Source organism: Lytechinus pictus, chromosome 17 (assembly GCF_037042905.1).
Source record: "Lytechinus pictus isolate F3 Inbred chromosome 17, Lp3.0, whole genome shotgun sequence".
In the NCBI taxonomy this organism is placed as follows: Eukaryota; Metazoa; Echinodermata; class Echinoidea; order Temnopleuroida; family Toxopneustidae; genus Lytechinus; species Lytechinus pictus.
This window is the reverse complement of record NC_087261.1, coordinates 12,730,328-12,802,416: the sequence shown is the minus strand read 5'-3', so window position 1 is coordinate 12,802,416 and position 72,089 is coordinate 12,730,328. Positions and strand designations below refer to the sequence as shown.

Here is a 72,089-nt window from a genome sequence, read left to right as displayed (position 1 = left end):
AAGGATTGCCCGACGACCTTCCTACGCAGTTCAACACCGCCCATCCAAATCTGCTGGTGCTCGACGATCTTATGTCCGACGCCTCCAAAGATGCACGAGTTACCAAGCTCTTTGCCATTCATTCCCACCACCTGAATACATCCGTGGTTCTCTTGACCCAAAATATTTTTCACCGAGGATCTCAGAGCCGCAGTATAAGTTTGAATGCTGACATTCTCGTACTCACCAAAAATACGAGGGATCGGTCTCAAATTCAATACTTGGCCCGCCAGCTGGCCCCCGACCGGCCCAAATTCATACAGGAAAGTTATCAAGATGCCACATCTACCCCTTTCGGTTACCTGTTCATAGATTTGAAACCCGAAACGCCGGAGCAGGTGCGAGTGAGAACTGGCATCTTTCCTGGGGATGTGCACGTTGCGTACTTGAGGAAATAAATATAAGAGGTGTGAACAGGATTCAAGGCTTTAGTTTTAAATTCGAGGGTGATGAGACAACACCCCCAATGGCAAACAGATTAGAGAGAAACACCCCCTTCTTGGAAGTGCTGGCTCGTGGAACCCCGAAACAGAAGAATGCTATACTCGAAGGAGCTTCGGATGACCTTTGCAAGTGTCTCTCCGAAATATGCCACAACGTTTTACGAGGCTGCCTTAACCTCTCCAACCGGGAAACCAAACAACTAAAAAGACACAGAGCACGAATCAGAGAACTGGGAAATCGCAACGTGTCATTCGCCAAGTAGAAAAAAATTGTCCACCAAAGAGGGGGTTTTCTCTCTCTGCTGGCTGGGCCGATTTTAGGTCTTCTCGGCAATTTGGTCGTCGGAGGAATAAAAAAGGCCGTGGACAGAAGAAGGCGACGGCGTGCAGCTGCACGGAATAAGAAAGCCGTGACCAGCACAAAGAAGATCAGTCGGGTCGTGAGGCATCGCCGATAGAGTCATGGATAACGCCAAGAAAATGGTTCTCGTGCCTCAGGAAATGGCCCAGCAATTTTCTCACTCTCCACATTCCACCCAGCAACCCGCTTACCAAGGTTTGGACAACTTGGATACGCAGATGCAAACTATTTTGAGACGCAATGACATCCCCCTCGATCAAAAGGTCAAACTTTATCAGCAGGCTCTTCTCGGATACATAACCCTGCACCAAAAACTGAACCAGCCGGTGGCCGTCACCGTGCAAGAAGCGGAGACGCCCGATCCCGACCCTCAGATCTCGTGGGGGGAGGCAGTGATAGACGGACTGACCAAGTCCCTCAAAGGAAAAGGAAAACGCCTCGTACAACTCATTCAGAACGAAGGAGGATCCACGCTGGCTTTTAGTCGGAGAGGGGAAATGATGAATAACGGAACGACAGTGTCTGGCACTCACGCCTTGGACCTCATCAAGGACATCCTTTCCAGATCGAGACCCGGGAAGATTCGTCCTCGAGGGTGGGGTGAATTTGCTCTCGCCCTCTCCCGGCTAAACCCTCCCAGGGATTTGGTCGCCGACGGGGTCAGTTGGGAGACGATGCATCCTGAAAGCGTGGATGAGCGCACGCTAGCCACCTCAACACCCGTCAGATCATCTAAAAGAAAGCATAAAAGAGTCAAGGCATCCTTGGACTGGGTCAGTCATTATCCAGATTAGTGAACGGGGTGGAGCCGTTAAAAAGAATGGACTGGCTAAAACTTCCCACATTTCATCTTCAGTTTCGAAAGTTAAGGTGCGTCTTGGCATGCTGTAGAGGTAGCATCTATATCAGGGGTGTGGATGATGTCGACGGAAAAGGAGCTGGAAAACATTTATCGCAACGCCGATCATCCTGGAAGTTTTGGTGGAGCCGAAAACCTGTATCAAGCTGCGAAAAAGGAGGGACTGAAGGTCAGCAGAAGAAAGGTCAAGGAATTCCTTCAGAGTCTTCCGACCTACACCAAACACAAGCCACTTCGGAGGAGATATCCCCGCAATAGGGTCTACTCTCATGGAATCGATTTCCTCTGGCAGATCGACCTCGTGGATGTTTCTCGATTTTCCAGAGTTAACAGGGGTCACAAATTCATTCTGACCGTGATCGACGTGTTTAGCAAGTATGGCTGGGCAGTGCCGTTAAAGAATAAAACGGGGGTTTCCCTGGTGAAGGCCTTCAAGCATATTTTGAAAGGAGGACGTTTCCCTTACAAGGTGCAGGCTGATCAGGGGACGGAGTTCACCAACAAGAATTTTCAAGCCTTGCTCAAAGAGAACCACATCAGCTTTTACAACACCAATAACGAGACCCACGCATCGGTGGTGGAACGTTTTAACCGGAGTCTCAAAACCCGCCTGTTTCGCTACTTCACGGACAGGAATACCAGGAAATACGTGGATGTGTTGCCAGAGTTTTTGAGTTCTTATAACGCGAGGACACACAGGAGCATCGGTGTGGCCCCACGAGAAGTGACGGACGAGATAGAATTGCAGGTGTGGAATGAGATGTATGGTAATCGCCCCCCGCCAAAGACCAGGTTCCGGCTAAACGTTGGAGACCACGTTCGCATCTCCATGCTTGCCCGACCTTTCAAGAAAGGGTATTTGCCAGGCTGGACCGAGGAAGTCTTCCGTGTGATACAGCGTGTGCCTCGTCATCCTCCCGTGTATCGCATTTCAGACCTGGCGGGTGAAACGTTGCAAGGGACTTTCTACCACGAAGAACTCCAAAAAGTTCGCCTGAAGGAAGAAGACTATTTCCCCATCGAAAAAATATTAAAGACTCGGAAGCGTAACGGGGTCAAAGAATATTACGTCAAGTACCTGAATTGGCCCGAGAAATTTTCGGGCTGGACCACGGATGTAAAACGGCTACAGCAACGACCAACATCCCCATAAAGAGCTGTCAAGCAGCAAGGAACGTCATTTCATCAAGATGGCCGGAACGATAACGACGCAAGATTCTTTTTTCATCACCCTACCGTCGAACAGCAGCATAGAAGAATTTCCGGACAACACGCTGACAAACTTCAAAGTAAAACTCCCCCAACCCGTGCATCTTGCCGGAGAATACGAGTGCGCCCTCGTTGACGCCTCTTTCCCGACTTCGTGGTATAATCTTATTACAGAGGAGAATCATCCGTCCAAATCAACGGTACAATACATTCGAAAAAGTCGGTATTTCCAAAAGCAACTCAGAGAAGGTTACTATTCAAACATCGAAGCACTCGTGGAAGAAATCAGACCGAATGTACCGGAAGGAGCCACTGCCGAAGACTGTCAGATTACCATCATGGAGCATGCGGAAAAAATCCTTTTCGACTTAAGCGATGGATGTCAGCTGATTCTGAAGGGGAAAATCGCCCGCATGTTGGGATTCGAATCCGATATCGAGGTGATACTGGGTCGAGTGATCCCCCCACGAACCTACAATCTGAACCCCATCGACAACCTTTTCATCTATACGGACATCGTGGAGCACGAAACCGTGGGGAACAGCCTGGCACCCCTACTCCGAGCTGTCAACGTGGAAAATCGAAAAGGCATGCAACTCTCGGTCCATTACCACACGCCCCATTACAAACGAGTTCAAACAAAAGTATTTGACACGATCGAGATCGATATAAGAGATGGAACGGGCGAGTCGGTGCCATTCACGCGTGGAACCGTCATCCTAACGCTTCATCTTAGAAGAAAGGCTCCCAGTTACCTGTAGACCCGATGGCAAGACGCAGGAAGGTACAACGGAAAAAGCAACAACGACACCGTCTAGCGAGGAGGAAGAAAAAATCGAAGGTGACCCTGCACCGAGTGAGACAGGTCATAAAACGACTGGAAAAGATGGGCAGAACCCATCGGCGCAGACGCAGAATAAAAATGAAGGTGTGTCTAGGAGGAGGTATCATTCTACCGCTTACGATCCAAATCAACGCCACAAATGATGGAGCTCGTTTCTCCGGCAGCCTACGCAGACTATTATGGACGTTACCAGAGAGGGCGCGGGCTTCCCGTCTTTAAAGGCTCGCCTTATCAGAGGGGTCACGGTTTTGGCGGCATTCTATCCAGTTTGTTCCGGTTGGCCATACCGGTAGGGAGAGCAGCTATCACCACCGGGATAAAAGCGGTTCCAAAAATCGCCAAAGTTGGTGCGACCGCTCTCGCCAGGAATGCGCTGAAGACCGCCGTTCCCGTCATCAAGAAAAATGCTCCCAAACTTGTCAAACAAGCCATGAAGGCTGGATTGGAATCGGGTATCACATCCGCCCTGGACAATATAACCAACAAGAAGCAGCCGTCCCGTAAAAGGAAGCGTCGAGAAAGCGGAAAGGCGGGCGGATCCAAGAAAAGAAGAAGAGAGCCCATAAAAGGAGCCCCCCAGTCTGCACCGAGTCACACTCGTAAAGTGGCCAGCAAACGTCGTGCATCACGCTCCAAGAAAAAGTTTGACGACATCTTCGATTAGAACAACATGGCACTCGTACACGAAAAAAGCTGTCCTTGCACAACCAGCGCGCTGGACCTGTTCACGGTGCCGCCGACCCAGCTGGCGGTCGAAGACGGGTATGCCGTTGATTATCACCCCATCGCTAACATTGACAGCGGTCCAATCGAATTTTTTGTGTCGGGCAGCGGAACGGAATACGTCGACCTGGCAAAAACCTACCTTCAAGTGAAAGCTAGAGTGGTGAAAGCCAATGGCGCCAACTTGGAGCCGACGGATAAGGTTGGACCCGTAAATCTCTTCATGCAGTCCCTCTTTAGTCAGGTGGATGTCAGCCTGAATGAGAAAATCGTCACACCTTCTATGCCGACCTACCCCTACCGGGCCTACGCCGATGTCATGCTCAACTATGGTCCTGCTGCGCTGAAGTCTCTCTACACCATGAGCCTCTTTCAAAGGGACACTCCGGGCAAGATGGATGTTGCAGAGCCATCCCCAGAAGATGGTGATGCCGATGAAAACGAAGGATTGAGTGCTAGGTACAGGTACGCGAAAAATTCGGCCTTGATCGAGATGATCTCACCCATTCACGCCGACCTCTTCTTTCAACCCCGCTATCTCATCAACGGGGTAGATCTTCGCGTGAAACTCATACGTCACAAGGATGCGTTCAGTCTCATGACCAACACTCCGGCTTCTGGCTACCGTGTCAAGATCGAAAGTTGCACCCTCTATGTAAGGAAGATCAAAGTATCGCCTTCAACGACCTTGACTCTAGAGAGAGCGTTGGAGAAGACCACGGCCAAGTATCCCATCGACCGCGTGGTCAGTGACGTTCCCATCAGAAATGCGACTTGTTCTCGGTTTACTCCCATCATTTATAGGCGAGGGCGCGGGAGATCACCCCACGCGGAGGTTAATTAAATTTCCTGTAGATCGAGTCCCTACGTGGACTCATATCCAATTAAGATGGCGTCCCCACGCGGAGTCATTATCCAATTAAAATCGCGTCCCGCGCTTCATTATCCAATTAAGATGGCGTCCCCACGCGGAGTCATTATCCAATTAAAATCGCTTCCCGCGCTCCATTATCCAATTTCCTGTTTACCGCGTACCCAAAGGTCAAAGGTCATGATTGACCGGAAGGTTGGGTCACGGGGTCAACAGTGACCGGAAGTTGGGGTCAAAGGTCATGCGGTCAAAGGTCAAAGGTCAAAGGTCAATTTGGTATGAGGTCTAACCCCTAACTACTGCGAAAAAGGAGGGACTGAAGGTCAGCAGAAGAAAGGTCAAGGAATTCCTTCAGAGTCTTCCGACCTACACCAAACACAAGCCACTTCGGAGGAGATATCCCCGCAATAGGGTCTACTCTCATGGAATCGATTTCCTCTGGCAGATCGACCTCGTGGATGTTTCTCGATTTTCCAGAGTTAACAGGGGTCACAAATTCATTCTGACCGTGATCGACGTGTTTAGCAAGTATGGCTGGGCAGTGCCGTTAAAGAATAAAACGGGGGTTTCCCTGGTGAAGGCCTTCAAGCATATTTTGAAAGGAGGACGTTTCCCTTACAAGGTGCAGGCTGATCAGGGGACGGAGTTCACCAACAAGAATTTTCAAGCCTTGCTCAAAGAGAACCACATCAGCTTTTACAACACCAATAACGAGACCCACGCATCGGTGGTGGAACGTTTTAACCGGAGTCTCAAAACCCGCCTGTTTCGCTACTTCACGGACAGGAATACCAGGAAATACGTGGATGTGTTGCCAGAGTTTTTGAGTTCTTATAACGCGAGGACACACAGGAGCATCGGTGTGGCCCCACGAGAAGTGACGGACGAGATAGAATTGCAGGTGTGGAATGAGATGTATGGTAATCGCCCCCCGCCAAAGACCAGGTTCCGGCTAAACGTTGGAGACCACGTTCGCATCTCCATGCTTGCCCGACCTTTCAAGAAAGGGTATTTGCCAGGCTGGACCGAGGAAGTCTTCCGTGTGATACAGCGTGTGCCTCGTCATCCTCCCGTGTATCGCATTTCAGACCTGGCGGGTGAAACGTTGCAAGGGACTTTCTACCACGAAGAACTCCAAAAAGTTCGCCTGAAGGAAGAAGACTATTTCCCCATCGAAAAAATATTAAAGACTCGGAAGCGTAACGGGGTCAAAGAATATTACGTCAAGTACCTGAATTGGCCCGAGAAATTTTCGGGCTGGACCACGGATGTAAAACGGCTACAGCAACGACCAACATCCCCATAAAGAGCTGTCAAGCAGCGAGGAACGTCATTTCATCAAGATGGCCGGAACGATAACGACGCAAGATTCTTTTTTCATCACCCTACCGTCGAACAGCAGCATAGAAGAATTTCCGGACAACACGCTGACAAACTTCAAAGTAAAACTCCCCCAACCCGTGCATCTTGCCGGAGAATACGAGTGCGCCCTCGTTGACGCCTCTTTCCCGACTTCGTGGTATAATCTTATTACAGAGGAGAATCATCCGTCCAAATCAACGGTACAATACATTCGAAAAAGTCGGTATTTCCAAAAGCAACTCAGAGAAGGTTACTATTCAAACATCGAAGCACTCGTGGAAGAAATCAGACCGAATGTACCGGAAGGAGCCACTGCCGAAGACTGTCAGATTACCATCATGGAGCATGCGGAAAAAATCCTTTTCGACTTAAGCGATGGATGTCAGCTGATTCTGAAGGGGAAAATCGCCCGCATGTTGGGATTCGAATCCGATATCGAGGTGATACTGGGTCGAGTGATCCCCCCACGAACCTACAATCTGAACCCCATCGACAACCTTTTCATCTATACGGACATCGTGGAGCACGAAACCGTGGGGAACAGCCTGGCACCCCTACTCCGAGCTGTCAACGTGGAAAATCGAAAAGGCATGCAACTCTCGGTCCATTACCACACGCCCCATTACAAACGAGTTCAAACAAAAGTATTTGACACGATCGAGATCGATATAAGAGATGGAACGGGCGAGTCGGTGCCATTCACGCGTGGAACCGTCATCCTAACGCTTCATCTTAGAAGAAAGGCTCCCAGTTACCTGTAGACCCGATGGCAAGACGCAGGAAGGTACAACGGAAAAAGCAACAACGACACCGTCTAGCGAGGAGGAAGAAAAAATCGAAGGTGACCCTGCACCGAGTGAGACAGGTCATAAAACGACTGGAAAAGATGGGCAGAACCCATCGGCGCAGACGCAGAATATAAATGAAGGTGTGTCTAGGAGGAGGTATCATTCTACCGCTTACGATCCGAATCAACGCCACAAATGATGGAGCTCGTTTCTCCGGCAGCCTACGCAGACTATTATGGACGTTACCAGAGAGGGCGCGGGCTTCCCGTCTTTAAAGGCTCGCCTTATCAGAGGGGTCACGGTTTTGGCGGCATTCTATCCAGTTTGTTCCGGTTGGCCATACCGGTAGGGAGAGCAGCTATCACCACCGGGATAAAAGCGGTTCCAAAAATCGCCAAAGTTGGTGCGACCGCTCTCGCCAGGAATGCGCTGAAGACCGCCGTTCCCGTCATCAAGAAAAATGCTCCCAAACTTGTCAAACAAGCCATGAAGGCTGGATTGGAATCGGGTATCACATCCGCCCTGGACAATATAACCAACAAGAAGCAGCCGTCCCGTAAAAGGAAGCGTCGAGAAAGCGGAAAGGCGGGCGGATCCAAGAAAAGAAGAAGAGAGCCCATAAAAGGAGCCCCCCAGTCTGCACCGAGTCACACTCGTAAAGTGGCCAGCAAACGTCGTGCATCACGCTCCAAGAAAAAGTTTGACGACATCTTCGATTAGAACAACATGGCACTCGTACACGAAAAAAGCTGTCCTTGCACAACCAGCGCGCTGGACCTGTTCACGGTGCCGCCGACCCAGCTGGCGGTCGAAGACGGGTATGCCGTTGATTATCACCCCATCGCTAACATTGACAGCGGTCCAATCGAATTTTTTGTGTCGGGCAGCGGAACGGAATACGTCGACCTGGCAAAAACCTACCTTCAAGTGAAAGCTAGAGTGGTGAAAGCCAATGGCGCCAACTTGGAGCCGACGGATAAGGTTGGACCCGTAAATCTCTTCATGCAGTCCCTCTTTAGTCAGGTGGATGTCAGCCTGAATGAGAAAATCGTCACACCTTCTATGCCGACCTACCCCTACCGGGCCTACGCCGATGTCATGCTCAACTATGGTCCTGCTGCGCTGAAGTCTCTCTACACCATGAGCCTCTTTCAAAGGGACACTCCGGGCAAGATGGATGTTGCAGAGCCATCCCCAGAAGATGGTGATGCCGATGAAAACGAAGGATTGAGTGCTAGGTACAGGTACGCGAAAAATTCGGCCTTGATCGAGATGATCTCACCCATTCACGCCGACCTCTTCTTTTAACCCCGCTATCTCATCAACGGGGTAGATCTTCGCGTGAAACTCATACGTCACAAGGATGCGTTCAGTCTCATGACCAACACTCCGGCTTCTGGCTACCGTGTCAAGATCGAAAGTTGCACCCTCTATGTAAGGAAGATCAAAGTATCGCCTTCAACGGCCTTGACTCTAGAGAGAGCGTTGGAGAAGACCACGGCCAAGTATCCCATCGACCGCGTGGTCAGTGACGTTCCCATCAGAAATGCGACTTGTTCTCGGTTTACTCCCATCATTTATAGGCGAGGGCGCGGGAGATCACCCCACGCGGAGGTTAATTAAATTTCCTGTAGATCGAGTCCCTACGTGGACTCATATCCAATTAAGATGGCGTCCCCACGCGGAGTCATTATCCAATTAAAATCGCGTCCCGCGCTTCATTATCCAATTAAGATGGCGTCCCCACGCGGAGTCATTATCCAATTAAAATCGCTTCCCGCGCTCCATTATCCAATTTCCTGTTTACCGCGTACCCAAAGGTCAAAGGTCATGATTGACCGGAAGGTAAGGTCACGGGGTCAACAGTGACCGGAAGTTGGGGTCAAAGGTCATGCGGTCAAAGGTCAAAGGTCAAAGGTCAATTTGGTATGAGGTCTAACCCCTAACTACTCATGATGAGGGAGAGCAATAATTACACCTCAATGAACGTCTGAAATTATTTCATTTTCGGTATAACAATCCTTCGGATAAACGAACATTATGATGTATCTTACACTGTTAGAAAAGCAAAAGACAAATTAAAAAACAGATTTTACAAAAAAAAATAACCAAATCTTTATGTAAATCTTTATAACAGGAAAGACTTTTTTTAATTTTTCTACAATTTTACAAAACAGGTCTGTTTAAAAAAAGGGGGGGGGGAACAGTTTTAATACAATAATTTTTTTAATTAACATACACCAAATGCCAGTTTTCTGTAATTTTACACATATACATGTAAGATTACATGTGTTCTCGAGACTCTGCTGCAGGATTTTTTTTTTTAAGTACAAATTTTCTATGTAAGTATCTTATTAATATCAAATACTTGACTTTCTTTATCCACTTTCTAGTCTCCTAACGTTAAAAAAACGACTGATATTTCCATGTTACACTCTGAGTACGATTCCTACTACGAAGATTATTGTAACAAGTATAATTAGACATTAACTTTCCCTCTTAACATATTTTACTTTCTCTATCCAAATAAAATTAGAGGCTGGTTTATATTTCCAAAGCTAGCTCAAAGACATGTTTTAAAGGGCGCACGAACCAACAGCCCTAATAGCCCCACCTCAATTCCTCAATGACTCCGATCTGGCAAGGTTCATTACCCACAATCCATCATTCTGAGCAATGTGGTCTCAAAATATAGCCCTACTTGAACGACAACACACCGATTTACTTCTCAATGCATTCATGTCGCAATAGATATGTTCCCAAGTAGCTTAACAAAGTAATTTTCCTCTCTAAACACTTCGGGGTTTCTCTACAAATAAAACTATAGGACAATTTATCCTCATAATTTTTCAAAGTTATCTCGAATTGTATTTTTACGCATATTGCTGCTTTTTGTGAACCCTCGTCTTCACTGCTGTATTCCGTTCAACATAGTACCTACTACCTGAACATGGCGTCATACACTGTAAAGACCACGGACATACGTGGGCCTCAAAGTCTGTTTCGTGTTCTCAGAAAATTGAATGACATAAATGCTGTTACAATAATTTTGCAAGATACATAAACAGTGAAGATGAGGTATCAAACGATGATACTAGTCTCTATTCAGACGTAGTGCTTAAAAAATATAGGTTCCAGCCTCCCAATAGTAAATTGCCAATTCGTCCACTGCCAACTCGTCCACTCACCGTTATGCTCATCAACCTTCATTGAGTCTAATGCCATTTCGTCTAACAACCATTCAGTCCAGTAACCGTTTGCTCCAATCATCACGTCTTCTAATCACCAGTTCGCCTATGACCATTTCGTCTAATAACCAGTTGGTCTAGTACCCATTTTCTTTTCATTCTTTTCGCCCAATTAACACTTTTCCAATTAGACCAAATGATTTACTGACTAAATGGCTATTGGACCAACTGGTTATCAGACGAAATGGCAATTAGACCATGTGGATAGTGGACGAATTGATGATTGACCAAATGATAGTAGACGAGTTGGTAATTAGACCAATTGGCATTAGACCTATTGGAAATAAACCCTCCAAAATTAATGCTTTTTTGACAAATTTCCGAGGTTCAGAAACCGATTTTACAACTAATTAATGCAAATAAAAACCACTCTGTCCTTTAAAGCCCCCTCACACCTGACCGAATGTAGGTGGACGAAGGGTGACGAATGGTAAAATGAACGAAATGCACGCGAATTCAACGAAATTCAAATAAAATTTCCTTCAGATCATGCGATCAGTAACTGCTGACAAATTTTATCAACGAACGGTAAGCCAAGGAGAAATATGACATTCAAAGGATATCGATTTTTCGGTTCACCTCTTTGAGAAAATTGCTTCCGAAGGCGAGCGAAGTGTTGATATATCCCAATAAGACGAAGGAATAGTCACCAATGGTTTGATATGGCGTGCGATTAGAAACGAAGACGAGGGAATAGATCAGGCAAATTTGTTCGTTGTGTCATCGTGTTGCTTCGTTACGGGTTCTTTCGAGATCGGTCCACTTTGGCAAAAGCGCGAAGAGGGACTATGCGCGACAAAAACACACGAACGATAAACGAACGATTACCGCAGACTAAATAAGAGATGCGAATTCAAACAGATGACCAACGATTTTTCAATTCGTCGGGAAATTTTAAACATGTTCAAAATTTCCGCGCGAATTTGAATAATCGCAGCTGTTAGTTCAGAAGATGTACGAACCCAAACATGAAGGGTAAATATGATTTACCATTAGATACCATTGAAAACGATTTTGTAAAAAATGCCTTTCGCCAGCCATCGCAAGGCATATTTCAGGCAATTCGGTTAGACTTAAGTAAAAAGTTCGAGTTACATTTTGGTGCGCAGTTAAACGAATTCCTTGCCCAGTGGACTCAGCTCCGTTAAAATCATAAGCCCGTTTACTGAAATCTGGTTAAACTTGGACTGTGGTCTAACCATGTGCTAAATTTATGGGAAGCAAAAAATGCTATTGTAAAATTAAAATGTTTGCTGTGCTCATACATGTATGTTTCACGTTACTGCTGAAGGAAACAATTTTGGTTACTACTACTTGATAGCTCTGAATTATTTGAGTGTCAATTGAGCTGATAGATTAAAGCTGTACTGATAGACCAGGGGCACGTCTTACAAAGAGTTACGATTGATCTGATTAACCCGAACTGTAGGGTAATAATTGTTGATTGATGTCATAATTGTTTGTACAAGATCTTTGCACAATGTACTTTGTAAAAAATTACAAATAGAAGACCGTGCACTGAATTTTCAAGAAATCAATGAGTGTATATGAGTTTCCAGCATATCTAGACAAATATTTCGAGCAAACATGCAATAGGTGTTGATGTTGCCGGTTTTCCATAGATATGACTGATCAGATCAACGGGGTCTAGTGTATAACTTAAACCTGAGCTCAGAATATGAGCCATGGGGTCGAAAGGGGACCAGCTTACCTGGAAATCTACAAACTCGGTGACCAAAGGTTTGTGAGTTATCATTCCTGGTGGGACACGAGTCCTCAGTAGATGAAACGCGAATGATCTTTGGAATAGTCTGCACCATACTTCCATTGGGATGAAGTTTCTTCCGGCATTCAAGAAACATTGGTAAGGTGTAATTCAGACCTAAGCCATCTGGACACGCAGTTGATCCATTCGATGAACCAAGTATAACTGAAATAATTAGTTGCAAATAAATTCAAAGTATTGCCGATACCGTCGGATTCTAATGTAATGTCTACTAGTATATTGTATTCAAACTGAATTTTACATTTTTTAAAACTTCGTTATTTAGCTGGGATTAACTCTGATTCGAGGTAAAGTACCTGGAAATCTTAATTCATGTCACTCAGAATATGTTGCATTCGGGCTGATGATCGAGCCAATTCGATTCCAGTTACTCAAAACGGTAGGATAAAAGTGACATTGATTAGCATGAAGTTGACACGACATTTGCCCCTGCAACAATTTATCCGGGTTGGGGTTGCAATATGGTTATATGTTAGGGTTAGGTTTAGGGTAGGGTATAATGTTAAACCCAGGGTTTAAAGGGATGGTCCGGGCTGAAAGTATTTATAGCTTAATATATAGAGTAGAATTCACTGAGCAAAATGCCGAAAATTTTATCAAAATCGGATATCAAATAACAAAGTTATTGAATTTTAAAGTTAAGCAATATTTTGTGAAAACAGTCGTCATGAATATTCATTAGGTGGCCTGATGATGTCACATCCCCACTTGTTCTTTTGTATTTTATTATATGAAATTAGGTTTTATTCAAATTTTTTCCTCCAAGAACTAGAAAAATTGGATTGACAACTGATTTAGTGCATTATATATTTATTGCTGCAACTTATTTCATTATAAGGGAGACATATTATTCACACAAGTATGAAATAATGAAAAAAAATATGATTTCATGTAATAACATAAGAAAACGGAAAGTGGAGATGTGACATCATCAGCCCACCTAATGAATATTCATGACGACTGTTTCCACAAAATATTGCTAAACTTTAAATTTCAATAACTTTATTATTTGTTATCCGATTTTGATGAAATTTTCGGCATTTTGTTCAGTGACTGTATTAAGATATAAATATTTTCAGCCCGGACCATCCCTTTAAGTTCGTCATTCGATCAGTGTTTGGGATTTAAAGCGGACTAATTGTCGCCGGAGTAAATGTCATGGAACCCTAGCCGAACAAACCATGTAATGTGCATAGTACAGTCCCCATCACAAGTTTAATGCTTAGATGATTTAAACTTGGGAGGAATCAAACTGGGACACACAATATATGCATAACGGACATTTCAATTAATCTATCTATCTATATGTCTTCCCGAATACAACGTGTGTAATTATTATAAGGGAGGATTCATCATTCATACCAAAGTTCCGTCATTGGGTTTCGAGCCAGTTATTCATGTTCCACAGTCTTGCATTTTCATCACACACTCTAAAAACAAATCAGTCAAAAATGACTAGTTAATAGGGTCAGCTGGGTGCAACTGTTATTCTAGTCATATTTGACTATTTTCTAGTCGTATTTTACTAGAACATAGTTATTTCTGACTAGAGTATTATTCAGAAGTGTGACTAGACATATCAGTTGCACCCAGCTGACTACTGGTCTAGTCGATTTGACTGACTTGTTTTAAGAATGCATATTTATAAAACGAAGCAGGCCTATTTGTCATGAAATTAATTCAAGTGTTAATACTTAGCTCACGAAAAATTCTTTTTCACTAGATTCCTTCATAAAGATCATGCAAGAATCGAAATAATATGTTTGAAAAGCCTACCTGGTAACAAACATGCTGCGAGTCCGTACTTGAATAGCGAACACATAATCTGTTAAAATTCGATATAAAACGACGAGAGTAAAAGTAACATATTGTGACGTGCCAATCTCATCAGCCTTATAGTCAATATCAACGTAGGAATCTCCTGTTTCAAACACCATCAATGGTTATATCATATCATTTTCACGACCAAGTGGGGCCTGACTGCCGGTATGACCACCTCCAACATGTCAAATGTCATCATTCAGTTTGATAATCATCATCAAGATCATCTCAATTACCTCATCATCATCACCATCAGCATCACTATCATCATCACATCCAGCATCACTATAATCATCACCATGGATACCACCATCACCATCAACATAATTATATACGCTCCCTTTTTTTACTTTGATGTTCTTATTTGTTTTTTCTCAGGTAATGTATAATGGTCAATAATTTGGTATACACAATCATAATTTGACTTTATAACTAAATTGAATTCAATCACAGAGGTACTTATCATTTCAAGCTCTGTTTCTTTTCAGGGCCTAATTTTGATGTTGTCTACATCATGTGTAAACACGCTATAGATTTTGTAAAATTATGCATCAAAGTTTTATTGCCAATTTAACTCGATCCTTGTGTAATTTTTATATATATATTGTATGGTTACAGACAAAGTTTAACTGTACTTTTTACACATGAAAAGTAAACGCTTGAAATTTAAACGTCTTTCAAAGTTACCATAAAAAATCAATATAGATCGTGATGTCCAATTATCATAGTCATTTAATCTTAGAAGGGTAATAATTCTTGCAGAAATATATTAAATGTACGATTGTGACATAAAAGCTTTATGCAAAAATGGGTGACGCTACATGATCAAAAAGTCATGCTTGGGTATGAGAATCTTAACCATAATTATCAACTGGCATTATTTATTTATTATTTATTTATTTATTTTGTTTTATTTATTTTATACTGCAGGGTAGGCCTGTTCAGTTCTTAAAACTGCTTTACAAAGGCGCCCTGCAGTTTAAAATACATGTCAAGATAACTATGAACAACAACAACAAACAACATCAAAAATACAAAATACAAAATATCTAACATCAGAAACAATTAACACCAAAATATAGAGTGGGAAGTGACAATTTAAACATACATAGCATTGTAAATCAAAGGAATATCATTTCGCTCTTTATCAATTCGTATGAAAGGCATACGAAGGCATTATGTCTACATTCTCCGAGTAGGTCTTAGAGTATACTTGCCATTTTTGTAGATCTAGCGGCAACTGAATGTTGAGACAAATATGCGAGATTGGCAATATTTTTCTATAGTAGGACTAAAGGTTCATCGCGTGAGCAAAACTTTCTGATGATTTAAGGGGAGGTATTTTGTAATAACGTTCTGCACAGAACGTCGACTTAATTCGTCCCGAAGTTACCAAGCCCGCTCGCTGATGTAGTTATAGAGCATGCAGATCGAAATAAAATGCAACGTTTTTCGACGACGGATTCTGATTGGCCTTTTTGTCTTTTGACAAACTTCTGGCATGTGGCGCCTAGCTGTATGCGTGATTGTGAGAAATATGGGATCGAAATGGCTAAATAAAGGTGGAAGTCTCCTTTCTTTGATCTCTGCTGATTGGCTGGCGAACACCAATGCGGTATCGACACAACCAATGAAAATGGTGAAAGTTATGGCTCCGGTGTCTTGGACGTCGAGAAGCGAAAGCATATCCCATTAACCCAGTACATATCCTCCATAAGTGTGGTGGAGAAAATAATGATTTATGAGTTTACATTTTCATACATGGAATCATTCTGACGGAATCATTCTAATCAATGTTTTTATTGTATTTTTTTTAAATATCATAATGTGTGTTTGCGAGGGTGGGAGGGCACGTGCGCGTGTATGATTTGTACACACTGTCGAAATGATTAATGCTTTCATTCTTCGTTGACAATCTTGTGTGAAGAGGGAAAGGAAAAGTAAAGAAAAGGCAGACACATGACTGGTAGAAAAGGAGTAAAGTCGGAAAAGGGAGGAAAGGAAGGACATAACAAAAAAAAGAAGGGGAAAGCGGAAGGAAAGGGGACGAAAATGAAGAAAAGAACAGGTGATAAAGATTATTGTTCCGAAATACTAATAAATGAGTGAGATAGATGACATAGATTAAGAGATGGCAAATTGGAACTCGATTTTATGGCGGGAAATAGAAAAAAGGCAAAAAGAATTGGAAAAAGAGGTAGAATGAAATTGGCTAAAAAGCTAAAGGGGAAAAGTTGAATTATGAAGAAAAAAGAAAATGAAAAAGACAAGAATTTAGGTACACACTCGGGCTGCCGAGGTTTGAAAATAAAGAAGGGGAAGAAAGAATAGGATGGCGTATAAAGTCCATAAAAGCTTGCTAAATTTCAAGCAATAACATTCCCAATCAGGAAATTATCAAACTTTGAGAGGTTCCTGACCTACCGCCCAAGAATTGCGCAAGGCTACACATGCCCTGTAATTTAATTTTTAAAATTCACAACAACGATTTTCTCGTTCGCTTCGCTCGCTCGTGCCGCTTTCCCCCCTTATTTCCCATGTTGTGCCCTCTCTGAAGTAATATGTTTTGTAATTATATACCCGCGATTTCATTGAAAATAACGGCAAGTTTTGATAATGGCTGAATGAATCTCGAGAGGTAATGAGAGAGGCTCCGCCCCGGACTCCACATACGTGGCACTGGCGTACAAATTGAATGGTTTTGGGCCCTGGCCCCCAAAAGTTCTACGACCAAGAACCAAAAAGAAGATAAAGGGACTGGGAAAATGTAAGGTATAAGGTTATTTTCTGAATATCATTTTAATTAATGCTCTGAAAAGAGGAAAGCTCATTCTTGCTGCTCATCTCTTTCAAAAATTTACAATTTGAAGTCGAATTTGGACGTATTTTTTCTACTTTCTAGTTTCACAGAATAATAATGATAATAATAATAATAGGCATTTATATAGCGCCATCTATCTAGAAACATTCTATTCCGAAGCGCCATGGGCGGAAATCCCAGGGGGGACGTGTTTCAACAGGACAATGCAAGACCCCACACAGCACGGTTCATCACCAACTTCCTTCAGGAGCAGGACATTGACGTCATCCCATGGTGTGCATGCTCTCCTGACCTCAATCCCATTGAGCATCTGTGGGATGAACTTGGCAGACGGGTGAGGTCATCTACTATTTGTGGTCTTTTATGATGGTAAGAAATACATCATTGAAAAACGAAATAAAACATGTATTTTAGGACGAGATGACCTTACTTTTGGGATGATAACCCTTTTTTTTTTTTTTTTCCTTGTCAAATTTTCCAGCCCCTTGTCCCCCCCTACCTTTTGGGAGTGATTTCCGCCCCTGCGAGGCGCACAAGAAAAGAAAGAATAAGAAAGTTTGGATGGGTGTCAAAGTGCCAATAACTAATACTGTTAAAAAAAGATAAGACTTCAGTTTAGATTTGAATTACATAATTCTCAAAAGAAAAATCGCTCTCTCTCTCTCTCTTATTTGAACAAGATTTAACAGTCTCATGTTTTCATGTATTGGCAATAAGTTGATCACCATGCTCACTGTGTGTTTACAAAATGCTTTTTAATTAATATCATCATAGTAATCATCTTCTCCTCCTACTCTACATTTTCTTCTTTCTCTTCTTAGCTTCTATCCAGGAGTAAAATGCCTTGATTTCTCAGAAATTGCCATTTTCAGCATTTCAATACCCTCTTTTTCTTGTTGGGATATCATTTCAGAGTACAATAATGATAACTGCATGTCTTTAGCCAAGTCATCGATACGGGATTGTTTTAGCATGCTTTTATCCAAATCCTGACATTAATAATTGGCCTGCTTCTATTCCACTCCACTTCCTGACATTGTAATGTATTGTTTTTATTTTCCATCAATCAAAAATGATAAGAATGATAAATATATATATTGACCATAACACAGATGATCAGTAAAAAGACGGAGGGATTGCCCTACTCAGCAATGATAACATACCAACGCTGTTTTACAAAGGGTCCCTTATAGAGATGCACGTGTAAACATATAAAGCAGAAAAGGAAAAACTTAGTTGACTTGCGTTAACAAAATGTAAAAAAAAAATCAGGGATCTGAACAGAAAGTTACAAAAAGTCTGGGGAAATGACTTAAAGGCTTTCCATCAAATGTGTCAGTCCATCTGGGTATCAACGTTGGTATTGCAATGTATACTATGAAAAACAAAAGATGGCAAAGTTGAGATACTTGTGATAGATCCGGGTACATATACCGGCAGACATCCAGAATGGTTTAAATCTCTATAACTAAGGATAATGCATGTAAAAAAAGGCATGAAAGGGGGGGGGGGGAGTGGCGGGCCCTGACCCAGAGGAGACAAAGCATTGGAGGGGCACTATTTGTAAACAATGCTGTGCCCCTCCAATGCTTTGTCTCCTCTGGGTCACGGTCCGCCACTGCAGGTAGGGGAATAGAAATGTATCTAACACCATGAACACCACATGAAATCATTTACAAGGCATGCTTTGGAGAAGAGGCTGGAATTTATTTGCCCTCTCTGTTCTTTTTTTTTTACATACCGTTGTTTTCCTTCGATGACGTCGACATTGATAAGCAACTTGATAACAGTGGTTTGTATTAGAAATTTTCTTCATTTCTGATTATTCAAACTGCACTTTTATTTATTTTAATTTACTTTACATTTTGATGTTACTTGCTTTATTGCACCTTCCTTCTCGTCATTTCACTCCATTTTACTTTTCTTCACATTAGATTGATTTAATTTACCATGTTTACTGACTTTGTGTCACTTTCTTTACTCCTAACTTTACTCCTCATCACTTCTAATCTGCATGCACAGACCCTTGTCTTTCACAATACGCACAGTGCAGAGTCTGAAGTAGGGAGACTAGATTAACTGTGTTCTAGATTAACTATGTACTCTATACACATACAGAGTCTTCGGGTTCTAGTCTTTACTCTAGACCGGTTATTGGTTAAAGTGTCATATATGAGTCTGTTCTTGCAGACTACTTCACTCTCATTTAAGTTCACTGCAATTCGCTTCACTACACTTAAGTTCACTCCAATTAACCGCATTTCATAATACCTTGTACTTTCCTTTACACTTCTTTATTTATACACACTTCATTTTGATTAATATTAAAGTATGTTACTTCAAATCACTAGCTTGAATTCACAATGTTAATTCAGTTCACTTCACTATGCTTCACTTATTTTTACTTTTACTGGACTTTTACTTAACTTCACTTACCTCAACCTTACTTCACGTCACCTCACTTGGCTTTACTTCAGTTTTATTTTACGTCGCTTTATCTAACCCACTTTACTTTCTTCACTTCGCTTCAGTTAGATTCACTTTACTTTACTTTACTTCATTTCACTTCATCTAGCTTCACATAACTTCACTTCACAGCTTCACTCAACTTTACTCTGATTTACTTAACTTTACATAATTTTACTTTGCTTTGCTTTACTTCAGTCATGTCGGTGATTAACAATCCATGATTATTATTCAACAAAAAAAATACCACCTGTCTGAATTCCCTTTTCAAATCACTTCACTTCTTCTCATTTTACTCTTTACTCTGAGTCACTTTACTTTTAATACACTATTTTTAATTTTATTTACTTTACTACTCTCCCCACTAAATATCTAAACTTTCATACTTTCTATTTCGTGACATCATTTTATCGAATTATATTTATAACCTATTACGGTTCCCATGTTGCCCTCCTTCATGGCTGCTATTGTTTCAAGCAATTACCTGCTTATAGCTGGCCCTGCATTTTTACCCACCTTACTATTTCACATGCTTCATTTATGTAGTTTTCAGTCTTATACATTATTTATCTTTTAGATTGTCATGCAAATACGTACTAATTTATATCATTGTCATTTTATCAATTTTTTTATTTGTTATTGATTTATGAATAAAATGCAGAAACTCCTGCAAAAAAACTTTACGTTGCTATACTTCCATGTCGCACTGTCCATGCCATTTGAGAAAATACCCACTTGTCTTCATCCTTACCTCACGTTATACTTTACTTTATATTCCTTTACTTTACTTAAATTTAATTTAATTTACGTTCATGGTACACGATCCACGAAGTTTTTAAATGTTCAGTAAGTATATCAAATGATTTAATCAAGATACAAATGGAGACACATGTATTCTGAGAATAGGGTAAAAATTCGCAAACACCAACTCTCGATGAATATGCCTTTGAATGGGGATTTGTTTATAATCAGCAGTTGGAAGGTTTGTATTTTCGAAGGTCACATCAACATTAACAAGATCATTTGAACAAACGGCTGAACGTAAAACAGGCAATTATAGGTTACAACAATGATAATGACATATGTTCTTCAAACACATTGAGAAAAACATTTGAATATTTCCTACATCATATATAAAAAAAACATTTATTGTATAATAGTGTGTGATTGACCCATTTACATTATCGCCTTTATTTTGCATATAACTGTTTTTATCAAACTAAACAAAATTGCTCATGAAAAAATATGTTGTAAGAGTATATGAGAGTGCTTCCTTTTCTGTAGTAGCTCCATGCTTTTATCAATGGAATATTTCAATTTTACACTAACTATACAGACAGCCCTCTTCTTCTACAAAAATTTATGCCCGAATAAAATTTAATTTATTATGTTTATGAAATTTGCTGGGCGTGGGCAGTGGTATAAAGTTGATGTTTTTCGTAAACTTCAGGACAGCTATAGTGATTTACGTATATCAAAATCATATCTAATGACTATTTTCCCATATAGGTACCACGCGCTCATCTACAAAACTGAACTTATATTATTGTTTCGGTGTGACGGATCCAGGGTTTCTGCTCTCAAGGGGAGGGGGAGCACGTTCCGGATGTGCACCCCTCCCCCCACTGGATCCGCCACCGGCCGATACGGAGTTTTCTGGGCCTTCCTAATCTCTAAACTGCCACTGTTAAGAACAAATTACGCCCTTTTCTGCCCCTTAAAGGGGAATCCAGCCTCGGCAATAAAATGTTGTGTTGGGCAGGAGAAAAATAAATCAAACAGAATGGTGAAAGTTTGAAAGAAATCGGACAAGCAATTAGAAAGTTATAGCTGCTTTAAAATTGAGATCACTAATACTATGTAGATTTCAAATTGGCAACTGTGTAAGTAAATTATGACAAGGGGCAAGGACAACTTTCCCATAGGCCATGTACTTTATTATCAGGGATTTGTGGTTTTCTCCTAAGTACCCATTCCCCTGGGGCATTAATCTAAATATAACCCAGGTAGTATATTTTGTTATGTCCTCATGAAAGAAAAATATAATTTGAAATAAAACTTTTGGGAAAAATGACATTTGAGCCATAATATGTATTGGAGTACATGGAAGAGTAGTCCTTTCCTTACATCACTATGACATCCCATATGCGGCCAATTTGAAGTCTCCATGGGTATAGTGATTACCAATATTTACAACTTTTAAAAATCCATAACTTTCTTGTTGTTTGTCCAATATTGTTCAAACTTTCACCCATCAACTTATCTGATTTTTCTTTTCCTTATAAAAACAAGTTTTTATTTGGGTTGGATTCCCCTTTAATTTTTGTACCTCACTGCACCGTTGGTAAGAACTATTGCAAGGTAATTTTACAACTTATACAAATTGTATGATTTGTTCGTTTCCTGTAATCATTTCAGTAGACGTCATCTACCCATACTAATTTGACGGAAATAGGTGACGGTATGTCCAACTGTCTACTAGACATGAAGGATTAATGGGCATGTCAATGTTTAATCAATTAACAGGGTTAATTGCGACATGGATACCTTACCCTCGCCTCGTCCTCATTTATGTCAATTCAAATTTACGATCTGGTTTTTATCTTTCCGCTGGTATATCCTCTGTTTTTATGTCATCGGGGATTCGAGCCTGGCCAGTTTACATAAGAACAGACTGCGCGGCCGTAAGAGTGCCATATTTTCGCAAGATTTAGATTTTTTTTCAAATAAGAGTGGAAACGCCGGCAACACGAATTGCGAATGCCTCTTCTAAAAAATTAAATTTGCATGCCACAGCGAGTTCAACTCGAGTGATTCAGTCATTCGGCAGGCCATACAAAACACGCCTAGTTTATTCTGGAGCACAGCACTGTGACTTTGGAATAACCTCTTCAACCGTGCGCGAGGATTGTTTGAAGAAGAAAACGACAAAACTCTATTTCGACGCCACTCAAACTTTTCCGGGAATGGTAGGAGAAGTTACAAGCAGGGGCGTGCCCTCGGTGACACTTTCGGGGTTGATTATTTCGTTAAATAATCTTCAGTTATGGGATTAAACATCTCGGCTGGGCGGACATTGCAAGAGGAAGGATCACTGGATGCCAGAAATGATGATAAGATTGTTAAATACATGAATGATGTGATAAATGGGGACAATGTTCATGTATCCAGAGAGGTAAGCCCATTTTTTTTATGTGCGTGTTTTTTTTGGGTAATTATTTTACAATAATAAATAGGCTTTCTTTAATATACCACTGATGCCATTTTCGACACCAAGCAAGCCTCTCATAATGATTGTTCTTGTTCCCTTCGTTCGGATAGTGCATTGTTTAAAGGACAAGTCCATATCCCCAAAAAAAAAATTGATTTGAATTTTAAAAAAAAATTAAAAATCCAACAAGCATAACACTAACAATTTCATCAAAATCGGATGTAAAATAAGAAAGACATTTTAAAGTTTTGCTTAATTTCACAAAACAGTTCATGCACATCCTGATCGGTATGCAAATGAGGAGACTGATGACCACCATGGGCGGAAATCCCAGGGGGGTCGCGTCCCCCCTACCCAAAATAGTAGGGGGGACACAATATCAATTGTCCCCCTACTATTTTTGGTCTTTTATGATGAAAAGAAATACATCAATAAAAATCGAAATAATACATGTATTGTATTTTGGGGGAGAAAAAATTGAAAAAAGGGGGGAAAAAGAAAAAAGAAGTGGGAAAAGGAGGAAAAATGAAAAGGAATAATAAGAGGAGGGAGACAAGTGAATGAAATAAGGTCAAGGGAAGACTTGGAAAATGATTTGAAAATAAATTTCATGTCACTATATTAAATTTTTGCCCGCGATTCGCGCTCGCATAGCCTGTTCGACGAAATACATATCGTGTTTAATAGGATGATATGTAGCTTGAAATATCAAGTTTTGAAATATACAATGCATATATTTCAGCTCGAACATCGAGCTTTAATTATTTTGTTTGATTTACAAATTGCTCTGTAAAATGTCCGTTTTATTGTGTGAATATTATTTGCAGCTTTTTGCGCTGTGCGCTCGCTTTATTTGATTTGCCAAGTAGGCCTACATATTGTCTCTGTTTAGTCCATCAGATTCTTTATATACCGGTATTAATTCTTTAACAAATTACTTGAAATCCCCCTTTTATCAAAAATTTCGTCCGCGATTGCGCTGGCATTATTGTTGAAAATATATCAACTCATAAATCCTATTCATGATTACAAAAGTGCTTAAAATATCCAGTTTTCAGGCCTCAATGTCAACAAATTTCACTCACTCATTATGCTTATAACATTAATAAATACGATAGATAAAATTTTCATGAATTCCTAATAACAAAATTGTCGCTTTTTCAGAATAGGAATAGGAGGATAGTCATCATTTTCATATGATGACAAAATGTCCTTAGGCCAAGAATGTCCAGGTCTCAGGTCAAAATAGTAATAAAAATATCAGCTCGCGCTTCTCACTCGCATCATTTATTACGTGCTATCCGTATCCACTTCACAATTTCCCTACACAGTGCTTTAGATAGTGCTAAAATTCACCTTTTCATACCGGAATATCAAGTATTTTCCGCTCGCGCTTCGCGCTTGCATTATTGATTTTCATGATAAAAAATTAAATGTATTCAGAATGCCCAGATTCTGCCTAACTCTAAAACACGCGCGCACATTTTTATTAAGATACGCAGCTTGATCTTTATTCAAAACGTGCTAAAATTATCCAGTTTCAGATCAGAATATCAAAAAAAATTCTGCTCGCGCTTTGCACTCGCATTATTAATGTAGGAAAAGACCACATTTCCCATCTTTTTTCATGATTTACAAAACATGAACAGATTGTCCCATTATTAGGTCTGAAATCTCAATTTTTTCACTCGCGCTTCGGGCTCGCATTAATTGTTTGGTTTTATACCTATACCGTTAATGATTACAAATAGTGCTTAAAATGTCAACTTTTTAGGTCGGAATGTCAAAAAAAAATCAGCTCGCGCTTTGCGCTCGCATTATTTAATAGTTGAAATATGTATCGTCTTAATGGCTAACTGCAAAACGTCCTTATCAGGTCCCTTACAGATCAAGCCAGAACCGCTCGCAGTAATTATTTAGCTACATACGCATCTTGTTCAGACACATATCCCAGAATATTCAATTTTCAGGACAAAATACATGAAATTCGAAGAAAAAAAATCAGCTCGCGCTTCGCGCTCGCACTATTGAAATATGGCTTATGAGGCTACTACACTTTTTTAAGTTTTTTTAAATACAAATGACTATTAGGACATCGGCGTTTTGCCCCCACCCCCAATTTTTCACGACCAAGAAACAAAAAGAGAAAAGGAAAGGGATAAGGGTGAAATATAAAGCCTATTATTTTCCAAATGTCATGTCAAAATCTATCACAAACTTTGATTTTTGTAATGAACATTTTTGTAAATTTTTGCTCGCTCGCTTCGCTCGCAACTTCTTATTAATTTTACGTGATACGCTGTATCAAGCCCCCTCAAAATGTTTGGCTCATTGCGCCACTGGGACAACCCTTTCAAAGAAATAAACAAAAATCAACTTTGAGCGGCCGATCGGGGAGAATATGCGTGAAAGAAATGGCGGGAGCTGGATCCGCTCCTGGTCCCCCCCCCCCTACCTTCGGGGAGAGATTTCCGCCCACTAACAATACTGTGCACACACAGTAACAACATAGTAATCCTCCATGGCCAAGTCCCGTGACAAAAGTGATTTGAACCCGATCCGGGATCCCAGGCAGTATATTCGGACTTTTTAATATAGATGTATCAGAATAATTATGTTGAAGTTGAAGATTATATAGCATTCAGCTGACTTAAAAACGATTGATCGTGGTTATTCATTGCATGCCCTCTCATTTCAGGTTCTTCAATTGCTCATGAAGAACCTCCAACCAATGTTCAATTTAATGCTATTTTGGATGTCGAACCTTAGCTGAGCATCTGTCTCATCAATTCGATTTTATTATCGTTTAGCACTAGACTATTTTCATCTGCGTTGCCATGCGAACATTTCACTTCCCCCAAATAAAAGAACAAACATGAGGAAAAGCGATTGGAAAAGAAAATCAGTGTGGAAAAGGGAAGGCATTTTCTCCATCTTCTCTGTAATAAAAGAATAAAGACCAAAGCGGGGCGCCTTTTCTTTTTCTTGCGCTTCACGCAGGAAATAATGATAATAATGATAATAGTAATGTCTTTCCTATTGACCCAGCGTCCTTTCCCTGCCCCGGTTCTCTTTCCTTCAAAAATAATAATAGTCTTCTATACCAGAAATATACATTCGGGAATAGAATGGAATGTCTTTTGTTTCTTGCTGATTTTTTACATCATACTTTCGCGCTTTTGGTCGGAGCGGGGTTGAATCTGCCCTCCTTGCATGACTCTTTTTATCCCCCCCCCCCACTTTTCCAATTAGTACTTACCACTTGATAGGCCTTATAGTTAGTCGTTTCTGAATGATGTGAACAAAGACCAGGCATTCATTGACACCCCTCTCAAATCTCTAAAATTTTAGCTTCCCCCACTCCCCTCTTTCTCCCTCTCTCTCTCTCTCTCTCTCTCTCTCTCTCACTCTCTCTCTCTCAATTCCTCTTCCTAGACATCTGCAATGTTCCATAAATGATCTTTCTGTTTGATCTCAGGATGACGAAGACCCTTTCTTTGTGTTAGATCTGAAGGATGTGGAGAAGAAGCACCACCTATGGAAGCAGGAGTTTCCAAATGTGCAACCATTCTATGGTAAGTCTGAGCCACACCAACGAAAATTACTGCCTCCAGTCCGACCAAAGTTATTACGTTATTATTATTATGTTTTTTTTTTTTAGCACACCTAGTTACCTATAATGCAAATAGCATTTCCATTTATTTGAAAGCGATAAAAGAGCATTGTAGATTAAATGCCTTTGCTCACGGGCATAGGTGCCGCGGCCGGGGATCGAACCCCGGACTTTCCACGTATAGCCAGGCGCCTTAGACCACTCGGCCTCGGCACCTCATTTTCAGTGACATAATCATAGGTCGGTTTGGATCGGATTCATGGGTATGGCTCTAGCATAACTTGGAAATAATTACATCTAATTAAATAAAGTCTACAGCAACAGTCACTTTTTGAATCTCTGCGGCGACCCTGTAATCGATGTAGATATTCTAGAATCCACGGCGGCCACGCCAAGTATGACTGAGGCATCAATCACCCAAAGATGTATAATGAAAATTTACCGGGGAAAAATCGTGAGGGATGTTTTTAAACATATACCATCTCTGACCCTGTAACCATGGTGTAACAAAAATGACAAAATTTGCTCTTTCCACCCTCACTTCTCCCAGGGATAGTGATAACCATTTTTTTTTTCTTTAGCGGATAATTTTTAACAAGAGCCCCCCCCCCCCTTACAGTCTTCGCTATCAGCACTCCGATGCATGTGCGGTACCGTAGTGAAAATGTCTCGGTGTTTATAGTGAGAAAATGTCAGGGCATGCTATGCGGTGTGTATAGCGTACCGAAGTGTGACGTCATCAATTTTCTTTCTTCTTTTTTTTTGCATTTTAGCATGTTTGATAACATATTTCGAAAGATCGTGATGAAATACCTCTACAACTAAAATGTTAAAATCGGTCCCTGGGACCCCGAGATATGATCTCATAAATACATACTCAGCCCAATAAAAGTCAATTTACATGTATTATTGGCCTGTTTCCTTACAAATGTTAGAACCAGGCCAATGATACATTGATTTCAATGGGGCTATTATGTATTCATGAGGTCATGGTTTTTTTAGACTTTCGCAAGGCCTTCGATTCCGTAGACCATGAACTTCTGATGCAAAAAAATTATCTAAATACGGAATACGAGGCACTGAGCTTACCTGGTTTACTAACTACCTAGCCAATCGCAAACAGAGAACAATTGTAAGGGATGCCGAGTCCACATGGGGTACTATAGTAACTGGGGTACCGCAGGGATCAATACTCGGACCCCTCCTATTCTCGATTATGGTGAACGACCTTCCTAAAGTTACCTCAAAAAGTATTGTGATGATGTACGCTGACGATACTTTTATCTTTTACAGTGCAAAGAAAATTGAAGATCTCGAAAATGTACTTAATGAAGATTTGAAACACATCAGTAACTGGGTTAATAATAATGGACTAAGGTTAAACCCCACTAAGACACAATTTATGATTTTTGGAACACCCCAGAAATTAGCAAGTACGAACAGACCCCTTTCATTACATTTGGACAATCATGTAGTACTGCAAGTAGACAGCTACAAATACTTAGGTGTAATCTTAGATCCTGCCCTAAATTGGAAGGATCACTTACAACATGTTAGTAAAAAAATTGGACCTAGATTAGCTCTATTGAGAAGATTGAAACAATTTTTACCACTAGATAGTATCAAGATGCTAGCAAATGCTCTGGTATTGCCATTGTTCGACTACTCCAGCACTGCTTGGTCAAATTGTGCCATTGCGACCAAAGAGTCGCTTGTGAAACAACATAAAAGAATGCCACGAATTGTCCTTGGAGTTGGTACACGTACTTCCACAGATTATGTTTTGAGTCAGTTGAACTGGACATCAATTGAAAATCGGTGGAAAATGCAAAGATGTAAGCTGGTATACAACGCTATAAATGGACAGGCACCAAAATACCTGACCAATTTATTTGACAAAGCGAATTCTATTCATGGTTACAGAACCAGAGCTGCAATAACTGATGGACTTTTGATACCAAAAGCAAGGAAAATATCTGGCAAACAAGCTTTTTCCCATGTTGGTGCAGTGGAGTGGAATCGTTTACCGCATGATGTAAGGCAGGCACCCTCTAAACACACAATTACTGAAAGATTCTGGAAAGTGACCCAAAACTAGGTAACGCCCCTCATGAAATTCCTTTAGTAAATGACTAACTCACCTAATACAGTAAAATATATCTTACATATCTATATTTCTAACCAATTTTAGTATACCAATAAACAATTTCACGTGCCTGACACCATGTGGTTGCTGATTCCACTCCACTGAACTATATGTAGATGACAATAAGTTTTATGTACATGTTCTGTAATTGTTTTCTAATGTATTTTTTGTTGTTGTATTCCAGGGCCTCTAAGTATAACAGTGTTTGAACCACTGACAGAGTCACCCTGGTAAAATAAGACGTAATAAATAAAATAAATGAATATCTAAGGCTCCCATGGACCGATTCCCAACAAATTTGATTTGTGGAGGTATTTCATCATGATCTTTCGAAATATGTCATCAAAAATGCTCAAATGCGAAAAAAAAACATTGTGATGTCATCACTTCTATACTCTATAACTTATTGTGTACGTTAAAACGTTTCTTTCAGCTGTTAAATGCAACTCCAACAGAAGAGTACTAGAAATGTTAGCTATACTTGGAGCTGGTTTTGATTGTGCGAGCAAGGTAGGCATGAACGGTAATAAATATATGTGTTCATTCTCTATTCATTTGGGATTGTTGTGTTGCTACGAGAAAACACTGGGTTGTGTTGGTATTCCATTTCTTGATCACATCTTTCAATTTCAGGGATCGAAGCCCCAGCCCAGCCAACATTATATATATATATATATGTATTTGTAAAGCAGGCCTCTGGCTTGAATGTGACTACCCTGCTTTTTATAAAGAAAACATGAATAAATTAATATATGTGTGTGTGTGTTTGTGTGTGCTATCATCGTGAATATTTCAGCTACAGTGTACATGTATATAACATTCGGTGGGTCATTCACTTTTAATACTTATTCTTCTGAAGCAGTTGTCAAATAGCTCGAATATTCATAATCTTGGTATATATTTAATTTCTCTTCTTATGATCTGTGCATCCTTGTCATGCTAATATTTCATTTCATGGAAATGTTTCAACATTTGAAATTGACGTATTCTTCGTTTAATTTTCCTTTCTATTTCTTTTTTTTTTAATATGTTAATATAATTCTTTCCTCTATGACAACTGATGTTTGCTATGATATAGGACAATTACTAAAAAATAATTGTTTACTTGTAAGCGGGAAATAATGTCACTAATACCACGATTAAACAATCAAAGCGTTAACCGATACTTACCCCGATCTAAAACAAACACTTGGCCTCATTACGATTTATGATTTTCGCAATAAACCTGAAAATATGCGTCATCCCACGCCCATAAATCTGGATGATAACTGGTTGATCATTGGTTGTCTCCGGTCTCAGCAATATAAGAAAACTTGTAATTTTGTTGCCACTGCTCTGTTAATTAACCAAACACGATCTATTGAATATTATTGATTTTAACCTTCTGTTTACACAGTAAAATACTGTATGAAATTTCATACAACGCTATTTACCATGTTTACTATATGAATCTTACAGTAGTTGCTTGAATTATTGAGAGTTCAATACTTAGAATCAAACTTTGTTGTTCAAGAAATTAAACACTTGTTTGAACTGTTTAAGAATTACTGTAAGATTCATATATTGAACAGCATTGCATAATTTTTATACAACGTTTTTACTGTGTAGAATATTACTTACATGCAATATAGTTTAGTAATTCTCTCAGAAAATTTATTTATTTTCTTTGAGACTAGAAAATGTTGTTAAAAGTTTTTCCCTATTCAAATGCTATTTCCATTCTCTCGTACTGAACAAATCCCATGGAACGACTATTATTTCTTTTCATTTCATTTTATTTATTTTTATGTTTCTCGTTTGACATTTTGTTTCACGTTAAAAGAAAGCAACAACGATAATACAAAATATAAAATTATAGACAATTGGAAAATATATAAGCAACATGATTAATCAGTTATTGATTTACGTGTATAAAGTCAAAGAAATATGATGGGACCTACATAAAAGCAAGCTTCTATAACTGAGGGTCCGATGAAAAATGTGTATGTAATACAGACAGACATATAAAATCTAATGACATTAAAACGGATAGAAATTAATGTAATGGCATTAAAGTGTAAATGCACCCTGACAAAAAAAAGAGATTATTGTAAAAATAGCAGAAAAAACAACAAAAAATACAGGTAAAGGTTTGAGGAAATTCTATCAAAGATTTTTTTTTAAAGTTATTCAATTTATATTTTTTATTTGTGACGTCATATGCGAGCAACCTCCCATGTATCGTAAATTAAATTGGTTTTATTGTATCTTTAGTATACCAACAGACAAATTCATTCAAATCCGCTCCTGAAAAAAGTCATCACGAGCCATTTAAAAAATAAATTTATTCATTTTATGTTACACAACATAATAGGACAGCTGCTCGTATATGACGTCACAAATCAAATCTTAAAAATCAAGTAGCTTTCTCAATCTTTAATGGATTTTTCTTCAAACGTTCACCAATGTTGTTCATATTTTCTGCTATTTTTTAATAAACTTTTCGTCAGACTGTCTTTCCCTTTATACCAGTTTGATGTTCGTTTAAATACAGAATTTGAAAACAGGAGGAGGCTCAACATGCATGAAATCACATTTTGATGGCAATTTTTACGTTTTTGGACACCATTGCCATGTGAAAGGAGGGATAATTAGGGTTAAAGCACTTTCAACCAGGTTCCACGGCCCCTGTGGAACAGGAACATTACTATATATGCATATTGCTGAAAATGATCTCTATAATCGTATGGGCTGTGTTTTACTGTTTATCACCATGCGGGTACTTATCATTTTTCATGAAGATCATACATCTATTTGCCTGTCTGTCTTTACTCTTTTTATGTTTGTATTATTTTACCGCATCATCATTATTGATGACATCGCGAGGAAGGCCTACATATTTACCAGTACATGCATGACATGTGGAATGAATGAAATAAAACAGAATTACCATCCCTTTAGGGTAAAATGTTTACCACCACGAGGGTAAATATGTGTCCAATCAATTTTGGGCTGTATTTTACCCAAATGCGGGAAGCATATTGCCCAGTAAGGTTAAAAAAAATAAGCAGCAATTACTTTAGAATGGGCAAAATTTTCATCGCACTGGAAAAATAAAAATGCCTGAAATAAATGCCCATTGTTGCCTGGACACATAATTACCCTCATAGAGCACTTTTACCCAATATTTTTAGAGAGCACTTCTATTATCAATATAACTAATATATGATATATATCATCATTTTGTTATTATCGATATTATCTCTACTGTTATTGTCATGTTTGTTAAAATAATCTTCATCTTGATCATCATTATCATTTATTATCCATATTATCACAATTGTTATTATTATTACACTCTTAAAATAGTTGGGCAAAAGAATGCCCAACTTTTAACCAACCCTGAGCAACATACTGTCCACACAACTATTATTTAAAATTTGCCCAAATTGGGTGATAAAAACTGATAATTGGGTAACAGATTTGCTCAATTGGATAATAATTGCTCAGAATATATATTTTTTTGCCAACATACATAACGCAATACAGTGGACAGTATGTTGCCCAACATTTTAAGTGTGTACCATTATTATTGTTATTATTATCATTATTATTTAAATTATTGTTCTTATCATTAAGTATTCTTATAATAACTATTATTATTACTATTATTATTATGTATTTTGTTATTGCTGTTATCATTGCTTTCATTATCATTATCATTAGGATAGAAGTAATCGAAGTAGTTGTAGTAGTAGTAGTAGTAGTAGTAGTAGGAGTAGTATAGGTATTGTTATTAAGTATTATTGTAATTATTATTGTTATGATCATTATTATGATCATCAAATAATTGATTTTGAGGCCTCTTGGAGTGTCAGTGACGGACAATACAAGTCCTACAATTACTGACTTTTCACTCTCCTTCTCTCTCTCTCTCTCTTTCTTTCTTTCTTTCTTTCTAAAATGTTACCTTCATTTTTCACCCCCCCCCCCTTCCAGGCGGAGTTACAGCAGGTGCTTGATCTAGGCGTTCAGCCTAATAGGATCATATATGCACACCCATGCAAAGCCAAATCACACCTCATGTTCGCCAAGGAGAACGATGTCCGACTCATGACGTTCGACAACGAGGACGAGCTCGTCAAAATAAAAGAAGTCTTTCCAAAAGCGAGGTTAGATCGACAAAAGATGTTACGTTATCACATTTAGGTGCACTTCTTTCAGGTTTTTTTTTTCAAACTTGCTTCTTAGTTTTCATTTTGAAAAGGAAAATTCCTTTTTGTTTGTTTCGAATTACCACCATTTAATATACCTGCCATATGCTGTTATACTAACTACCACCATGATTACGGCCATGACAAGGCAGATTTGTAAAATAAGGAGGACAATAAACTGATAAACATTTATTGACAGATCTTCTCTTGGTCTTACTGGTGGTTTCAGAAATCTGCTGGCAAGATGACATCATTTTAATCTGTTAAAAGAAATGCCTTACATCTAAGTTTCATTTGCACTTGTCAATTGATAAGAGTTCAAATCAATCAAGAAAGTTCATGTAAATCTTCAACAAAACTGGATGAATATTGACGAGGAATGGTGGTATTGGAATAATTATAGTACTTATTTTCAAGGGACTCATGGGAGATGACGTCATCCGTTTTCTCATTGCTAATCCATGATGGCGTATACCATCGAGGGTCCCCGATCCCGATTTTTTTCTTTAAAAATGTATTTTCTTTTATCTGACTGTATACCTACGTCAATTGAGGACTTTCCAATTAGCCTACAATATACGATAATTCTTCGGAATATTTTTTAACGTTTTTTGTGTAAGATTTTTTAAGGGTTTATCAAGTGTGCTAAACAAGTTGATTTAGTACCGTACAGATGCTGATAATAAATAATGGTGATAAATGTGTTCAGATGTTTATAAAGCAATCTATAGCAATTCATTTATAATTAGAGTTCGTATTCATACTCAAGTTTACAAGTAGGCTTATCCCACTCACATGACCTGTATATAGATTAGCTGTTTGAATTATAATGCCGGGATCATATGTCAATGAAATTCAGTATATATTATATATATATTGTAAAAGAAATGGACGAAGAGAAAAATGGTAGGCGTAGCTTAAATCAAGGATCCCCAGAGCTATCTGCCCTTTGGAAAATTGGTAATGCCGAAAAAATGTCTCTGCCGGGAATCGAACCCGGGTCCCCAGCTTTGAACGCCGGTGCCTTAACCACTAGACCACAGAGACGGGTTAATGGCTAGGCCGACCCCGATCCGATTGACCGGCAGATAGACAGATTTTTGACACTATACCAATCATAATTTTCTTTGTCGGGTGTAGGTGGGTTTTGAACAATGACAAGCCGCCATGCCTCAGCTGGATCAAAGCTATTCCTTTGATACAGTACACGTATGGGATAAAGAATACAGATGTGTGAAGTTATACATCATGGTACAACAGCTTTGGCAACTCTTTTTTTATTTTAAATATTGTGAAAGAAAATTATAATTGGTATAGTGTCGAAAATCTGTCTATCTGACGGTCAATCGGATCGGGGTCGGCCTAGCCACTAACCCGTCTAGCCGCGGCGTTCAAAGCTGGGGGCCCGGGTTCGATTCCCGGCAGAGACATTTTTTCGGCATCACCAATTTTCCCAAAGGGCAGATAGCTTTGGGGAACCTTGATATAAGCAACGCCAACCATTGTTCGCTTCATCCATTTCTTTCACAATATATATATATATATATATATATATATATATATATATATATATATATATATATATATATATATATATATATATAACAAAAAAAAAACAATTCAAAATAGTTCAAATTGGTGAAGCTTTTTTCAGTACTTTTTATTCAATGTTTATACTTTACATATTTCAATAAAAAGAAAAAAACAAGAATAGCACCGCGAAAAGTACATTTAAGCAAAATAGCGCCATGGGAATAAAGTGAAGGTAAAGAAAATAAACAGTTGAATGAAATATCAAAGAGAAAATAAAAATATAAAGGAAGTTAAAAGAAAACAATCGTGTTTGTATCTTTATATATATATGTAATGTACATGTAAGTATCCTTGTTTGGCGTCACCTATGCCACGTGGAAGTCGAAAAACAATATCCTTGATGACGGTTTAGTAGTTCATCTGGCAAATTTTTTGATCTTCATCAAGACCATGAAAAATAAAAAAATGAAAGTGATCCTTTTTACAGTGTCTTCATTCCGAAGATACAAGTCACTTTTGATTGAAATTTGAAATTGCTCAAACTAGGCAAACTGCATGATCGAATGGCATATTGGGTAACACATCACCAGCATAAAATCATAATTTAACGATTTTCTTTAAAAAAAAAAAAAACGGTTACAACTTTGTATCAATAAACACAGAATTTACTTCCGCGTATTAATTTTTTTTCGAATTGCCCCCCCCCCCAAAAAAAAAAATAAAAAAAATACGCGAATATAATAAATTTAGTTTGTTATGTTATTGAATACTAATTGCGCAGTAACGACAGATTTCAATACTTAAAAATGCAATTTATTCTCCATCGCCATGCTTTCTCGTAAATAGGAAGGTATTTTCAGCAGCAAAGTTATTCAAAGTCATTCAATATGCTCAATAAATTGTATACATGATTGTATACCATGTTCATGATGTTATAGATATAACTACTAATTTTCCATCTAAAGCATACTTATAAAAAAGCTACGCTCCTTTGCATGCAAATGATCATCGAGGATCGCGGAATCGCAATAAATTGTATAGTTCATGTGTATCATGTTTATGATTTTAAGTATTTTGCTTTGTTTCATTGTTCCTTTTGAATGAGTATTTATCATTAGAAGAAAGGAATGGTACCGATTTGTATGTTTGTTCTAACATCAGTTTATACTCGTACCAAATGAACAAGTGAGGGTCTTTAAACCGAAAGAAATTCATTTCAACATTTCTTAATGTCTTACGCTGTTTGGGAGTAATCCCACTACCCCCCCCCCCCCCCCCGCGCCGGTGTACCGGCGGATCCTGCGCCTGGCAGATACTGTTCTAGGCACCAAATCCGCCGGCGGATCGTGTTCTACTCTGGCGGATTCAGTACCACTCTCTTCGGAAGATATCGTTCTTGCGCTATCGCGATATCCTTCATTCACATACGTCACGTGGTACGAGAAAACTAGTCAAAAGCGGTAGATTTTATCAATTAAAGCTTGCAGAAAAAGATATTTATGTTATCTCTGTGTGATATGAGTGAAAAAATAAAATGCGTAATCTGAAAGGGGAAAATAACGCATTTTCTTGTTACAACTCTATGGAATTACACCACTTCTAACATTGCGAGGCCGGTGAAAGCATTTTCGAAACCCGATATATTCAGCTGTAAGCGATGACTGCATGAAACTTGCATTTCTGTTTTTAGTTTAAATTAATAGCTTTCGATTTGTCTGATTTATCAATTAAATTTTGGGGTCTGGTCTGGGTCTTTAAATAGTCCACACTTATGGGACTATTCAACTGTCAATGTCTGCTGCACTACTAGTATACAAATAATTTTCCCCCAAGATAATGCTTGTATTCAAATAACATGCATTTGTTAATTTATTTCATACCTATTAATTTATTGCAGTATGAAAAATCCTTCTTATCACAATTTTAGGGATAAATTGGGCACAATATGCATCGATTAATACACTGAGTATTAAATGAAGGCAAACAATGGCAGTTTCGATAATTAAAATCAGTATTTTGTATTAAAGGGATGGTCTGGGCTGAAAATATTCATATCTTAATACATAGAGTAGAATTCACTGAGCAAAATGCTGAAAATTTCATCAAAATCGGATAACAAATAATAAAGTTATTGAAGTTTAAAGTTTAGCAATATTTTGTGAAAACAGTCGTCATGAATATTCATTAGATGGGCTGATGATGTCACATCTCCACTTTCCGTTTTCTTATGTTATTACATAAAATCATATTTTTTTCATTATTTCATACTTGTGTGAACAATATGTCTCTTTTATAATGAAATAAGTTGCAGCAATAAATATCTAATGCACTAAATCAATTGTCAATTCAATTTTTCTAGTTCTTAGAGGAAAAAAATTGAATAAACCTAATTTCATATAATAAAATACAAAAGAACAAGTGGAGATGTGACATCATCAGCCCACCTAATGAATATTCATGACGACTGTTTTCACAAAATATTGCTAAACTTTAAAATTCAATAACTTTGTTATTTGTTATCCGATTTTGATGAAATTTTCGGCATTTTGCTCAGTGAATTCTACTCTATTTGTTAAGCTATAAATACTTTCAGCCCGGACCATCGCTTTAAGCTTTCTAGAGGGAAGTATAAATAATGATCACTGCAAATGAAATTCTTGATTTACGAAATTCCAATGTATTACTATTATTTCCTCCACATTTTCTCGTATATTTTTTTTTATTTTCTCTCCCTCCCCTTCCTCTTTCTGTTTCTTCTTTTTGGTGCTATATTACCCACGCGTATACGCCCCAGATATATTATTCATAATGTGCCAGGAAGGTAACGAAACTGGAAAAGAGGCAAAAGGGGCGAAATGAGCAGGGATAGAAAGAAAGGCAAAACAAATAAAGAAATGAAAACCAGGAGGGTATAGTGAAAAACAAAAGATATAAAGAAGAAATTATATTTCTCTAAAGATCCCATATTGATCTTAAAATTAGATGACTGAGAGGTAAATTAGGGAGCACCAAACGGTACGTGGCGTATCTAACTTTTGTCCGGGTGAACTTCCGGTCCCCTTTAATTAATTCAGATTCCTTAACATTGAAAAAAAAAGAATTTTTTTTTTATTCTTTTTTTTAAATACATGAAAAATTAAAAATAGGCTTACAATTAACTACATAAGAAGTTGATCACGTTTTGACATTCTTTTTTGATGTTTGTTAGAAATATCAAATTTATGTTTTTACCAAAAATTAGCATTCTACAAGCAATAATATTATGAGCAAACAGCAAAACATAATTGTTTTCATACATAATTTGCATCATTTATTTTGAAATATGAAGTTTTAACTTGTTGACATTTTTCTAAACATTTGTAGTTTAAAAAACCTATAGGCCTATATGGGGTGCAAATTTTCGCCAAACAGTCTGGCAAACTGACACTAAACATGGTGTGAAAAAGCACAGTTAAAGAGGTCGATGCATACTGCGGACTGAAAAAAGGAATAAAAATTCACAAAATAGAATGATGAAAATTTCATCAAAATCTTATAATAAATAGCATAGTTTTGGCGTGCCAGGTCTATGTAATACATGAAATATCGAGACATCATTTCTCCTATTAATCCTCATCCCCATCGAGCCCTTTGTCAAAAGCTGTATGGATCCGCCCCTGAATAAGAATTCACTAAAGGCGGACGAACCCGCCCCCCCCCCCCATCGCGATCGAGCTGCAGAGCCGCGCATGCGCGCGCTGCCGAGGTTGTCTGTCCAAATCAACATTAAACGTATAGTCAATAGAACCAAATCCGCCGAGGAACCAAATCTGCAAACATCAAGCCGCGTCAAACCCGGCGGATATGGTTCCGATTAAAAACGATATCGGCCATTTAAAACCATATCTGCCGGCGGATACGGTATCCGCCGGTGGAACCAAATCCGCCGCTACACCGGCGGCGCGTTTCCGTTTTACACCCTGGCGAAGGCAATCTCCGCAAAAATAGCTACAAAGCGACTAGTGAAGAGTCTAAAGTTTGTTTACATTATCAGCTGGGCGCGCGATGCAAAAGTCCGCATCGAAGATATCTGCAGAACATGTGCAAATGCAGCTAAGCTTATTACTATTGTAAAGATGGAAAGGGATAACGATGGTAGATACCTTACATTCGACTGTGAATTAGATGGAGTTAGAATGATATTAGGAAATGTTTATTTCCAACTAGGAACAAGGCAAATGAGCAAATAGAAGAGTCCTGCAAAAGATCAATATCATTATAAATAAAAATTCTCTCAGTCATGTTATTATATTAGGTGGTGATTTTAATATGATATTAGATGATAAATTAGATGATAAGGGGTCAACCATACAGGTGAAATCTAGATTTAATACAGAATTTTTGGAGTTCATGGACAAATTTCAATTAATAGATATTTGGAGGAAAATATATCCAGGAAAACAACAGTTTTCTTTAAGACAGAAGACACTCCCTATTCAAAGTAGGCTAGATTATTGGATAATATCAAAAGAAGTTGAAACATTGGTGCTGGAATATGACATTTTACCGTAACTCCAGACCATTCTGGAATCTTGCTTACCTGTAGTAGTGGAAAAAAAGAAGTGAAGCGAGGTCCTTCATATTGGAAATTCAATTATTATGATAAAGAATATATGTTCTGCTATGAAAAATGAGATTCTTAGTTCAGTGGAAAAAGCAACACAGAAATGTCTTTTCTAATTACTCATTGTTTTGGGGCTTTATTAGATTAAAGATTAGAGAGTGTACTCGAAAATATTCTAAAGAAAAGGCACGAGAAAGAAATAAGCTGATTTTAGAGTCCAAAGTGAAAGACTTATGGGGCGTTGCAAGAAAGTTATGTTGCAATTGATTGCAAATCGACTGCAACTTTGCAGCCGATTCCGATCGACTGCAACTAGCAATCAATCGCCAATTTGCGTTGCAAGAAAAAGGCTTGCGATTGAACGCAAGTTGCAGCTGACCTGCAGACGATTTGCAGCTGTAAACAGGGTCTGCAGCACAAGACTAGCCGAAAAAGCAAAATAATGGCTTGCAACAATCCTGTTTGTGGAAGAGAGTAAGTAGAAAATATTCATTTTTCAGACAATTCTTTCTCCATTATGTATGTTTTTAGAGAATTTATATATTTTAGACCTATGCCAGGGAAAAAAATTATTCTGAAAAAAGTGAAAATGTATCTTTATCGCCGGTCGAAATTTCACCTTCAACAAATTTTCTACCGTACAATTTCAATCCCAGTCCCACACTTGACTTTTTGTGTCGGTAATGCACGGTTGTATCAACAACACGGCAGGTCTTGTATTGTACATATGTTTATTATCATCATGTTTGATTCTTGTTACCTTGGTATTTTTTTCTTATGCCTATTATTGCCATTGTTGTAAGTTGTTATATTTCTTCTATGCCCCCAGGAGGGGCCGTCAAAGAAATAAAATCATTGTCATTGTCATTGTCATTGTCATTGTCATTGCCGGTGCAGTGCTGTTAAAAATCACCCAGAAGCAAGTAAATGTGTAGGCTCTAATTATGTATGAAACATCGAAAATGACCTTTAAAGATTATTTTTGTTCCTATTTGAAATGATTTTTAAAGTTATATATCGGTTTCAACGGCGAATAGCCATCCAGTAAATAGAAATTAAAGACTTCCATTACACTCTAGACATTTCCCAAAAAAAAAAATTCCTCTCCATTTGACTCTCTTTTTTTAAGAGTCTGTCTAACGTTACCTCGAGCGAAGTTCGTGCAGGCCCTACTCCACTTCACTACTGCTACACTACGCTCCACCTACCCGAACTTCGAGACTGAACTCTACATATTTCGAGTGACAAAGGTGGGATTTAATGGGGGGAAAATATAAAATTCATGCAACATCACTATCTTTAAAAACAATTAAAACTAATATTCTTACTTTTCACCAAGTTTCACTTCTTTTCCATGCTTCTATCAGTCTAAAAATGAGTGATTTAGAGCCAACATGAAGTTCCTCACACAAATAACTAATTCGCTATTATCGCACGTGCATGCAATGTTTTGAAATTGGCAGCAAATTATTTATACGTGTGAGGAACTTCATGTTGGCTCTAAATCACCCATTTTTACACTGATAGAAGCATGGAAAAGAAGTGAAACTTGGTGTAAAGTAAGAATATTAAATTTAATTGTTTTTAAAGATCGTGATGTTGCATGAATTTTATATTCCCCCCCCCCCATAAAATCCCACCTTTGTCACTCGGAATATCAGATAGAGTTCACGGTCTCGAAGTTCGGGTAGGTGGAGCGTAGTGTATCGGTAGTGAAGTGGAGTGGAGCCTGCACGAACTTCGCTCGAGGTAGTCTACCGTTAACCTCCCTTTTTATGACTTTCCTTGGCCTGGCCTGGGATAAAGTGAAAATTTTGCTGTGTCGACTTTTGTCTTTGGAGGATAAAAAAAAATATATTTATTATTATTGTTTTTTTTCTATTTGGGGGGGGGGGGGGGGGTTCTCCAGACTCCGTATATCTCGCCAGACAAGAAAAAAAAACAAAGGTATAGGGGGTCTACATGTATTGGGCTACTTTTCAGAATCTATTGGCCACATCTGCCACATTCTTGGGGAAGTTTTAACATTGAATAGGATGTTGCCCGCCCAGGGCTCTTTTTTTAATATTCTTACGGGCAGATTGCACAAGAGGTTCTTAGCAAGGACAGTCTATTTGTGTCGTTGATTTGTAATGATGTGCCGTATGAGTCACATTTTTAATATCCATCTCATATAAATATAAAAAGATATACATGTAAATACATTTATTTTTTTGATTCAATATGTAGATCTACTATGCCGGGGGGGGGGAGGTACTTAGATTTGGTTTGGACAAAGGTGTACGGCTGTAAGTTCGAAACCCGTACCCATATTTACAGGTCATTTTGGCTAAAAAGGTACCCATTATTAGGGATTCATTACAGGGGCGGATCCAGGATTTCCAAAAGGGGGGGGCACATTTTCGACTGGAAAACTTGACAAGCAAAAAAAAAAAAAAAGGTTATCGCCCAAAATGTAAGGTCATTTTGGATTTGCACCTAAGACATTGGAGTAGAATATGGACCCATGTTTAAGGACATTATCTAAAAATTGGGCCATGCTTAGGGATTTTCCAGCATAAAACCATACGCCATGTTTAGGGATTTCTTCAAAAAAGGCGACCCATTCCTGCGGCATATCCCCATATGCCTTATCTCGTGAGTACCCCCCCCCCCCGGGCTACTATGTAGCTGACTCTTGGTTTTTATGCAAGCACATGAGGTGCTATATAGATGACATATTTTTTTCACTTTAAATTGTTTAATGGATGATTACAATGCTTTTCCAGGTGCTTTCAGTTAAAGGGTGTCTCATTATTAATATTGAATGCATAATCATGATTTTTTTTTTACATCTTTCCACATCAAGCACAATACTCGGGGGTGGGGGGGGGGCATATGGCATATGGTCCCCCTTGACATTTTTCAGAATAAATCTGCCACTCAAAATTTTATTTCCGCACCGCTGACTGACGTTTTACTTTCAAGTCTCACACAACTTTTGATACTAAATTTGCCTTTCCCAGGTACAGGGTCAGGAAATTTTGCAACATTATGTTTGTTTAAGTACATGTCAGACAGAAATATGATTACATCTAAAAAGTAAATATTCATAACTGGGTAATTTTTTTTTATTGACAATAGTAATTTAATGTCACTGATGAACGTTGTCTTGAAAATAATTAAAAAAAAAATTTAAGAAGTTAAGAAAAAATATTTATAAAAAAACATGAATAGAAAGGAATTTATTTTGATACCAGATTTTTTAAAGTAAAGTTGTTAGGATTGCTCTAGAAAAGAATATGTACACCAAAGTTTGGCATTCTATTACGAGCTTTTTTTTAAGTAAATTAAAGCAAAAGGTAGGATTTCATAATTTTTTTAATTGCGCCGCCAATGGCTGAGGAACCATAGTGCCCCTCCCCAGGCCAGAAGTGACTTTAATCAAAACACCCTTGGACTACTATTATGATTAACACACTGGCAACTGAGCTTAACTTGTATATTAATTTCATGAATATGTTTTATCTCTTTGCTTTTTGCTTTTAATTGCTTACTACAGTTATGACAAAGAAGTCTGGAACCTCAGAACCACCATAACTGTGTCTGCTACAATGTGTGTTCTTGCAACCAGCTGATTGATTCATTTTATCAACTCTTGAATGGTAGGTTACATGTAAACTGTATTATTATTAATAATTCACCATGATCGTAATGGGGATGAGGGTGAAATCTGTACACATTGACCCAAGGATAATGCAAAATGAAAAAGGCTAACACAAATCTCTATCTTGACTGGACTTCTCAGCAATGAAGACATCCCATTGATGGGGGGAGGGGAGGGGGTGGTTGTGCTCATCCAAGGTGTACTGTATGAAAGTGTGTATTTTGCTTTCATTGATTTAATTTATTGCATATTTTAATTTCCATGATTCTTTTATTTGGGGAAAAACAATCAGTTCACACTTTTTTAGATTACTTCATGGCAAATTGCCAATTACTATGGTCTCAGGAGTAAGCCACTATCCCTCTATCATATCATCATTTGGGTGCAAACAACGCCCTTACCAGCAGACATAGGGGCATTTCTGCACCGATGGGTGCACACAAATGTTTTGCTAAGGGCGTTCTTGCACTGAAAGGACAAAATTTGAACTAACCCAAGCTATGTATAGTTATGGGCTTGCATTATTTCCCATATTATTATTTTTTTATGAACAGGTTGATTATCAGAACTGAATTCAGAGCTGCTCCTGTCTGTAGCAGGGGCCGCGGAACCGGGGGGGGAGGCTGGGGGGGCTTCAGCCCCCCCCCCCACTTTTTTCCAAAACCGTGTACAAAAACATAAAAATGACCATATGATTGTTATTTTTAGCATGGTCAGCCCCCCCCCCACACTTTTGGCTCAGCCCCCCCACTTTGAAAACCGTTCCGCGGCCCCTGTGTAGTAACATCATTATAAGAGTGGACTACAGAATGAGGGCGTTGCTTGTTTAAAAACTTCACTCCATGGAGCTCTCCAAATTCATCTCAAATTAGACTGCTTCTGGAAACCAGATTTGTTCCTTCAAGCAGAGACGCTTGTGGCTTTCCTGACTGGACTTCTATGGATTCTTCATGCCAACCTTAAGAACTGTGGTCTTCTGCATGATACACATCAATTTCAAACAAGACATTCTGTGGTGAAACACTTGATGTAGATGATATGAAATTTAACTGAATATAACTGAATCTCAGAAGTAATTCCTCGGGAGCAAGAAACATTGAAAAATGAAAATAAAAGGTCCATCAATAATGAATGTCTTGAGCAGTGTTCTTTTTTGTGCACAGATCAATGGATCTTTTCAAGTCCAAGCAGGGATGTAGTCAATGCTGACCTCGAGGCAACATTTTGCTGGCCTTGGTCCGAGTCACTGTACAGAATCTATGGGAAGTTCTCTCAAGCTGCCTCATGACTCGGAAGAATCAGCCTCGACCTCATCTCTGTATGCAAGTGTGATATATATCTTCGATGCAATCTCATGATTAAAGAGAGAGAAACAAGAGAGCTTCAGATTTTGAAGTGTAGCAATCTCCTGAAATGCATGTTTTATTTGAAAATCAAACTAAAATAACTTAATTGGGCATGTTATTCATTATGATATGTATGAATGAAAGCATTTAAGCAATTTAGTGCTCTTGCAAAACATATTCTGAGTTGTATTTACTGCAAACGCTCAGAAATATTGATAAGCATTTGCCAGTGCATGAAGTGTTTTAATAAAGAGTGGCTTTTGTGCCTATGGAGAGTTATTATTTTTTCAACATTTCTTCATACAAATTATTTCAGAAATCACAATTTGAATATTCCATGACCTCTGATAACAAGAGCAGAATATTTTTGGTGATTGACACACTTTAAAATGATATTAGGAGAGAATGTACTGAAATTGTGTGAAAATAATGGCATGATTGCTGAAGAGGCCTATAAAGATTGAAAATAACATTATTTCAAGTTTTTCTTGAAAAAAAACCCATGGAAAATTGAAAATGGCATAATTTACACAAGTTTTCAAAACAAAATACAAAAAAAAAAATTTTGCAGAATTTTTAGTACACAAGCCTATGGACAATCAATTGAACGTAAATCGAACGCAAATTTTGCGCATCCTCCAAAATCTTACATAAGTTACGTTCGATTTGCAATCAATTGCAAAGCTTGCGCTTGATCTACGTTTAATTGATCAAACGCAACTTCTTCTTGCAACAGGATTGAACGTAACTTGCGTTCAATTGCAGATTTGCGTTTAATCGGAGGACTTACGCTCAATTTTGGGAGTTGCGTTCGATTTGCGTTCAATCGCAAGTTTCTTGCAACACCCCATTAGAACAGCAAATTGCTGTGAATAACTGATGTTTTGCGGAAGAATTTGGAGGAAAAAAGAGAACTCCTTAAGAAGTTATCTGACTTTGGCCTTGATGGTCTCAAAGTAAGGTCACGCGGGGCCTGGAGTGAAAAAGGGGGAAAGAATTTTGCATTTTTGAACAACTTGTGTTATCAAACAAACGTAAATCTGAGATTCATAAATTAATAGGTGAAGATAATCAGATACATAGCGACAAAGATGAAATTCTAAGAATCATCAAATTATTCTACAGTTCCTTATATTCTTGTAAGAGTTTGCAATGATGTTGAAAATTTACTGAAAAAATCCCTTTCATCCAAGGTATTACTTAATTATCAGAAGACAATAAAAAATAGATGTGAAGGTAAATTAAGCAAAAGTGAATGTTTTGAGGCTTTGAAAAGCATGCAACTTAATGAATCCCCAAACAGAATTCTACTCCACGTTTTGGTGTGTAATTGATGACCTATTGGTTGATTGTTTAAATGAAACTTTTGAAAAAGGTGAGTTGTCTGCATCACAGAAATGGAGAAATCACTCTAATTGAAAAAGTAGGTAATTAAAAAACTATAGTTCTTGCCAAAAGAATTAAAGAGATTCTCCCCGAAATTATACAGGTTGACCAGGTTTATGGATACATTAATAATCGAAATATAGGCGAAGCAGTTCGTCTTTATATTGATGATATTTTGTTTCAGGCTTTGAATAACAATATAAAAAGATCTTTATTAGCGGTGGATTTTGAAAAAGCATTTGACTCTGTATCGCATGAGTTTATACGAAATGTATTAGAAATGTTTGGATTTGGTGTATCTTTTAGACAGTGGATCAAAACTTTGTATAGTGGAGCATGTAGTTGTGTTATGAATGGTGGCTTCACAACTGGTTATTTTGATAAACAGAGGGAAGTAAGACAGGGAGATCCCATCTCGCCTTACATTTTTATTTTATATATTGAATTACTTGCAAATGTTATAACAAATTATACAGGGGTTAGGGGTATTTTATTGGCTCAGAATGAAGTTAAACAAGTGCTGTATGCTGATGATGTGTCGATTTTTGTACGAGATGAACGGTCCTTAGAAAGACTTGAATTACTTTTTGATGTTTTTGGTAAATTAAGTGGTCTCATATTAAACAAGGATAAAAGAAATGTAATGAGATTAGGAATTAACCAGTACAAACCAGGACTCTGTCCCAAAAGGATGGAGTATGGTTAAAGAAGTGAAGATTTTGGGAATATATTTTACCATGGATGTGAAGGTCAAAGAAGAAATGAACTACAAAGAAATATTAAGCAAAATAAAATAGCTATTGAGTTTGTGGAAGCAAAGAGATTTGACCATATTAGGGAAAATTCATCTTCTAAAAACGTATGCACTTTCAAAACTGATTTATGTCTCATCTTTGATTGTGGCCCCGAAGTGGGTTTATGTGGAAATAGAAAGAATCACATTCTAATTCATTTGGAATGGACAAGATAAAATAAAAAAAGAAGCACAATGTATCAAAACTATGAAAATGGAGGTTTACGAGTAACAAATTTTTATTTAAGTACAACGTGTAATGTGGATGAAAAGATTAACATATTGTAACAATCAGATGAAATGGAAAACGCTGTTCAATAGTTTATGTAAATCAATTGGTGGTGATCATTTTTCAATGTAATTATAATACCGCCAAGATCAGAGCAAAGTTACCAACATTCTATCTTGAAATGTTAAGAGTTTGGCAATGAATGGAAGAATGTAGGACAAAGGAGAAGGATTGTGTTTCAAACACTATAAAATTTAATAACAAACATGTATTTATTGATAGCAAAATGGTATTTGATATAAAACTCTATACTCATAACATATTTAAACTTATTTATTTGATTGATGGAAACGGCCACTTAAGGCCAGTATCTTACTTTTCAAACCGCGGTTTGGACTCTAATGATATTTTAAAAATATCATGGTATTATGATGCTCTGCCAATTGGATGGTAACGTTCATTCAGGATTAATCCATTACAAAGTAATCAGTCCCATGACGACCATATCTCTTTACAACAGTACTATTGGGAAAAATGTATCTCTAGACAAGATTAGTTCAAAACAAATATATATATATATATTATTAACGGTTTAAAAAAGACGAATGACATGCATAAATCAATCGTATTTTTTCAAGTTTAAACGTAAATCAAATTCGGCATATTTTCATGAGACCGCGTTTTTCTACAGTGCATTGTAAATTTAGGAAATTTCAGTTTAAACAGCTGCACGGGGTTATTTACACAAATGATAAACTTCATACAATAGGTTATATTTCATCTAACAAATGTTCGTTTTGTTACCAAGAAGTTGAAACTCTTGATCACTTATTTAAAAGTTGCCCGAATGTTCAAGCACTTTGGAAAAATATTGGACATAAATTAAGGTTAAAAGAATTGGAGAATCTCTCCATGGAATACACTTTGTTAGGGACTCAAGTTCAAATAGGATAAAATGTTTAAATACAGTAATTTTAATAGTTAAAAAAAAGATATTTATTCTGCAAGGCAGGAAGCTGTTTTGCCAGCTGTTGGAATCATAATAAAACATTGTAGAAAATATAAGGTAGAGGAATATAGGATTGCACAAGAGAGGAATACCTTGGCAATTCATCTCCAGAAATGGGAACAGGTTGATTTAGAGTAACGAATGGATGCGTATATTTCATTTTTATTATTACTTTTTTTCTTTTCCAAGTATGTACATGTATTAAACAATGTTTTGTCATATTAGTCTTATGTTATGTAATTTTCAGTAAGTGTGATCAAAATAATGTTACCTTCAATAATTATTTGCAATATTTATTTCGTCTTGTAATGTTTTGTAATACATGTATGATATGTTTGATTATGAATATATTGAAATTAAAAAAATTGTTTCAAAACAAAAAACTATACAGGTTCAACACGAATGTCATGGAAGAAGAGGATGACATTCCGTCACCGTTGTTGGTCGCCGTCGTCGTCGTAGTAGTAGTCGTCATAGCCATGTAGTAGTTAATGTAGTTATATTTACATTTATTATTGTTATTGCTATTTTTATTATTATCATATTTTTATCATGATGATTAGTAGTAGTAGTAGTATACTATATCATTAGCATATCATTTTGAAACTTTTATAAGATTGTTAATCATAATTTGCATAGTTTGTTATCAATATTATTTTCATTACTATTATTATTGTAACTATTATTACTATTATTATCATTATTATTATTGATAGCGTCATTGTTATGAAAAGTAGTAGTAGTAGTAGAAGTAGTAGTAGTAGTGGTAGTAGTAGTAGTAGTAGTAGTAGTAGTTATAGTATTATTAATCATTTAAGTATTATATTTTTTGTTCTTCTCATTCGGTCTTCTTCTTCATCTTTTTCTTCTTCTTATCATCATCACTAGTATCAATATTACATTATTATTATTAGTGAGTAGTATATAGTAGTAGTAGTAGTAGTAGTAGTTGTTGTTGTAGTAGTATCGGTGGTAGTAGGAGTAGTAGCTAGAACTAGTATATTTTAATTCATCGTTTAGAATCATTTTGAAACAATTATGAGTGGAAACAACTGGACTTCTAGATGATGTAGATTCTCCTTCGTTTTGTATTATTTTCTTGTCTTATAATTATTATTACCGCTAACTAAATTAATTTTGGCTATTGCCCGAATTCTAGGTTTTTCACCTCCTTGTGTATGACGCCACTGTAAAACATGTTCGTATATATAATTTGTACGACTGCTCTCTAGCTAGCTCTGTACATGAACATGATGAAGGGTATACGTAGCCACTGAACAGTGGCTGTAGTTTGCATGCGGTGGTGGGCCGTGGGTATGGGCGGCCATAAGGGCCAAAATTAACGTCATCTTAAACAAGCAAAACACAGTAAAAACAGACAAAGGACATAAACAAACAAACAAAACTTCGTACGGTGAAAGGTCTATGTCAAACAAACAAAGGACGATCACAAACGAACAAAGGACGATTACAAACGAACAAAGGACGATCACAAACGAATAAAGGACGATTACAAACGAACAAAGGACGATCACAGATAAACAAAGGACAATTAAAAACAAACAAAGGATACTTGCAAACAAACAAACAAACAAACAAAGGATGATTAAAAACAAACAAAGGACGACCAAAAACAAACGAGAAACAAGTTAAAACAAAGGACGATTGGGCCGGGCAATCAAAGCACAATCACAAAGAATTTATCAATACTGATTCCAAATAAAGAAAGGATGTTTCGAAAATCGTATAAGGATGATGAGAAATGAACAAAGGACGTTTAGAAAAGGACGAAGGACGATCAGAAAAGAACTGGACATAATAGGACAGTAGAGGGTGTCCTACTCGACACCATACAGCTTATATAGCGCTAGCTGCAGATATGAGCGCTGTATTTCTGTTAAGTGTTTTCGATTGTTAATGCCAATGAAGCCAATCCAGTGGAATAAAAATGAGAATCGAGCTTAGTCTTTTCTCCAGACCCAGTTAATTAAAACTGGTGGAATATATGTCTTTGTTGTTGTTTTAACTTATGCGGTGCTTATTGTGAATATATGCCCTAAGAGTAAATTGAGAATCAAAGGTAGTCTTTTCTCCAGACCCGGCTTCTTATAACTAAAAACTAAAACCTTATTCATATAGCACAAAAGTGCAAAGTCTTTTTTCCAGACCCAGTTAATTCAAAGATTATAATATAAGTCCAAAGTCTTTTTTCAGACCCGGTTGTTTCAAAAATTATAATATAAGTCCAAAGTTATTTTTCCAGACCCGGTTGTTTCAAAAGTTATAATATAAGTCCAAAGTCTTTTTTTCCAGATCCGGTTGTTTCAAAAATTATAATTTAATTCCAAAGTCTTTTTTTTTCCAGACCCGGTTATTAAAAAATTATAGGTCCAAACTAAGATACCATAATGATAATCCAGTGGAATAAAAATGAAAATCGAGCTTAGTCTTTTCTCCAAACCCTTTATTCAAAAATTATAAATAACAATACAACAACAACAAAACAGTATAGAGACCCCATAATCGTATTAATGGTGGATAACATGGACATATAGCGTAGCCTTTCAGCCAATTATTTTTTTTTCTCAAAATAACACATTTATAGTATTAATTAAAAAAAATCAAAATCTAAGACCAAACAATCCTTCAACCTAAGAACCTGTTTTAAAAAGAGGTGTAGAGCGTTGTCTTTATTCCAGACCTAATCATTAAAAAAAATACAAAAAAACTTCTAATGTAAGACCCTATCATATTCTTTTTCTTGTGGAATAACACGGGTTTTAAAACGTACTCTTTCCTCTAGACCCGGTTATTTAAAAGAATGAATCTAAAAAAATTCAAATCTAAGACCAATCTTCAAAAGTAACACCCAGTAAAAAAAAAATGTTTTTACCCCACACCCATTTTTTTTTTAAAATAATACTGAGATCCCTTCAAAACATTGTAATAATGCATGGGTAAAGCAAACATCCTTTCTCCAGACTCGGTTATTATTTGAAAAAAAAAATAGTTTTTACAAATATTCTAAAACGAATACCCAATAATCTCATTACCGTGGAATAACATGAAGATCGACTGTAGACTTTCCTCCAGACACAGTTATTTCAAGAATAAAAAAGCAATAAAACCCAACCCCAACAACGAATCTAAAGGCGACCGCACACCTTACGACTGGTCTGCGACCCGATTTTAGAATAAAATGTAGTGGAATTTGATGCTAATACTGAGACTTGGAATATCTTACTCTGTAATGTTCTAAATCATCTTACGAATACCTATGATCAAATTTGTGACTATATTATCATTCTTCTTAGAATAAAAGCGAATTTAATATCTAGTCGTAATGACGTCATAGCAGTCGTACGATTGGCTACGATTTGAAACTAATTTGGACTTTACTCCAAAACAAGGGCTTGTAATCTTTCAAAATGGCTATAATATTAATATTTCAATTAATTTTAACCTCAAATAAAATTACATGTTCCATTCACATCTTCAGAAAATGAGCAAAAAGCGATTTTTTCCAAAATCGGGTCGCAGACCAGTCGTAAGGTGTGCGGTCGCCTTTAGAACCAACAATCATCCAAATTAAGACCATGTAGAAAAGCACATGTTAAGAACGTTGTCTTTATCGAGACCCAGTCATTTAAAAAATAATTTAAACAATCTTAAAAACATTAGTATTTGTCATATTCTTATTCCTGTGGAATAACATGAGTATTATTGTTAGTCTTTTGTCTAGACCCGGTTATTTAAAAGATAAACAAAAAATGAAAAAAAATCAAAGCTAAGATCAATCTTTAAAATTAAACCCAGTTAAAATGGTTGGGTTTAGAGTGTTGTCTTTACCCCACACCCAGTTCTCTTAAAAATACAAATTACGCGAAACAATTAATCTTAAAACTTGGACCCCAGCATCTTCCAAACTACAAAAACCCTGTGATAACGTGTACCACAAAAAGCGAAAAAATAATGATAGGCGTAATTATTCATATTTGAAGGAAACGTGCTTTATAACCCAAGATAATTCAACATCGTTATTCTACATCAAGGATAATCTGGGTCTTTATCAATATTGTCTGTTTGTTCTTTTTGTTTCCTATAATTTCCTTCTTTGAAATAACTGGGTCTGGTGGAAAGATTACACCATATTTCCATGTCATTCAACATGAATAAGATTGTGGGCCTTTGTTTTACTATTAATATATATCTTTTTCATGATTTGTTGTTTTTAAATAACTGGGTCTTGAAGAAAGACTACGCTATATTTTCAAGTTATTCAACATCAATGAGATTGTTGGGTCTTTGTTAATACTGTTCTTTATGATTTTCTATTTTAAAATATCGGGGCTGAAACAAAGACTACACCATATTTCGATGCTATTCAATGTTGAAAAGATTGCGGTGTCTGTTCTTGGTTGTTGTTGTTTTGATTTTGAATGAATTTTTTTTAAACTGGGTCTGGTGGAAAGTTTATGCTATATTTACATTTTGTTCAACATTAATAAGATCGTATATTATAATTTTTAACCGGGTCTGGAAAAACGACTTTGCACTTTTGTTATAATTTTTTAAACAACCGGGTCTCGAAAAAAAACTTTGGACTTGTATTATATTTTTTGAAATAAACGGGTCGACTTATATTATAAGTTTGGAATTAACAGGGTCTGGAAAAATATACTTTGGACTTATATTATAATTTTTGAATTAACCGGGTCTGGAAAAAAGACTTTGGACTTGTATTATATTTTTTGAACAACCGGGTCTGGAAAAAAGACTTTTAACTTTTGTGCCATATGAACGCATTACTATAGGGTTTTTAGTTTTTAGTTTTAAGTAACTGGATCTGGAGAAAAGACTACGCTTGATTCTCAATTTACTTTTAGCGCATATATTCACAATAAGCACCGTATAAGTTAAAACAACAACAAAGACATTTATTCTACCAGTTTTAATTATCCGGGTCTGGAAAAAAGACTTTGGACTTATATTGTCATCTATATCTCTGCCATCTTGTAAAGCTGAAATAAGTCTGGCAGTACGTTTTCTATAATGTTGCTTGTGATGATGGCCTCCATTGGCATTAACAATCGAAAACACTTAACAGAATACAGCGCTCATATCTGCAGCTAGCGCTTATCGTGTAGGACACCCTCTACTGTCCTAATATGTCCAGTTCTTTTCTGATCGTCCTTTGTCCTTTTCTCAATGTCCTTTGTTCATTTCTCATCATCCTTATTCGATGTTTCGAAACATCCTTTCTTTATTTGGAATCGGTATATTCTTTGTTGCCCGGCCCAATCGTCGTTTTTTTCAAACTTGTTTCTCGTTTCTTTTTGGTCGTCCTTTGTTTGTTTTTAATCATCATTTTTTTGTTTGTTTGCAAGTATCGGTTGTTTGTTTTTAATTGTCCTTTGTTTGTCTGTGATCGTCCTTTGTTCGTTTGTAATCGTCCTTTGTTCGTTTGTAATCGTCCTTTGTTCGTTTGTGATCGTCCTTTGTTCGTTTGTAATCGTCCTTTGTTCGTTTGTGATCGTCCTTTGTTTGTTTGACATAGACCTTTCACCATACGAAGTTTTTGTTTGTTTGTTTATGTCCTTTGTAAGTTTTTACTGTGTTTTATTTGTTTAAGATGACGTTAATTTTGGCCCTTATGGCCGCCCATACAACATGGCCAAAGTTTGTTGATCCTAAATGACCTTTGACCTTAATCATGTGACGTGAAACTCAGGCAGGATATTTAGTGATACAGTAGCTTTGTACACAATTAGTCGTCCATGGATAATGATTCAATTTATTATACATCAATTTATTCCATCAATTTTACTTGCTAGAACTTACAAAGATAATCAAATTAACAATAGATAGTGAACTTCAATGATAAAATCTTAAACTACTTATTCAATCACTTACTGTCTGTATTGTGCATTAAACATTAATGAAATATTATTGGAAAATGTACATATCATGAGAGGTTACGTCCATTTTTTTAATGGATACTGACGGTTATGCAAGTTTGTTTTTATCTCTCTCTCTCTCTCTTTTATTCGGGACAACCAGTTATTGACCTGAATGCGTTTGACTTGGTCTTAAAGAAATACCTTTTGGACTTCCTTGAGGGCATAGAGCAAAAAGATGGGGACTACATCAGGGCCCCGTTTCATAAAGGACTTGAAACTGTTGTAACTTTGCCGCTATGACAATTTACCATGGAACCCTTGATTCTGATTGGCTGCTGAGCCCTGTTACCATGGTAGTTGCCATAATGGCAAAGTTACAACAGTTGCAAGTCCTTTATGAAACGGGCCCCTGGTGGCCGTTTCATAAAACAGTTGAATGACAGGTGATCCTTTCTTGAGGTAAATGTTATTCACCATTAAAAATGTTTAATGGTGATTATTTTGCGCGTAAAAATAGTTCACCAGTCGTAAGCCGCTCAGCTTATGAAACACGCCCACCCGGTAACCTCTGGTATTATTTGAACACATTAAGAAAAATCAGACAAACAAAACACTGACAATTTGATCAAATCTGACAAGGAATAACAAAGTTATGGCATTTTAAAGATATGCATTATTCCGGTGAAAGCGTTCTGGGCATGTCTTTATGAATATTCATTCAAATTTTTCGTACAAGACCCAAAAAATATTGGAATGACAAATGATTAGGTGCATAGCCTAAGTTTCTTTCAAAGTACAAAGCCACTAAGAAACTTAACAAGTGATAGAACTTCATAAAAGATAAGAAATTGTAATATTGAAAAGGATTATTTGAATCAGAGTAAGATCAGATACTCACTACAGAGTTAAAGGGTTTTTTTTATAATAAAATGTAGGAATTTTTAGGACAGCACAATATTCTTTGTTTCAAATTTCTCCCCAAAGAAATTCACAACTTTCAAAATGGTTGGTAGTAGTTTTACATGCGAAATTTCAAATTGTACGTGTGTGAGTATGCAAAAGGCGGCGTCATGATTTCTTGGTCGGGGGCGAGGGACGACCAATTTTGTCTCAATTGAATAATAGGGGTAATCCAAAGTAACAGTACACGATCTTTGTCTGACTACTTGATAGTACTTAGTCTTTATTCTTTCTTTTCCTCTTTAATTTTTTAGCATGTTCTCCTCTATTATTTAATTCATTAATTTAACGAGCAAAGGGAGACGATATGGCTAAGCCAGAGTCTCAAATTATATGACGTCATGAGAAAATTGCAACGTCACGCAACTTTGTCGCGAACGTAACAGCTGCTCCGCGGTAAAAAAGTCTATGCGTTTTATGTGTTAAAGCAAAAATCGCGTATCAAGATGGAGGCTGAGAAAAAAGCTAAGGCAAATTTCACTGAAGGCATAGAAGGAGAGAAAGTTACGCTAATAGCAGAAATAGGAGACTCACGCTTAATTCACGTTTCAGGATAAAGAAAACTGTCTTGAAGTTAGGGCAAAAATCTTAGCCATGTTGTATTTATGGAATACAGACTCTGCAGTTTTATGAAAAGTTGCTTATAGCCATTCATCCTATATCAGTATATCTGTCTCGGTCGCGCAAAATTATTAGCCAATTCTTTATGGAATACGCGTTTTGGCTAAGAATTTTGGCTTAGACAGAAAATAAGACAAAATGATTAGATTTTTTACTTAAGCATGCTTATTTCGTTTATAGAATACGGGCCCTGGTATACATGTGTGTCTTTCCTATAACGCTGTCTTCTTAAAGCCATGCGCAATGCAACGGGTTTGCAAAAGTTGGGATGAGATTAACATGCTTTATCCGCGGTAATGTTACCGCACATTTTGGTAAATTGCATATTTGGTATTCACTTGTATAATTTCTTGGTAGCTTTGTTTTTTGAAAGACTAGGAAAACAATTGACCGGCTAAAGCTATTAGCTAGCTTACGCACCACTAACCTGGTCGTTTAACTTTGGACCTCACGGCTGCCCATAAAAATTACCCGAAACTCACGCGCAACTATACAAGGCCTTTTATAACAAGACATTATTTGTGACTATTGTGAGGAAAAGTGATATTCAAGGAATATGAATATTGAAAAGCAAAAAGGAAAATGAACAGCATTAAACTTAACTGGATAAAATGTACACATGATTCAACGTTGCTCTGTGAATGTTAGAAAAATATGCGAGTTACTTACAATAAGTATATAGTAATTAAATCCATGAAACAGTAAATTCAGTAAACGAACTATCAATAAACATAATAAACATAAAGTATTGATTAATTTCAAGGAAAATCATTTTAAAATGATAAAATGTGAACATTTTAAGCGCAGTGCATAATCAAAACCAGAAGCATCATTTGGTATAGCATTTAGTAAACCAGATTGGTTTAATCTTTTATACAGTTCAATTTACAAGTTAGCATAAATTATATGTATAGATTCGATCGGTGCCTCCCAATAAATAAAACAGCGCGAATGTTTTGCAATAACGTAGGCAAAAAAACCACAGAATTTTCACTTGAGTAATTGTTTATTGTTGCTCTTTTGCTTCAACAAAGAAGTCAAACATGAACTATTTTACAACATCCTAAGCTAAAACAATATTAAACACACACACATTCAAATTTACCAAAACACATCTACAGGTATAATCTTCTTGCTATTAATGAATATTCATGTACTGCATGAATGAGGCGTTTTTTACAAAAAGGTATGTTTTACGATAACCGTTTTCCCCCATTTACTGTGCACTATCCTAATGAGTGCCAAACTTGCGCGAAAAGAAATTAATAATTTCTCCCGTCAAAATTAGCTATTCATATCTAATGCATGAGTGTAGACATGGTAGACCACAGTTTACACCAGAGTTCATCCGGGCTATAAGGTCTCGAACCTGAGTAGACCTAACCTATTTATTTATTTATTTATTTTATTTATTTATTTATTTATTCATTTCCTTTTTTAAGGGTGGCCCAATCAGCACAAACTCTGATTTTCGTTGGGACCCTTTTAAATACAAAGTAGATGTACACACAAATATATATATACACTGTAATAAATGAAGTGCTGATTTAGCACTTACAGTGCTTGTTTAGTGATTGCACTACGAGTGCTGATTTTCTAGTTTAAAGTAGTACTAGAAAATCAGCACTTAATTTTTACAGTGTATATATTTATGTATATGCACACACACACACTTTTTTTTGTTTTGAATACTGTTTTTATTCTGATTTCATGAACAAATAGTTACATAACATTTCAATTTAACATTTCAAATCACATATAATACTTTACATTTCATATTTTCACTTTTTTCACTAACTTAATATAATCATGAATCATATATATCTTAAAACACACACCCTCAAGAACCCACATACACACACACACACACTTTTTTTTATACTGTTTTTATTCTGATTTCATGAACAAATAGGTACATAACATTTCAATTTTACATTTCAAATCACATATAATACTTTACATTTCATATTTTCACTTTTTTCACTAACTTAATATAATCATAAATCATATATATCTTAAAAGAAAACAATGAAATCAGCTATTATAAAAATGCTTAAACACCAAACTTCCCCCTCCCTCTCCCACCCCACCCCGCCCCAACACACACCCCCACACACACTTACATACACACCCTCACACACACACACATATATATATATATATATATATATATATATAAAGCAAACTTAAAACTACAAACTTATGTATTTATGTATAAATAGACTAATTGAAAATGTTACTGAATGAAATACAAAGTTTGATAATACACGTTTACAGCCTAATCAAATTAATATTTTATTCTCGAACGAGTGTGCTATGCTTGATCTTACTGTTTACATGAATATAAGCATGGTAAGTGATTAGCCGCATCAGTGCTTTTGTATAATATTTGGAGTTGAAAAGGAAAGAATTTGTAAAATTATTTTTTATCGTCGTCATCTTAAGGCCACCGCACACCTTACGACTGTTCGCGATCCGATTTTGGAACGAATCGCATTTTGCTTATTTTCTGAAAATGTGAATGGAACATATCATTTTATTTGAGGTTGAAATCAATTGAAAGAATACTAATATAACCATTTTGAAAGATTGCAAGCTTTTATTTTTGAGTAAAGGCCAGATTGGTTTCAAATCGTAGTCAATCGTACGACTGCTATGACGTCATTACGACTAGATATTGAATTCGCTTTTATTCTAAGGAGGATGATAGCATAGTCACAGATTTGAACATAGGTATTCGTACGATGATTTAGAACATTACACAGTAAGATATTCCAAGTCTCAATATTAGCATCAAATTCTACTACATTTTATTCTGAAATCGAGTCGCCGACCAGTCGTAAGGTGTGTGGTCGCCTTTAAACATGCCCATACGTGGTATCGTTTACGAATGGGACGCAGCTTTCCTTTTCAGGTATTCATGAAGGTTTTACATTTTTAATTGAATCTTGCAAATGTGGGTATATCGCAAACCGCATTGCGTGTCCCCCCAGTTACTCACGTCCTCCTCCCAGCTACTCACGTCAATCCTCGATGTCGTCATTCTCAGGAGTACACACGAAATGCCTTCAGTATACCACTTATGTGGGTAGTTTTCAGCCCATGCGGTGAAGTTGACTGACGTCCCATCGGACCAAAGAAATGGTCCATCTTTATCGGGTCTGTACAGACCGATCCATGCCCTGCAGCCCCACCAATCCTTTTATAAAACGAAATAATATCGGCTGATAAGTGAAAATTTAAATAGCCGTAAGATTAACGAGATGGCAAGGCATTTTGTTTTACCATTAGTCGTCTAAACAGCTGTAGACTTGTTAAAACTGTAAATAGATATGGTGGCGCATGTTGCCATGTTGACATGTAAAAAAAACATTCATATGGCATGATGGTAACTTAAGGACCCTTCCCAATTCAGATTCTAAAGGAATGTTTAGTTACCATGGCAACATTAATTGTTTTCCCAGGTCGATTTACCATGACATTTCGATTTGTCGGACTTGGTGTGATTTAACATTAGAGAGTCGCCGCGCAAGATACCTTATGTCTCCGTGCTCCGTGACCATGGTGACGACATAGTCATAGAACTTTCCAGGTCTGGAGACGAATTGGATAATACTTTATAGTACTGGGGGTGTTTCACAAAGATTCAATCATGACGTAGAGTCGCACTTAAATGCCTAGTTGCATGTATTACAAAATGCATGGCCGTATTGGTGAGATCATGCGAAGAGGACGCCTACTACTGCGTATCGTTCAATAAGATTGCGCGTTTCATATCGTGTACGCGTCGACATTTGAGTGCGACTCTAAGGGGGTGTTGCAAGAAAATATTTGCAATCAATCGCAAATATTCTGTTGCAATTTTACAGTTGATTGATCGCTTTTAACCATAGCAATTCAGATTAAACTCCTTGTTCAAAAAGCAGACCAGCAATCAATCACAAATTTACAATTGCAAGATATATGAATGATTTAGGGACTGAAAATAGACTTGCAATTGACCGCAAGTTTCTTGCAACGGCCCATAAGTCTTCCCCCGAGAAGCCAGCGGTGTTTGCCTAGCTAAAGACTCCCTCACACCATGGACCTATTACTAGTAGGTCCATGCTCACACCTAACCGAATCGCCTGAAATATGCCTTGTGATGGCTGGCGAAAGGCATATTTTTAAAAATCGTTTTCAATGGTAACTGAAAGTAAATTATATTTACCCTTCGTGTTTGGGTTCGTACACCTTCTGAACTAACAGCTGCGATTATTCAAATTCGCGCGGAAATTTTGAACATGTTAAAAATTTCCCGACGAATTGAAAAATCGTTGGTCATCTATTTGAATTCGCATCTCTTATTTAATCATTCGTTTATCGTTCGTGTGTTATTGTCGCGCGTAGTCCCTCATCGCACTTTTGCCAAAGTGGACCGATCTCGAAAGAACCCTTAACGAAGCAACACGATGACACAAACGTACATAAACACCCAATCTATTCCCTCGTCTTCGTTTCTAATCGCACGCCATATCAAACCATTGCTCACTGTTCGTTCGTCTTATTGGGTTATATTAACCCTTCGCTCGCCTTCGGCTGCAATTTACTCAAAGAGGTGAACCGAAAAATCGATATCTTTCGCATGTCATATTTATCCTTCGCCTACTGTTCGTTAATAAGATTTGACAATAGTTACTGATCGCATGATTTGACGGAAATTTTATTTGAATTCGTTGACAATTCGTGCATTTTTCCCATTCGTCACCCTTCGTCCGCCTACATTCGGTCAGGTGTGAGGGGGCTTTAAATAGGTTATTAATTTTCATCTTCATTGCAATATAGTAGGGATACCCCGTAGTAAAGAAATGGGCGTCTGGATGGTCGTTAGTGGTGGGTGTGGTCAGGAGGGCGTTGAAAAGGACCCCAAAATTAGGCTGGCCTTGCTGAAAAAGAAACCTCATGAACTCGCTGGGATATCGATATTGTCTTGCTTATTGTCAGGGTCATTAAAAATATGATGCTAGATATTTTGGTGGTGGGGATTAGCGGCCACACGCAACCAAAAAAATTAGCGGAATGCATTAGTCAAATAGCAATGTATTGGGTCAGATGCATAAAAAGTAGCAATTGCTTGCCAGCAATTACTTCAAGCACAAGCAATAGCAATAACCCTAACCCTAACTTTTACATGTGTACAAGCAAAATATCATGCTTCAGCAATTGCTTTATTTCATATGCATAACCCCTTGCTAGTGCTTGGACCCTTTTCTTGCCTTCAGGAAGCAATTGCTTGCGGTTTGAACAAAAGAGACGTCACGCTGGTGCAAACACGACTCACAGAAAAGGCAGGACTCGGACACAAGAGTGTGGCAGTGCAAATTACTGCTTCTTTCCTATAATATCTTTTCCTCAGACGTGGTGTCAAACTAACTCGTTTCTTTTTGATAAATTTATAAATGTGGCATTTGGTTTGCACTTATTAAGAAGAAAACAAGGACATGTGCGTTACGGTACACCTTCGGGTTCTCTCTCAAGTGTAAAAACATGATTTTTTTTAAAAACGCGAATACCCTGATCAAGCAAACGCTCAAGCTGCTCCGACAGAGCTTGAAAAAACCCCAGTGAGTGCCTAAACGCACAAGCGAAATGCTGGCTGTATGCATACGCTCTTTAGCAAAAGCTTAACGGCAGGAATTGCTAGCAGTCAGTCAGCGATTAATGTAGCAAAATAATTTGCTCGCTCATTTTTATGCATACAGAATCAAGCAAAAGCCAAGCAAGAGCTTAGCAAAAGCAATTTCTACTTTCTATGCATCTGACCCGTGATCTCCAAGTGTTTAGTGTCACACTTAGACCCTTAATATTTTGTTTGTGCCGAAACCCTGATGCACACAGACGTCTGCATGCAGTTGCAGAAATGGGCTAATGGTTGGTGGTTGGGTGGGGGTGTTGGAGGGGGAAGGGTCGGGGAGGAAGAACACACTGGGGAAATGGTATACCTAGCTTGAGGGAGGTTGGGGTTCCTTAAAACATGACCAATATAATGCCCTACCCCCTAAAAGGGGGAGAAAAGTCTGAAAGATCGTCACATTTAGGAAATAAACCCCCGAAATTGTGCAAAGCCCTAAGCGAGGTTCTAGAATAGAACTTTTGGTGGGGGCTTCTGCCGGGGGCTTGAGATTTTGGATTGGGGTAATAGTCTGGTAGGGAGGTAGGGTTCCCATGCACCTGAATGTTATATTTTTCTAACCTACATTTTTGTAATCCTTAAGATGTTTACTGAATGAATTTTGATGTTACAAAAAACGAAATATTGTCCCATGGGGCTCTAATTCAAGATGGCGTCCAAAATGGCCGCCATATTTATGGGATTTGGATTTTCGTACATAGATTCCGACACAAACATTCATTTGCCCAAAATTAGTGTCATATAAAAGATAAATAAATTTTCTACAAGTTGATACTATTCATGGGTGATGAAATGGTAATTCGGCTGAGATTTTAATGAGAAAAGTACAATTTTGAGAATTTTTTCCAAAAAAATGAAAATTTGTGAAATACATGATTTAACATAGATCTGAAGGGAAATAAAAGAATCGCCTCGACAATTTCTAGAAAACTTTCCTAATATACAATTATTAAGTGGACGAAATTCCAAATTGATATCCTTATTAGTCACAAACTTATTATGTCTCCAACTTGAAAATTCAATTTTCAGAAATTTAGCTTTTTTTACTGCATATCGGAGACTTGGATATATTAATGTATATTGTCACATTTTCAACCCAGAAAATGGAAAAAGGCCTTCATAAAATGCGAAATTATCTATTATTTTGTTGGTAGAATTTACTACAATCCCTTTATTCTTCGATTTCAAGTCGGTTGATATAGTTTTTAAAAGAATTAAGACTTTTGGCCAAAATTTGTATGTTTTTGGTAAAAAAAATTGCACATGCACTGTTATTGATCAGATTTATTATAAATATCAGTAATAAATGCACAATCTCAACATTCGATATGAAATATGATGTATCAACGAGAATATTGGCAGGCTTCATGCCACCATGAGTATCTTCATTTGCTTCAGATAGAAGGAAAATATGCTGAATGTATTAAGCGATTTTGCGCTAAAGTGAGGCCAAAAAGCAACCTCGGTGTGGCAGTCACACCTATGAAAACGATTGCAAAGTGATGAATGGTATGCCATTCAAATAATACAATAGCTCTGATCAGCCTTTCGCATCGATTGGGTTGGTATGACTAACACATCGTAATGTACAGTATAGAATGTGCATGGTAATAGAAATGTATCTGATTCAGAAGGATGTAAAGGGAAAAAATGTGTTTCTGTTACATCATAAAGAAATGTATTTATTGAAGTCTTTTGGAAACATTTATAAGATACACTAGCACTGCAGGTAATAGAGATGAAGTTCTGACATATCAATGCATAACTGAAAGGAACATGTCAAAGCTACCCCCATGCACCTTATCTGTATTTTGAATCTATGGCCTGTATTCCAAAATCAGGTTTATTTTCCAACACGTTCTAACTCTTTTCTAAATTTATGAACAGCCAATATTCTGTTTATTGTATATCTCTTATGTTTACAACTCTGTTCTGTTTGCTTTCATAATGAAGGAAAAAACCTCAATTATCATTCTCAGACAACTATGAACCATTTGGGGGTCAATATTAATGGAATTTGCTCTCCACAGTAAAAATCATTGGGGGTAATTCTGTCGTCAGTCAAAAAGTGATCATAGTTGAAAACCATAACGTAGTTCAGATGACCAAAGATCTGACATGGTATGTGATGGTCGTTTACCAAAACAAAAGAAATCACGATCAAAATCAAAACGTCGAAAGAACTAACCAATCAGCGAAATGGACACAGCACACGATACTATCACAGATCCTGATCATTATCAGTCTAAAGGCAGTCTATCCAACTTTGCATAATTTGACATAATACATACCAATGGACCACACACAGTTGGAAATTCAGAAGGCACAGTAGCATTTGCTAACATTTACATATGCCCACAGAGCCGGTCAACATAAGCTCTACCTAAGAGTTGACTCAAGTGCAAGTACTAACCCTATCATAGTCCGTACGCCAAGGAAATATAAAGTTCAAAGTGGGAATCATTAGTGAAACAAACACCAGTAAAACTTGAAGCTTATGGTGAGATTCCAATGAAATGTAAAGGTACACTAATTTGACATAAAATGTTACAGTAAAAAATGGTCAACATAGACATTCTATGCACCAGATGTCAAGGTTTCAGCTATCCTTGGGTTGTTAGGTTGCACTGACCTTGGAATTATCACAATTTACTCAATGTACAATTATGACACACCAACACCAAACCCTAAACCTGAACAAATACTTATCACAAGTGATGAGGATCTCGAACAAGCATTTCCAGAGCAGTTCGATGCTATTGGTAGTTTCAAAGGAAAAAACGATGCTTCATGTCAAGGACATCGCTAAACCTACCATAGCCGCACCACGCAAGTGCAGCACATTAATTGAAGGACAAGATCAACGTGGAGGAACACGACAAGAATCTACGGAAGCTTAAAAGTGCCACCGAGATGACGAGATAATTCCTCGTCTTCTCGACTTTTTGGGTCCGATAAAGCGAGAAGGCGTGATCCGGTATCTCGTCTTCTCAGCCTTTTTTGTCCAATAAGGCGAGACGGTGAAATTCCAAATCTCGTCTTCTCGACTTCTCGGATACGAGAAGGCGATAAAGCAAGATTCCAAACATCGTCTTCCCGACTTCTCGGGTATGTGAAGATGAGAAGGCGAGATTCCAAATCTCGTCTTCTCGACTTCTCGGGTATGAGAAGATGAGAAAGCGAGATTCCAAATCTCGTCTTCTCGACGTCTCGGGTATGTGAAGGTGAGAAAGCGAGATTCTAAATCTCGTCTTCTCGACTTCTCGGGTATGTGAAGGTGAGAAAGCGAGATTCTAAATCTCGTCTTCTCGACTTCTCGGGTATGTGAAGATGAGAAAGCGAGATTCCAAATCTCGTCTTCTCGACTTCGCGGGTATGTGAAGATGAGAAGGCGAGATTCCAAATCTCGTCTTCTCCACTTCTCGGGTATGTGAAGATGAGAAAGCGAGATTCCAAATCTCGTCTTCCCGTCTTCTCGGGTATGTGAATGTGAGAAAGCGAGATTCCGAATCTCGTCTTCTCGACTTCTCGGGTATGTGAAGATGAGAAAGCGAGATTCCGAATCTCGTCTTCTCGACTTCTAGGGTATGAGAAGGTGAGAAAGCGAGATTCTAAATCTCGTCTTCTCGACTTCTCGGGTATGTGAAGATGAGAAAGCGAGATTCCAAACTTCGTCTTCTCGACTTCTCGGGTATGAGAAGGTGAGAAAGCGAGATTCTAAATCTCGTATTCTCGACTTCTCGGGTATGAGAAGATGAGAAAGCGAGATTTCAAATCTCGTCTTCTCGACTTCTCGGGTATGTGAAGATGAGAAAGCGAGATTCCAAACTTCGTCTTCTCGACTTCTCGGGTATGAGAAGGTGAGAAAGCGAGATTCTAAATCTCGTATTCTCGACTTCTCGGGTATGAGAAGATGAGAAAGCGAGATTTCAAATCTCGTCTTCTCGGGTATGAGAAGGTGAGAAGGCGAGATTCCAAATCTCGTCTTCTCGACTTTTTCGGTATTAAAAGGCGAAATGACAGGACAGCGCGATCAACGAGGAGCCATTTTTACAGAGGCGAGAGGGCTCGTGTTCTGGGGACATCCCGATAGACCGCGGGTCCGTTAGACCGCGGGTCCGATAGACCGCGGGTCCGATAGTCCGCAGTGTGTGTAAAATTATGATCAGATATATCAAATGTCATCGAGAGGTCCAAAGGTCAAATGATACGAGGCCATGGGGTTCTATCAGGTGCGGATCCATGGGGGGGGGGCCGAGGGGAAACTGCCTCACCCCCCCCCCACCCCCAGCTCAAAAAAAGAGGGGGGAAGAGGGGAAAAGATAGAGAATAAAAAAAGAGAGAGGAAGATGGGAAAAGAAGAGAATAGAAAAGAGAGTAAGAAGGAGAAAGTAAGAGAAGAAGAGAAGAAAAAGGGGAAAGGAAAGACAAAGAAAAAAAGGGAGAAGAAAAGGGGAAAGAAGAGGAAAAAAAGAGGAGGGAAAAAGAAAAGAAGAAAAGAAAGGAGGAAGGAAAAGGAGGAAAAAGAAGAAAAAAGAGGAAGGAAGAGAAGAATATTTAAATAGAGAAAGATGGGAAGAAAGATAAGAAAAGAGAGAGAGAGGAAGAAGGGAAAAGAAGAGAAGAAAGAGGGAAGGGGAGGGAGAAAAAAAAATTAAAAGAGAAAAAAGGGGAAAGGAAAGAAAAAGAAAGGGAAAAGTAAAGGGGGAAAGAGAAAAAAGTGGAAGAGGGAAAAGAAAGAAAAGAAAAGAATAACGAAAAGGGGGGAAAGAAGAAGAAAAAAAGAGGAAGGAAGAGAATAATATTTAAAGAGAGAGGAAGATGGGAAGAAAGATAACAAAAGAGAGAGAGGAAGAGAGGAAAAGAGAAGAAATAAAGAGAGAGTAAGGGGGGAAGAGAGGAAAAACGAGAAAAGAGAGAGGAAAAGAGGGAAAGAAAAGACAGAAAAAGAGAAGAAAAGGGGAAAAGAAAAGATGGGGGAAAAGAGAAGAAAAGGGGGAAAAGAAGAGGGGGAAAGAAAGAGAGAAAGAAAGAGAAAGGAAGGAAGGGGAATGAGGATAAGAGAAAGAACAAAGAAAGAAAGGGAGATGGGAAACGGAAGAGGGAGATGTTGACCTCGGGAGCGTTTCATCGTTATTCTTTTCTTTTCTTTCTTTTCCCTCTTCCACTTTTTTCTCTTTCCCCCTTTACTTTTCCCTTTCTTTTTCTTTCCTTTCCCCTTTTTTTCTCTTTTAATTTTTTTTTCTCCCTCCCCTTCCCTCTTTCTTCTCTTCTTTTCCCCTCTTCCTCTCTCTCTCTTTTCTTATCTTTCTTCCCATCTTTCTCTATTTAAATATTCTTCTCTTCCTTCCTCTTTTTTTCTTCTTTTTCCTCCTTTTCCTTTCTCCTTTCTTTTCTTCTCTTCTTTTTCCCTCCTCTTTTTTTCCTCTTCTTTCCCCTTTTCTTCTCCCTTTTTTTCTTTGTCTTTCCTTTCCCCTTTTTCTTCTCTTCTTCTCTTACTTTCTCCTTCTTACTCTCTTATCTATTCTCTTCTTTTCCCATCTTCCTTTTTTTTTTATTATCTCTCTTTTCCCCTCTTCCTCCCTCTTTTTTTGAGCTCGGGGTGGGGGGGGGGGGTGAGGCAGTTCCCCCTCGCCCCCCCCCCATGGATCCGCACCTGATAGAACCCCATGGCCTCGTATCATTTGACCTTTGGACCTCTCGATGACATTTGATATATCTGATCATAATTTTACACACACTGCGGACTATCGGACCCGCGGTCAATCGGACCCGCGGTTTATCGGACCCGCGGTCTAAAGGACCCGCGGTCTATCGGACCCGCGGTCTAACGGACCCGCGGTCTATCGGACCCGCGGTCTATCGGGATGTCCCCAGAACACGAGCCCTCTCGCCTCTGTAAAAATGGCTCCTCGTTGATCGTGCTGTCCTGTCATTTCGCCTTTTAATACCGAAAAAGTCGAGAAGACGAGATTTGGAATCTCGCCTTCTCACCTTCTCATACCCGAGAAGTCGAGAAGACGAGATTTGAAATCTCGCTTTCTCATCTTCTCATACCCGAGAAGTCGAGAATACGAGATTTAGAATCTCGCTTTCTCACCTTCTCATACCCTAGGAGTCGAGAAGGACAAAGTTTGGAATCTCGCTTTCTCATCTTCACATACCCGAGAAGTCGAGAAGACGAGATTTAGAATCTCGCTTTCTCACCTTCTCATACCCTAGAAGTCGAGAAGACGAGATTCGGAATCTCGCTTTCTCATCTTCACATACCCGAGAAGTCGAGAAGACGAGATTCGGAATCTCGCTTTCTCACATTCACATACCCGAGAAGACGGGAAGACGAGATTTGGAATCTCGCTTTCTCATCTTCACATACCCGAGAAGTGGAGAAGACGAGATTTGGAATCTTGCCTTCTCATCTTCACATACCCGAGAAGTCGAGAAGACGAGATTTGGAATCTCGCTTTCTCATCTTCACATACCCGAGAAGTCGAGAATACGAGATTTAGAATTTCGCTTTCTCACCTTCACATACCCGAGAAGTCGAGAAGACGAGATTTGGAATCTCGCTTTCTCATTTTCTCATACCCGAGAAGTCGAGAAGACGAGATTTGGAATCTCGCCTTCTCATCTTCACATACCCGAGAAGTCGGGAAGACGAGGTTTGGAATCTCGCTTTATCGCCTTCTCGTATCCGAGAAGTCGAGAAGACGAGATTTGGAATTTCACCGTCTCGCCTTATTGGACAAAAAAGGCTGAGAAGACGAGATACCGGATCACGCCTTTTCGCTTTATCGGACCCAAAAAGTCGAGAAGACGAGGAATTATCTCGTCATCTCGGTGGCACTTTTAAGCTTCCGTAAGAATCGGTACTTGTTCATGGAGACGGCAAAGCAAGAAGGCTCAGTGTTCAACAGCTCCAAGTGCACAATCAAGAAAGAAGCTATCAACTTCTTTGGCTCCAAGTGCACTAGATCAGATATCTACTCAGATCCTAGCAAGGTAGAAGCCAACACATTACCCAAGTACTATTACCCAAGGACGAAGAGGATGATGTTCAGAAATGCCTAATATTGTTCAAATACCTAGCAGCATATATTCCTAATTTGTGGGAAAAGTCAGCACCACTTCGATAACTTCTCCACAAGGAAGTACCGTTCATCTGGGACGATGATCATGAACATTCCTTGAACAGCCTGAAATGTGCAATATCATCAGGTGCATGCCTATAGTTCTATGACCCAGAGAGAGAGGCCTGTCGATATGGATACATCAATGAAAGATCTAGGAGCATGCCTTGCTTCAGGATGGTACCCTGCTGCGTTTGCATCCAAAGTCTTTCCACTGCACAGTCCAACTACTCAAACATAGAGGGAAATTTTAGTCATAATGTTTGGTATCAAACGCTTCTATAATATCAGTTCGAGAAGGAATTCACAGTCATAATCAATCACAGACCACTGGAAATTATATGGAAAAAACTCTTACAAATGCACTGCCGCATCTACAGCGATCGCTTATAATCAAAGTCCAAGGAAACAGGTTTCAAGTCAATTACCGACCTAGAAACAACATGATTCTTTCCGATTCATTGAGTTGACTTTGTAATCCCAAGGAAGCATGCGATGTACCGTTAGGTGTCAGAGTTAAATCCATCTGCTCTTCGCATATGCGATCGACTTATTACTCTTCGGAAAACACAAGAGGACAGAACTTCAGAGAGAAACAGCTAATGATCCAATACCTAGATCATTATGGCAGATAGTTACTAAGAGTTGGCCTGAAACAATCCAAGAGTTATTGAAATCCCTTATGCAGTATTGGTCGCATAGAGATAACATCGGATTATCACATGGGATACTCTTCACGGGAAGTCAAGTCATCGTACCGAAGTCACTGAGGAATGATATCCTTGGACAGCTTCACCTAGGACACATGGGAATCGAAAGTACCAGCTGACTTGCTCGTGAGACAGAGTTCTTGTCAAACATCAACGAGGACATCGACCAGTGGATAAAGCAGTGTGAAACATGCCAGAAACATCAAGCAAGGCAGCAGAAAAAAAAGAAGTGGAATATCAAGCACATTACTTCTTCTCCACACTATCCAAGATCAAACGGATTAGCTCAGAGGATGGTTCGTACAGTCAAGAATCTGTTGACAAAATGTTCTCAGACTGGCCAAGACAGTCAACTAGCAATGATGAACCTGAGAGCAACACCAGTCGAAAGTTACTTTAGATCACCAGCAGAAATGTTATTTGGTAGACCCATCAGAACCACATTATCAAGTCACTATTTCTCGAGAGATTCTACTGCCACTGATTTTCTCTTGAATAGGCAAGGCAAGGTGAAGGAAGTGCATTATCGACATGCAAGTTCTGATCTACCACCTCTGCATGTATGACAGCCAGTGAGAGTTATACATCCAAGATAACACACTTGGATACCAGCTAAAGCATCCAAAGTCTGTGAGGAACCCAGGTCTTACGAAGTATCAAAGCCAAACGGAGGAATCTTGAGAAGGAACGGATCACACGTAAGGGAAATTCCATCCACCATCCCCACTCCAAAGCAGGAATCGAAATTAGCGGTCGCCCGGGTGACGTTGGCAACCAAAACTGCCATCATGGTTGCCCGGATGGCAACCAAGAAAATTCCATGTTTTTTTTTTCTCAAAGAGAATAAAATTCTCTTGAATTTTGCAGCAAGCAAAATTGCTTTTCCAGTCCAAAGTTTACAACTTCTGGATCAGGAATATATCTTTCAAGATCACATTGGCACAAAGTTTTAGCCCAAAAAGATCGCCCAAAATGTAGCACATGAGCCTGCCAATGACTTCTAAGATTGACTGCCTGTTTGTCAAAGTCATCCCTAAGAACCATAAAGCTTGCATTTTGACATGATATAAGTTAATTGTTGGAAGTTGTAAAATGCAATTTACAGGAGGCCTTTTCCGTGGTACTGATTCGTCACCACATTTTCTACTTTTGAAAATATTAAATAGATTAATAACACAGCCATACACATCTCAATGTTCCAAAAATGCCTTCTCCTTCTTTACATTGGTCAACAGAAAGAGGTTTTTGTCATTTTTGGCACTTTAATGTATCAGAATTGTTTGATTTAAATTGTAAAGAATAAAGATAACCCACTAAATTAATTACTCATACTCAGAATACCCTCAAAATATTTGTAAGAGTTCTTTTGTCAGAATCCAAGATGGCCGTCAAAGTGGCGGCCAAGGGACAATATTCAAGTTTTCAGAACATCAAAAATAAATTCATTCAGTATACGACTCCAGGATTGAAAAGGTGAAGGTTAGAAAAACTTATCAATGTGGTGAAAAGGGGTGGTAAAGATAATAACAATATAGTAATTTAAGTCTGTAAAATGCAGTAAAAAAATCAATTTCTTAATAATTGTATATTAGGAAAGTTTTCTAGAAAGTTTCAAGGCAATTCCTTTATTTTTCTTAGATATATGGTAAATCAAGTATTTTGCAAATTTTCATTTTTGGGGAAAACAATTAAAAAATGCACTTTTCTTATTAAGATCAGCCGAATTACCTTTTCATCACCTATGAATAATACCAACTTGTAGAAAATTTATTCATATTTCATATGACACTAATTTTGTGTTCAAAGATAAACCTGATTTAGGAATACAGGCCATAGATTCAAAATACAGATAAAGTGGGGGTAGCTTCGACATATTCCTTTGAGCTGTGTATTGTGTAAGAACTTCATCTCTATTACCTGCAGTGCTAGTGTATCTTATAACTGTTTCCAAGAGACAATATTTAATTTTTTTTTTATAATGTAACAGAAACACATTTTTTTGTCTTTGCATCCTTCTGAATCAGATACATTTCTATTACCATGCACATTACATACTGGACATTACGGTGTGTTAGTCATACCTACACAATCGATGCGAGAGGCTGATCCAAGCTATTGTATTATTTGAATGACATACCGTTCATCACTTTGCAATCGTTTTCATGGATGTGACTGCCACACTAAGGTTGCTTTTTGGCCTCACTTTAGCGCAAAATCGCTTAATACATTCAGCCTATTTTCCTTCTATTTGAAGCAAATGAAGATACTTATGGTGGCATGAAGCCTGCAAATATTCTCGTTGATACATCCTCTTTCATATCGAATGTTGAGATTGTGCATTTATTACTGAAATTCATAATAAATCTGATCAATAACAGTGCATGTGCAATCTTTTTTTACCAAAAACATACAAATTTTGGCCAAAAGTCTTAATTCTTTTAAAAACTATATCAACCGACTTGAAATCGAAGAATAAAGGGATTGTAGTAAATTCTACCAACAAAATAATAGATAATTTCGCATTTTATTAAGGCCTATTTCCATTTTCTGGGTTGAAAATGTGACAATATACATTAATATATCCAAGTCTCCGATATGCAGTAAAAAAGCTAAATTTCTGAAAATTGAATTTTCAAGTTTGAGACATAATAAGTTTGTGACTAAAAACGACATTGATTTGGAATTTCGTCCACTTAATTGTATATTAGGAAAGTTTTCTAGAAATTTTCGAGGCGATTCCTTCATTTTCTTTAGACTTATGGTAAATCATGTATTTCGCAATTTTTCAATTTTTGGGAAAAAAATCTCAAAATTGCACTTTTCTTATTAAAATCTCAACCGAATTACCATTTCATCACCCCTGAAAAGTATCAGCTTGTAGAAAATTTATTTATCTTTCATATGACACTAATTTTGTGGCAAATGAATGTTTGTGTCGGAATCTATGTACGAAAATCCAAATCCCATGAATATGGCGGCCATTTTGGACGCCATCTTGAATTTGAACCCCGTGGGACAATATTTCGTTTTGGGAACATCAAAATTCATTCACTACACATCTTACGGATTACAAAAATGTAGGTTTAAAAAATATATCATTCGGGTGCATGGGAACCCTATCTCTCTCCCCTACTATAAGTGTTAATACACACTGGTCATATCAATACAATGGAAATGGCCTATATCTTGGGCAGCAGGAGGGTACTATACCGACCATGCAGCTGATCTATTTTATCATCCCGTCTCCACTGTCCCCTGCAAAAAAAACCTATTTGTTTTTTTGTTTGCGAGTGATCGTTGCGACCGAGCGAAAAAAAATGTGCAAATTAATAGTACTTGGAATATTTTTTTTTTTTTCAGAACCATTTCGTTTGTGAAGTCTAAATTCAAACCCTTTTCAGCAGATATCTATTTTGTGCTGAAACCTTGATCTGATTGCAGATCGCATAAGCATTGATAAAGGGGGGAATGGTTGTGGTGGGGGTGATGTGGGTGTACTTTTAAGAGTGATTTTACTAATTTTCTACTGTTGTCATCGTTGCGTACTGTGTAGACATCTATCATTATCAAGGAACTGTATACCGATCATCTTGATTTAGCTTCCGCGGGTCTCTTACCCTCCCCCTTTTTATGTTATGATAATCTCCTTGTCCATGTTGACTCAGCCACCCAGCCACAATCATCTTACATTCAGCCCTTGTTCAAACCTAGATATGAACCTTCCTCCACATCAAAGGGAGGAGGTAAA

General features: G+C 38.0%; 3 protein-coding genes and 1 long non-coding RNA gene across 6 annotated transcripts in view; 3 read left to right on the top strand and 1 right to left on the bottom strand.

Annotated features, from left to right (window-relative positions):
• Nucleotides 1-727, top strand: part of LOC129263357 (uncharacterized) — a 2,954-nt gene extending 2,227 nt beyond the window's left edge. The window contains exon 2 of the mRNA XM_064112568.1: nt 1-727. This exon is cut by the window's left edge and continues 1,044 nt beyond it. The gene's annotated coding sequence lies outside the window, so the exon portion shown is untranslated.
• An 18,138-nt stretch (nt 728-18,865) lies between these two features.
• LOC129280300 (uncharacterized) lies at nt 18,866-32,996 on the top strand. 3 transcript variants are annotated; one of them, XM_064112052.1, is made up of 4 exons: nt 18,866-18,967; nt 26,331-26,427; nt 29,045-29,121; nt 32,590-32,996. In XM_064112052.1, exons 1-4 carry the CDS (start codon nt 18,932-18,934, stop codon nt 32,797-32,799), a joined length of 420 nt encoding a protein of 139 aa, XP_063968122.1. In that variant the 5' UTR covers nt 18,866-18,931; the 3' UTR covers nt 32,800-32,996. The 3 variants fall into 3 exon arrangements, with proteins under 3 accessions (XP_063968122.1, XP_063968123.1, XP_054772314.2); XM_064112053.1 differs by lacking the exon at nt 18,866-18,967 and adding an exon at nt 22,267-22,816 and having other exon boundaries at nt 29,045-29,134; XM_054916339.2 differs by lacking the exon at nt 18,866-18,967 and adding an exon at nt 22,290-22,816.
• Nucleotides 32,997-38,033: 5,037 nt separating this feature from the next.
• LOC135157215 (uncharacterized) lies at nt 38,034-43,203 on the top strand. The gene is made up of 3 exons (XR_010296253.1): nt 38,034-39,414; nt 42,482-42,584; nt 43,141-43,203. It is a non-coding gene; the product is annotated as an uncharacterized LOC135157215 (long non-coding RNA).
• Nucleotides 43,204-63,387: 20,184 nt separating this feature from the next.
• Nucleotides 63,388-72,089, bottom strand: part of LOC135157250 (uncharacterized) — a 25,418-nt gene continuing 16,716 nt past the window's right edge. The window contains exon 7 of the mRNA XM_064112222.1: nt 63,388-63,654. Coding sequence (XP_063968292.1) covers nt 63,388-63,654 — 267 coding nt within the window. The remainder of the gene's footprint in view (nt 63,655-72,089) is intronic.

Coding starts and splice junctions, on each gene's coding strand:
- LOC129280300 (XM_054916339.2), top strand. CDS start 22,688: ATGGGATTAAACATCTCGGCTGGGCGGACATTGCAAGAGGAAGGATCA. Junction 22,817..26,330: donor ATGTTCATGTATCCAGAGAG/GTAAGCCCATTT, acceptor GTTTGATCTCAG/GATGACGAAGACCCTTTCTT. Junction 29,122..32,589: donor GTTTTGATTGTGCGAGCAAG/GTAGGCATGAAC, acceptor CCCCCCTTCCAG/GCGGAGTTACAGCAGGTGCT.